The 72,089-nt window shown below is 39.0% G+C and overlaps 1 long non-coding RNA gene across 2 annotated transcripts; it reads left to right on the top strand.

The window, feature by feature from the left end:
- Window positions 1-31,189: 31,189 nt before the first annotated feature.
- On the top strand, window positions 31,190-51,624 carry LOC128851749 (uncharacterized). 2 transcript variants are annotated; one of them, XR_008449176.1, is made up of 7 exons: window positions 31,190-31,407; window positions 33,451-33,577; window positions 36,832-36,920; window positions 39,478-39,623; window positions 42,900-43,060; window positions 49,855-49,932; window positions 51,411-51,624. It is a non-coding gene; the product is annotated as an uncharacterized LOC128851749 (long non-coding RNA). The 2 variants fall into 2 exon arrangements; XR_008449175.1 differs by having other exon boundaries at window positions 39,478-39,626.
- Window positions 51,625-72,089: the final 20,465 nt, after the last annotated feature.

Below are 72,089 nucleotides of genomic sequence, written 5' to 3'. Positions count from 1 at the left end.
GCTGTGTATCCTCTCCAAAGCATGAGCCTTGAATTCAGGGGATTTTCATGGCTACCGTTAATTCCAGTGGGGAATGACACAAATGTTATGTAGAAAATCACATGGTACGGAACTGCTGAGTTTTACACATTGACTTGAATGGGGGCTTTCATACCGCTAGAAGAGCAGAATCTGATCCTATGCTTTACTTTCTCTTGGATGTAACCTAAGAGGAAAAGTGGGAGACTGAACGTTACTTTTTAGGAATCTGGCCCTCCACCTTTGATTTTATTCCAGAGTGGAAGTAGCAATGTTTGCAGCTCCCACGTTACTGGTGTGTATTTCATTCCAGACAACAACTTCTTTGTTTAAAGATGCTTTTAGATGTAGGATTGAGTATATTGAGTGCACTGGTGTTTAGGTTTGCTTTTTTTACCTATATACCTGCAGGTCTTTTGTGGCTATCATCTTCTGTTGATGCATATGTTTCTGGTCTACAGGCAGCCTTTCACAGCATCATTAACTGCAGAATGCTCTTCAACAGAGAGCCATGGGAAACACCTGCCTTTTACAGCTGCCAAGTTTTTTTATACATAGTCTTTGTTGCCTTGTGCTTATACATATATATATACATATAGACAAATAAATATGTGCATGTATATACACACATAAATATTTCTATATAAAATGTTGTGGCAGCTGTAATGAAACAATACTAGTGCATCAGGTAATACCTTTAAAGTTCCCTACTCTCAGCAGTTTCATACAGCAAATATAAAATTCCATTGTTTCAATGATAATTTGTTAATAAATCATCATGCACTTTAACGAGCAGCAAGATATTAATGAACAAGTACTTTCACTCTTGTATGTATGTACAGAGTACAGTATGTACACTAATTTCTATTTTTAGATACAATTGTAAAGAATTTGAAATGACTCATTTATTTTATTTGAGAGTGTTGAAAATAAGGGGCCAGAGCCTTTACTTCCATGACGCAGAATCTGGCTATATATTTCCAGAGGTAAGAGAAAAGTTTAGAGAAAGGTAAATGAATGTGTATTTCTGAACAAGGTAATTATTTTTGGAACATACAGAGTTACTGTGTTAATGTGTAAATAGTCTAGCTTATATTTGACATGACAAAATTACAGATAAGGATAGGAGAAGGCAAAATCGGTCATATTAAAGCCTGGAGAGGGGTACTCTGGTGACCATTTCATACATCAAGAAAAGCTGGTTTTGTGAATTGATCTTTGAAGGGAATAATCTGCTTGAAGATGGACAATAGGTCATCTTGGGACGGATACTTTTGTCACCAGCATACAAGCTACCAGTTTTCTAGTCCTAGTGTGAGAAATAGAAAAGCTCTGCCTCATTTGGGAGTGAGCTGTAAAAACAACAGCTCTCTGATCCATGAAATCAGTCAATGCACAACAGCTCTGCTGATGGGTAACTGGGGTGGTACTAAAAGTTTCTGCCATGGGGGACCACGCACATAGTGTGTCGAAAGGCTAAAAGTCACACTGCACATGGCATCTTGGAGAGGAAGAGAAATATAGGATATTTTTTTAAAAAAATCTTACTTCTCTGAGCTGGAATAGAGAAGAAGCTAGAGAAGTCATCCCAAAGAGAGGGGGCAGTGTGAAAGAACACAAACACAAGGGTAGGGTGTATTGCGTGCCACAGAAAATTGCCAGAGTTTATAGCAACAATAAAGAAAAAAGAGCTTCCTGAGTTTTATTACAATTTATGGCTTTCCAGCCAACATCGACGTTCACCTTCTAGGACAGACTGGCAGCCCCTAGACATCAGCTCATCCAGATGACTGTTTGCATTTGTCTGTAACATGTTTCCCATCCAACTGTTCCAAGATGATTTCCAGTTTAAATACAGCCCCAAACTAGCCATCTACAAGGAGCTGTTTCTGAACAAAAACTCTTTGAGAACAAGCACAAACCTGTAAATTTCCTCTCCATCTTGTGAAAGCATTTCAAATGCCTCAAAAATGAAGAGAAGAAATAGCATAATCTGGGACCGTAGAGGTGGGTTTATTTAGGTTTGCAAACATGTTTCTTGCTGTTAAGTCTTAGACACCAAAAGATGGCATGGAAATAGTATCTGAGTTAAAGCTGAGCAGCATGGTTGAAAAGCTAGTGTTGAGGGTAAAATATTAATAAAACAGGAGTTTGTCAACCAGCGCATTGTGAGCTGTGATTACAAAACTGTTAAAAGCCAGCCATGAAGGTCCTGTAGAAGCACCCCCTTGGGTAAGGAGAGACAGCTCAGTGAAGAAGTTACAAGCTGTCAACATGAACAGTTAATGGAAGGGCTTGTGAGGGTGCAGCTTCCCATGCAGATCAGGTGGTGACATTTCAGGGCCATTTCATCAGGGGAGGGGAGTGAGATGTACAAGGCAATGATCTTAGAGCATTGTGATAGCATTCCCTAAAGGGAGAAGGAAAAATAAATTAGATCAGTGATCTCCCTAAGCAGAGCTGCCAGTTGTTAGCATCTCTGAAAGGAGCACACAAGCCAAGATGACACCGCTGAAGGAAAAGGAAGAACCCATTTGTCTAGATGTACAAATGTATTATTTTTATTGTACCTGCGCTGTGTGCCCCTGTTACAGAAGGTCAGAGCTTGACAAATGCTGGTTAAACAGCCCCTTTCTGAAGATATGCTGTTGCAGAAGAGAGCAGATAGGCAGGACTGAAAGTGTTGTTTTCCTTGAGGTGGTATATGTGGACGTGTCTGAGCCCTGTTGGCTGCTGCAGAAGAGGGATTGGTAAGCAGAGTCCTTGAAATTTTCACAGGTGTCATTAGGCTTTAAAATACAATTGTAGTCTTGGCTAACAGTGGTGTCCCTAGTTACTCTGCAAATGCAATGTCTTACAAATGTAATCTGAACTCATGGGTTTTAATGGAGTGTGTGCTGCTAATCACTTAAAAATCAGTGCTATTTTTTTCCTTTTATAATGAGAGTGAGCTTTTTATTTGTATGTAGATGGAGTTTTGCCAGACAGGCTTATGTCAAGTGGTTTCATTCAGCACCATGAAAACTTCTGTGCTTGTCTCTGCAGGTACAGAGAAGTGGAAACCAGGCATTTGCAAAGAATGTAACTAATGACTCCACTTCTGTATGTGATTTTTTTTTCCAGGGAGAAAACTGATGTATAATTCCTTGAAAATGTGATCCAAAATGAGGCAAGGTTTTCCTAGCCTGAATGCTTAAAGTCTGTCTTGTAAGTATCACTTTGTGGGAACACCATGCGTTACTTTATAAAATTTTATGTGCAATAATCAATATTTAATTGGGAAATTGCTGCAAGTAGTTTTAGTAAACTGTTCATGTCTTCAAACTATCTTGATGAGAAGATTAGAAAACACTTGGCATTTCACTTGCAACCCTACTAAGGTTTCCCCTCAACTTCAGAGGTCTGTACACCTGGTCAAGAGTGACTGGATGTTCATGTGCTGAGGCTGGGGTCTGAATTATCATGCAATGTCACCTAATTTTCCTTGCAGCCACTGCCTGCAAGTATGGCTTTTCCTTGTCTGGTGACTGTTTAAGCTCTGACGTGAGAAGGTGATGCTGAGTTGAGCCTTTACAAGGGAGTTTTTTCTTGGCACAGGCAGAGATTGTTTCTCTGTTGTCCTGTGTCTTTTACTGGAAAAAGCAAGTGTGAGTGTTTCTGTCGACTGCTATTCATGACAAAGCTCAGAGACACAGGAAAAATGTCTTGAGGCATCCCATGTACCTATGACAACAAGGAAGTAATGGTAGGGAATGATACCTCTTACATGGTTTTAAATCTGGTTTTAGTGCTGCAGCTTGAGGTGGAGAAGTTCTGCAGTTAATAATGTAACATGTGTCTTGGAGTCATTGCTAAGGGGGAGAGGTGGCATTGCTTTGGAAACTTCTTTGTTGAAACTGTCCCCAAGGTGGGGATACAGTTGCTTCGCAAGACTTGGGTCATCTCCTCAGCAGCCACATCTGCATTTTCCCTCAGCAAGTTAATGTTTTGTTCCAGAAAGGCAGCAAGCTATGGCAGGGTTTTTCTTCACTGCAACGTGTTCAGTGCTGTGGTGAACTTTGTCATGCCTAATAACTGAGCTGATTTGGCCTTTCAGGAGAATAGCAGTGGTCCAAAACAAAATGTCCAGCGTATAACTGGATAAACATAATGTAGCAGGTGAACAATTGGCTGATGGGTCTGGCTCAAAGCTACAGGTCATAGTAAATGGGGTTACATTGGGCCAGCAACTAGTCACTAGTGGGGTTCTGCAGGGATCCATCTTGGGACCAGTACTCCTTAATACCTTCATAAATGTCCTGCATACAGATCTTGAAGGTTTACTACACTCTTGAAGGCAAAGAGGCCCTGCAGAGGGATCTAGACAAATTGGAGGCCTGGGCAATCGCCAACCACTTGAAGTTTAACAAGGGCAAGTGCTGGGGTTTGCACCTGTGACATGGCAACCCTGGATATACACACAGACTGGGGAGCAAGAGGCTGGAGAGCAGCCCTGTGGAAAGGGATCTGCGGGTTCTGGTTGACAGCAAGTTGCATTAACCAACAGTGTGACCTGGCAGCCAAGGAGTCCAACCGTGCCCTGGAGTGCATCAAGCACAGCATTGCTAGCTGGTCAGAGGAGGTGATTGTCCTGCTCTACTTTTCACTGGTGCAGGCCCACCTCGAATACTGTGTGCAGTGCAGTGTAAAAGGGATATCAAGCTACTGGAGGGTGTCCAGAGGAGGCCACAAAGTTGGTGAAGGTTCTAGAGGGGAAGCCGTATGAGGAGTGGCTAAAGTCACTTGGTCTGTTCAGCCTGGAGGAGACTGAGGGGAGACCTCATAGCAGTTTACTGCTTCCTCACAAGGGAAGAAGAAGGAGCTGATCTCTTCTCTCTCGTGACCAATGATAAGACCTGAGGGAATGGCAGAAAGATGTGCCAGGGGAGGTTTGGGTTGGATGTTAGGAAAAGGTTCTTCACTCAGAGGGTGGTGAAACACTGGAACAGGATCCCCAGGGAAGGAGTATTGGTGCCAAGCTTAACAACATTCAAGAAGCATTTGGACAATGCACTCAGACACATGGTTTAAATTTTGGGGTTGTCCTATGCAGGGATAGAAGTTGGACGATGATTCTTGTGTGTCACTTCCAACTCAGGCCATTCTGTGATTCTGTGATTGTGTAATTAGCTTAAGATCTTATGACAGAACTAATATTAATACTTTTGTTTTCCCAATGGCAACATGGAACTTCACATGGCCTTGCCATTGCCTATAGCTTTGCCAGTTCATGGGTGACGGCATCCTTTCTTTGTGCTCAAAAAATGTAGAATCCTTAAATGTTCCTTAAACAGGGAAATTAACTAATTCTCAGTGATACTACGGTGCCAGGATAGAGCAGCAGCAATGAGAGATGAAGGCCGCAGCATTTTGGTGAAGTGTTTCCTTGAAGAGATATTTCTAAAGGAGATTGATGACAACAAGGTTACTGAAATAAAAAGACTATCCATTAAAGAAGAACCAACATGACCCCAAGGAGAAGCTAATTTTTATTTTGAAATTAACTGCTTTTCAGTTTTGATTAATGACTTGACACCAGAAACTGGACATTTAACAGCACTGGGTCCACCAAGGAAATGAACTCACTGGGGATCACGGATGCAATGCTAAAAGTTTAGGGTAATGACCAGACAAGCAAACAGATCAAATCTAGACATAAGGAGGAACATATCACTTCCATTTACATTCATGTATTTCAATGGGAAGTGTATTCTGCATTCAGCTGGAGACGTTTAGGAAAATATTTGACATCAAGAGAAAGCAAATGTGATTAACAGTATTTCTCCCATTCTATAAGGAAACTACCCAGCAGGTTATGAGTTGGTCCCAGTGTAGAAGTTCACTTACCTCATCTTATTCTTTGCAATAAGACTAGCTCTCTGCTAATTTTCTAGAAGAACAGATAGTCAGAAAGCTTAGATCTCAATGCCAAGGAGAGAGAAACAGCTTAGGAAATGTTATAAACCTATACATAGCTAAGCAGGTCTAAAAAGACATTTCCTGCATGAGTTACATGAAGATAGGAGTACAGTTTTACCGAGGGCTCTGTGCTGGGTCAGGCAGGGAATCCACCATCAGAGTGCATTAACTGTTTGCAGACATTTTATTCTTTTCCCACATTTTGCTCTAAGCTGTTCACAAGCATTCACATACCTCAGCATCTGCCTAAGAGATGTGTGTTAAAATCGTGTAATGGCTGTCCAGGCCTTGTTGCAATGAAAGCTGCTGTGAGCTGTTCTCCAGAGAGTTTGGCTCTGGTGAATAAATCTTGCAGGGCAGATTGGGAATAGCTCAGGAGCTCGATGCCCTCTTCTCATTGGGTTTTGGATGAAAAGGCAAGATAGAAAGGTGCTAATACTTATATTTTTGTGTTCAGCTGTGCTATCTGGGGGCAATATCATGTTATCAGCACCAAGAGACAGACAAAAGAAAGAGAGTGAGAAACTTTTTACTCAGGAAAACACAGATACTTCTGAGCTCATTCGTTAAGTGTGGAAGGGAAGGAGACAGGGATTAGATGGTTGGGGAGGAAGGTGTTAATGGCGGTATTTCTCCAACAACTTCAGCCAAGATTTCTCAAGGCTCATAAACTTGACTTAGCAGGGTTGGTTGATGCTGAATGACATGAATCACTAGGTAGCTTCTTTCCTTTTTTTCTTTTTCTTATTTTTATTTTATTATTTGCAAATTCTGTCATCTCAGATAAAACAAAACTGCCAGAATAAAGAAGCCAAAATATCCAGGCTTATTTAATTTAATTTCATTTCATACATCTTAGCAAAATCCACAGTATTCTTCAAGGGTGTTTTTCCTCCTGAAATAGAGAGATTTCTCCTTCATTATGAAAAAGCTCCTGACAGTGCTCTTCTGGAGTATATTATTTCTGCCAAGTCATTTTATAAACTATAGTAAGATTTCAAGGCCAAAGACAAGGCCAGTCCTCACTGATTCTGTAGATCCCACGGCCCGCATTTCTCTTAACAGAATGGGCTACAGCCTCTCCTGGCTGAGTCTGCTGATGAATTGAAACATTCAGTAACTACAGATTGTGAACTGATGAAGTTAAACAGTAGCGGAGAAGAGAATCTGCAGCTTCCTTTTCTTTCAGTAGAGAAATATGTATTTCCCTCAAGAGCCTTTTTAAAGACTTTCAAAATAAAGCTCAGGAGACTGAAGTGCCATCAATTAATCACAATCTAAGTCCTTGCACAAGGCATTCTGCAGCTTTCAGGACTGATATTTGAAATCCTGGGCCTCTTTTGCAGAAGCACCTGTCTGCTGTGTCTTGCAGTTTACTTTTTTATTATCTTTTAATTTTTCTTTTTCATGCGTTCTCTGGTGAGGATTCACCCATCATTGGAGTTATTATTCTGCCATCAGTATTACTTGAAGGGAATATTTGAAAGGGCAATGAGAATAACTGAGAAGAAAGAGCTGATCCTATTTCCACAGTTTTAAGGGCATATATTCAAAAGAGAATCTCCTTTTAAGTTAAAACTCTATTGCTGTGGCAGACCCAGTTGACTGTTTTAGGAAATGACTTTTACATAAAAGTTTTTTATTTGAAGAAAACGGTTTGAGTTTAGTAAACAGAAGCACCTATTCAATTCACAGATCTCCTGTTTCAAGAAGGTTTGGGGTTTTTCCAGGCTTTTTCTTTGATGGTCTCCCAGCAGCCTTGTTCTTATTTAAAGTGTATTTCTGACAGTTTCATTATACTTACATTTCTGTGTGCTTCATGCTTTTGGTAATCTCTTTTTTTAAAAGGTAAATTATGTACTCTCTCTTATGTGCACCAACAACTGTTTTATCCAGGTCAACTTCTTACTGGTTTTGAATATGCAAAACTCTCAGATTAAAAAAATAAATAAATTTTAAAAAGGCTTTGTCAACATTTTATGTTTAGAATTAAATAGAGTTAGATGGAATATAATGTATTTTAATCTCTTTATTAACATGTAAAATGCACAAAGTGAACTATGAATTATTTCTTTATGTGATCAGACACATGACACTAAGACAGGAAGGTCACAGCTTCAGACAGAGAGACACAGGACAGCAGGAGATTTCCACAGCTCATTTAAAATAAGTTCATGGTTTTCTGGCATCTCTAGATTTTGGGTCTTGTAGCTAAGGGAAAAAAAAGAAGCATAATAACAAGAGAGGTTTAAAATCTGCTGTAGCTTTCTGGGTTTTTTTAGTAATTTCAACTTTCCTGTGTGAGTTTCTGTTTCATTAACAGTTTACCTATCAAATTATCTATCACTCCGTTGAAAAAATAAAGTTCATGTAAATCTGCAGCTTTACTCAGTGCTGATTATTGAAACGTTTTAGGAATTACTTAAATGTTAATGATCCCTTCCTGTTCAACCTGTGTATTCGAAGTACAGTCACAGCAACTGCTGCGCAGCGTCTTCACCGGGAGAAGGGGAAGAGTGCTATTAATAATAAATACAAGTGTGGACTTGTGCTAAGCTCAGTTAGTTGCAATAACCATTTAAAATACCAGAAAGTGCCTACCCACCTGCAAGCTCTATGTTTTAATTCTTTTTCTCAGTGATGAAGCTGTGTCAGGAATTTTGGGATAGAATTTAAAAACATCAACAGTGGCAGCCAAGTCATTCAAATGAGGCAGCGGAAAAGGCTTTTTTTCTTTCCTTTGAGGACTCTTTTGATTATGAACAACATCCATATGTGTACCACTGAATCAGTGATGATTCAGTGTTTAAAAAATCAGTTAGCTCGTTAGCATAAAGGTACCTGCTGGGATGTGAGAGGAGGAAAGGAGAGTAAGAGCAATCTAATGAAAATACTGCTCCTAGAGATTTCCATACCATGTGTGTAGGAGGTGCCTTATATAAAAGCAAAGAAAAAATGCCATTGGAAAGAACGCTGCTTTGTGGGCATCTTGCATGCAAGCACATCTGTGCACACATCTGTGCTGGAATACAGACATAGATACAGATCATTAACATCTATTTTCTGAAGGTGATCCAAAGTATCAATCACCTGAATTACGGCAGTAAAACCTGTCTTTTAATGAAGCAAAAGTGAGACGTGAAAATAAAAGGTAACCTACTTTTAAATGTTTATAGAAGATAAAGGTTTAACCACAAGTCTTTCATCAAATGGAAGACAGTAGGAAAAAAAAGTTTAGAAAATGCCCTTTGGCTGCTCTTTACTGTGTGGTGAAACCTCACAGTATCTCACCTCATATACTATATGGGCCCTAAAGGCAGCTGGAAATGTTTAGAAATACATCTATTTTGGTACATAGCTGCCTCTCTATCTGTTATATCCAGCAGTGTTTCAAGGAAGGGAGATATTTGCTTAAATGAAAAGCCCAGACCAAAGTGTGAGATGGTAAATGGCGCTCGAGGGTATACAGCAGTCTAAACGGTGCCCTCTGTTAAAAGAATCAGCCACCTGACTGCTCATTAGTTAGCAGTAAATAATGAGGGATAGCTTGAGGCAGGAGCTCAGAAGTGCAGATGTCCCAAAATATTCACCCAATTTGTGGTGTCATGAGATCTGTAGTGTCGTAAGGCAAAATACTCTTAATCCCTCTTCTGAGTGAAGTAAAGCATTTTACAGTCTTTGTGGAGTCTAGTAATTTTGTATAATCTTTTCAGTGAGGATATCAAAAAAGGAAAAGCAAGGTCCGTGAGATCAGGCAATGACTGCATACAGCTCCCCTCCCTGTCGCATTACACAGCCAAAAGGCATTTAGCAATAAGTGATCAGCCTTGGAAATTCCCTTATCGGGATGCCGCCTTCTCCTCCCTCTCAAAAGGCAGTAGGTGGTGCATTTTGAATTAGACTAATAACAAATCTGAATTTCTTAGATGGCTCGTGTTGTTTTAGTAGGAAGAACAGCATCCCAAACTGGGAAGTCTGAGTGAGGAGGATGGGCAGTGGTAAGGCTGTTGGAAAAGCCCAGTCATGTTTGACAAAAATGGTGCCATTGCAAAGAACTGCAGAAATATCATAATTCTGAGTAGAAATTAACTTAAAATTCCATCGACAGTTTTAAAAAAAGATTGTATCTCTTTCCGTGCAGATGTTTTTATACCTTAGAATCCCCTTCTCTTGCAGAGTTCTATAGCAAGGCTGGTTTGCTTTGCTAAATTATAGGTTGCTTTGGATGCTGTCTAACATCAGGAGGTATTTGTTGTAGAGTTCTTATAAGCATTTCAGTCACAAAGAATTGAATTTGTCACTGGACAAATTCCAGTCCTGTTAAATCTTAATGAAAATTGGGCTCCTAGGTGCCTACATTTTCCCTTTCCAGAGCATTCTTCTTCCTCTTTATCCCTTTCTTCTCTTTTTTTTCTTTTATTTTGCCACAGTTTGGGTACAGATTCTCGATTGTCTGAAACCACATGAAGTGGCAATCTTGAAAGAAAGTTTAAGGCAAAAATGGAGGTTTGCTCTCCATATCTAACTTGATACAGCACCCCTTGCTGTGGTGAGTAGAAGACACCTTGTGTTTGGGTCTGTTCTGGCTTCTCTCCATCTCCTTGACCCTTCACCAGTGCGTGAGGGCTCAGCCTTAGGCTCCAGTAGGTCTCACCCTCTTTTGTATCAAGTGTCATCTTATGTCACCCTCCACCTACAGCTTACAGCAGTACCTGCCTTAATGGTTCTTTGATGTCTCGTACCAGACAGCCTCTGTGAAGGTGTCTGCACAGAAGTGTACCCTGGGCAGAATCCGATGCCACAGCTGTTACACGCTTTTCAGTCATTTACTGCTGTAATCACTGCCTGTGGGGGTACTGGTTGAGGTCTCTGCTTTTCTGCCTAAGCTCCATTCACAGGAGGCTTCTTACCCCTTCCTTGCAGCAATCTGCCTCTACTTGTGGCCTATTTACTACGCTTCGCATGTTTGTTATCTCAGCTAAGGTGCCGACCTGAACCCTCCGCTCTCCTGCCTTCTTACCTTTCAGCACTGTGTCAAATCCTGTTTGCTGAGACCATTAAACATTTTTTCTCTCATCTGAAAAATCAAACAAACACTGCTTGAGGGTTACCTAACCCCCGTAACCAAGGGGTTTAAATTAGGAAGTGTTTAGTGAAGAAAGAGCTTTCAAATGTGGGCCTAGGCTGCAAAACCAGGTTCTTTCTTTTGTTCCTGAATGCCTTTCATTGATCTCAATGCATATCCCAAAAGCAGAAGGAATATTTGCAAACAGATGGGGATCTGGCGATAGTGACAAAGTAAGCGAGAAGGAAGAGGGATGCTAAGGGTGTTCTGCCAAAAAGGAATAAATCCAGCTGTGTCCTCCTTGGCTGTGCTGGGCTTGACCCACCTTCTCTCTTGGTCTCTTCTTCCCTGCTGATGCTGGGGTGTGATTCCCATCTTAGGTGCTGCATATGCTCAAAAGATTTTGACTGCCTGGGGATCCAAACTCAAACACAAAGGGGATCTCCACCAAATGACTTCAAAACAGTAACAGTCCAGGAAAGTTTGACGTGTGACTGTTCTGTGTGTTTTAAACTGTAAGACAACTGATCTAGCAATTTTTGTGACTATTAAGCTTTCAAATTCTCTTTCTCTTTCTCTGTCTGCATTTACACTCATAGAAATTTAAAAAGAAAGTGCAATGGAAAGAGAAGAGGGAAATCCAACCTCAATAAACTCTCCATAAAATCCACAAATTAAGGGCAACTTCATCATGAAAGCATATTAGTCAGAGAGCTCCAAATTCCAGCAAATTGATCGTTATATATAATCAAAGCCATATTATAATATATAATATATTGAAATAAATACTGCAAACCAACTTCAGGCTGTAAATGCTTAAGATTAGTCCTTCATACTGTGTATATCAGAAGTATGAATAGAAAAAGCAGAAAGGCTTAAAAAATAAAAAGAGAAAAACGGTGTGTGTCCTGGAAATGGGGATCGAAACAAAAATGTGGTCCTGTGATTTACCCTCAGAAATTAACTGTAAATCACTGCGTGACTTGAAAGCTTTTCACGGCATAGGTGTATTCTCATGCACTGTTTTACAGTGACCAGTCTCCTTTTATTCAGATTAATCCAGGGAGACGCCTGAAGTGATAGTCCTCAAAGAGTGTGTCCTATTCGCTGTGTGCAGAGATGACAAACACGATGGGTGGCTGTGACACAGGGTTCACCTTGAGAAGCTGGTACAACAATGCTTTGGCTTGATTGGAAGTGGCTAGAGGCCATCAGCTGGGATTGCAGGAGCCCCCTTTGCTGCAGTACAACTTTGGCCATGTCCCAGACCTGCCCATGATCTCTGGGTGGTCCTTTCAACATGCAGTAAGCTGCACACTGCCTAGGGTGCCTCAGTTAAGGACAACTCTATTCACAGTGATGGGACGTCTCCAGGAGGTAACTCATGGTTTGTGATGCTCACAAGAACCTGCTAAACACTGATAGACTGATGTGTTTCAGAGAACTTGTCCAATTGCTGTGTATACTCTTTTAAAGCAAAATACTTACTTTAACCTTCAAAGTTAACATATGGACCAAGTAGCTCAAAGCTAGCAAAAGTGTGTATTTCATATAACAGTGTACAATTGTGTTTATGTGTAATCTGAAATGACCTGACCAGGATTCCCAGTGCCTAGGCTAGGAGGCTGTTTCTTCTTCTGCCTTCCTGTCTGCATTATTAATGTGATCTAGACCTATCCAGTATCGTATATACGGAATTTCTTCTCTCAGACTCTGAGAAATCCACATCTAATCTTCCAACAGGAAAGCTGTTTAGAAGCCACAACACTGGCCCTTCTATTTGAAACCATTTATCTTAAAACAAGGAATATGTGATGTCATAATATAACAGTACTGCCTCCCAGCCGGAGGAGCATCTGTGTTACTAAGGACGCTTAGCCAGTAACTAATTATGTCAAATGGGAGAGACAGTGGGTGAAATCATACTGAGAAAATAGTGGAGACGGTTGGCAGCAGGACAGGGCAACCTGCAGGTTGGCCAGGCTAAAGATGCTTGCCCCAGCATGCATCATGGGTGTTTCTCAGCCCATCTACCAGAATCCATGCCAGGGCAAATGCTGGTGGGGAATCAGAAATCCGCTGTCAGCCAGAGCTGCGATTTGGCTGGTGCGGTGCACATGAAGTCATTGGAGGTGGAGGCCGGTAAAAGGGAATGCACCTCACCTGCGGTAGCTGCAGGCTCTGACTGCACCGCCTTCCCAAGCATGTACCTGGCATGTTAGGCAGTTTTCATTCACATGGAGCCTGTATCGCACCATGTTTCCCTCTGTCAGTAACTATTGCCAAAGTCTTTCAGGTGAAGATAGACTTGAGAAGCGTCCTGAAGCCGCCTGAAACGTGATACTTCCTTCCCGACAGGATTAGAGTCCCGCTGTCAATAGTGTGTCAGTAGAAAATGGAAGCAATGATGTTTACAAAATTAACAAATGGACTTCAAGTTAAACACTGGGCAATTTGTGAGACAGCCTTTTTTTTTCTGAGTGTTGCCCAGTCTCCAGAGATCACTTGCAGGTGAGTGTTCTGTTATTCTTTCTGGACTGACTTATTCTAACATGTCATTTTAAATTGCTTTTCTTGAGAAAATATGCTTGCAACTCCATCCTGTTAGCCTCCTTAGAGTGCTCTCAATGTTAACCTTTTCCCAAGGCCACATTCACCATTCCTAAATCACTTGTATAGTTTTACTGACTTCGATCTGTTACTGCAGTTGGGAACATGGAGTTCTATTCTGTGTATGGTATTTGCCCTATAGTGTTAAGCTCTATGCTTGCATACAAGACAATTGCTCAGGCTTGCTTGTATTGGGCCCTGATTCTGCCAAGATGGACATGCTACATGTTTCTTGCAGTCTTATTGACTTCTCTGGGACTGCAGAGGGGAAGAAAAAGTTCAGCATGTACATAAAACCTCACAGAATTGGGACTTAAAACGTTAAATCCTGCAGCATAGAGGACAAGCTGTTATCGCAAGACACCCTCGGAGACATGCGAAGTGAAGGGTGACATCCTATCTGTCACCATGGTGTCTGCCAGCTCCGCTTTGCTAGAACCCAATCCTCCCTCCAGCCACCACAAAAATGGATGATCCCAGTGCTCACACTCAGTTATTCATATCTCAGGCTGTCCCTGAATGTATAAAAAGTCTTGGCAGGAGTGCATCCCCTCTGCTTACCATCACCACTAAGGGTCTGCAATGAAGCACATTAAAAAATGTGATATTTTTAGCAAACCCGGCTATAGGTGGTGGACTGAAAGTTGTTTCAACAAGTAGCAAATATAAAGCTGGAGGAGAGAACAAGATAAGATCCAGAACTGAAAGTAATGTTATTTCTTCTTACGCAGCTAACTAGACTCCTTGCAAGGCAATCAAAATCACTGTTTGTCAGTTATTCTGAAAAAAAAAAAAGGGAAAAAAAATTATTTTCCTACCAAGGTTTATGAGGAAGGAACTACGCTAATACGTTATTTTGCTTATGCATTTATCACTTTTTTCCTTTTAGTCTGCAACATTAAATGTAAAAAGCAAATCTATCAGCATCTAATGTTTCTTCAAAACATTGTGTAGAGTCTAGAAAACTGAACTGTCAGACGCGCTTGTCATGTACACATATTTTGTTATAAATATGTTCAGGCTTGAGTTTTGGCAGGATTTCTTCACAACTCTCCTGAACTTTTCTTGACACCTTTTATGGCACGTAATACATCTGCAACTCAGGGCTTGGTAAGCCCTTAACTCTTTAATTATGAGCCTAGAAACTCCCTTCCTAATTATTGTCCTATAGGCAACATGATCTAATTCTCACGCCAAAGCCCAGAAATTCACACTGCAGGTGCTTCACTTTGTCTGTCTGCCTTTTGCTAATCATTTTGGGGTTTTTTTTCAGTGTCAGGAAAGTAGTATGTGCTCTGCATTCTTGTGTCAGTGTAATCCTGGAGCAGTTTGCATTCGCTTGCTAGCTGACCTGACTGATATCTAGTATTTGTCACTTTTTCTTGCGTGTTTTCCTCCAGCTAAGGATGGTGCTCAGATCTTGCATAGTGCATACTCTTTCGACCAGGTTTAACTGGAAGACTGATTACCCGCTGTAAAGGGTTAGGGTTTAGTGTTCATGTTTGTGTAGTACTAAGTGGTGCAAGAAACCTTTTCTTTTAAAGTAAGTGGGATTCGTATAAGCACTGTAGGAAATAAAAGAACAAGACTTACATAGTTGACATGTCTAATGCTATATAAATCCCATTTTACCCTACAGGGAAAATGAACTGAAAACTGGCTCAGTGTCCTGTGAACGGCCACAAAGGATATCAGTGCTGGAGACCAAACAGACCCTGCAAATCGCTTCTTCGTAGCCTCTGTGCGATCACTTTGAAAACTTCATTTCCTTCTATTGGACTGAATTTAAAGAGAATAATGAAACAGGGAATTCTGCACCCTTCCTTACTGCCTGAGGGAGGAAGTCAGGAAAAAGTTTGTCTGATGATTTAATTAATTTAATAAAGGAGGAATTACCTACAAAGTTGTTTTTCTGAAGTTTCTATAGAGACCATAAATCATGCATATATTTCATTAAATAGTAAGTTAGCAACAAAGATACATCAATCTAAAAAAATCTAGAAGACACTCCCATCTTTCCAAAGTATTAGAAAGTTGTATGTATTCATGACATACGTGAATTTATACACACACAATTTTACGTAAACCTGGATATATTTAAGCAAGAATATTTTGCTTTCTTATAATCTAAAGCTATGTCATTCACTGATAAGTGTTTTTCTATTCCTTTTCATTTTCATTCAGGTATAAAGTTGGTCACCTTAATAAAAAAAAGTTTCTATTCTTCCTTAAATCTGGAGTTGTTAGTGCAGCCCTGTCAGCTCAACAGCATCTTTCTGTAGCTTTTCAGAACACGTACAAATGGCATAAGGTGTTAAGAGATGCAGGCCACGAGGCCAAGAAGTTTAATGATGGATTTATTATTGAAAAGTGTGTGCACTTTTCTGAAATACTGGTTGGAATTCAGGCTCCTCTTTAAGTTGCTGTTAAAAGAACAGAGTTCAACACAGAAATAGTCTGCAATTTCCAAATAGGAACCAAAAGGACCATTCCTGGATGGCAAATTATGTAAGATTTCCAAATCAAGTTGTAAACTTTCTGACTGGGTAAATAACAGTTGTCAAATTTGTCAATTGTCAATTGTAGCTGTTCTCTAAGTTTAGATACTGGAAGAGAAAGAGCTTAAACTTTGTGTAAATTCCAGAACCAAATGAATTCAGGCTTTTGGATCAGTTCATGCTTGGATTTGGAGTTAATAATGTGGACTGATTTCTATAGCCATACTGTTTTTGCAATAGAAGCTTGCCTATAGCTGTAGTTTTCCAGGCTGATAATTTTTGATAAAGCTTTCTGAAGTTCAAGATCAGCACCACCTGGAATCTGGTTTAAAAAAAGCAAAGTATTTTCTTACCTCTCCCCATGCAGATGAGTAATTACTTTAAGTCTGATGTCTGTGTTAAATGGCATTGCTTCAAAATCTCTGCATGTCAAACAGCAGAAAGCAAGGGGAGTTTGAAAGGTTATCACTGTTTCTCTTCGAATTCCTGTGTACTGAAACCCTTTGGAGATGGCTGCCTACTGCAAATCACTGTTTGACAGCTTCACTCAGCTTCAAGACTTGTCGACTCAGGGGGCAATCTGACAGCTCTCAGGCAATAAAGAAAACAAGGGATCTGGAGCGTCAGAGAAGGAATGCTTAAAACCATTCCTAATATTTCTCCTATTCATAACATGTCACTGAGCCAGTGAAATTATGAAGGCAGCAAGTCTCAGCTTCTTATGCATCCCAGGTGGTGCTCACAGGGTGAGGGAAAGCTTTGGAGAGCCCTGGCAACCAGCTTTCATAAAGTATAATCCATATGTTTGTTCCAGTGATGGTAGTCTTGATAAAAATCAAAATTCAAGGAATTCTTCTTCAAATGGATGGGTTTCCAGGTACTTTATGTACTAGTCTGACTTAAAAGGTGATTCAGTATTGGTGGAAGCAGAACCTCATTTAATAGTTGTTCTTTAAAACCAAATATGACCATGTTATATGTTTTCTCTTTAATGATACTTCTTTCACAGTGACCACGAAACATGCAGACGCCTTGGTTATACAAATGCTCGGCCACAGAATCTGTAGTGGTGCTGGAACCTGCTGAGGGTCAATCACTACATGGATCAGACCACTTGTGTGCCTGTTTATGGACTTGCAATGTATTTGCACATGAAGTAATGGGTACGTTTGCTGAAGCAGTCACGTTTATGGGGTCCTGCTTTTGCAGGAATTTTCTAAGACCACCTAAAAAGTATTTTTTTTTTCAGTTTTCTATAATCTGGCTATGTTAACGAAGAGCCAATTGAATGTTCAAAATGATTAGTAGCGTTTTATATCGTAACCTGGTTGTATTTTTTACATATATTTAGCTGTGCATGTTTTTATATTCCTATCAGGGAATGATTTGATAGTATGTGTAATATATACTTTTGTAGGTGTGTGTAACAGACAAGTTTTACAGTTCTAGTGAAGACTGTAAAATAAAGCATAGAAAATTCTGACCTAATTTTTAGACTAGTGCAACTGTTCCTTACACACCTATTTTGAGAATTCCTGCTGCTAACACACCTAGACCTGACCCCTTTGTTAACTGTTTGGCATGTGCATGACAATAAATTACCTGTTGCCATTATTGAAAATGACTAATGGCATGTTACCCTTTTAGGATGTTATTTAAAAGTAGGTTTTTTCTAAAAGAAGACGTACATTCCCTCCTGAAGTAGTGCTTTTTTTTAATTATTTATTTAACTCCATTAACTCTTGCTGCTCTGTGCTATTATAGGAGGTTTTAAACTGAAGTTTTCTAATTACAATAACTGTTGTGCAGCTAAAATGTCTTTTGATTATTTTTCTAATATGGACACCTAACTGGACACCCAGCTCATGTAAATCTCTGTAGCTGTGCTTTCAAACAAGCTATCTAACATAGACTAGATGTAATGTTTGGAGGTAATGTTAAAGATCTTCATTTACTACAGTATTACATCTCCATTAATTCACATTTTAAACTGAGCCCTGACCAAATGCGCTTCAGCAGCTACTTGTGCTTGCTAAAAGATTAAAGGCTCTGAACCACGTGAAGAAAGGAAATCTTTATAAATTGCTAGCTAATAGTTGTTTTCTTTACTGTTGGAGTCAGTGAATTTAATTGTAATGGACTGGATTGACTCCACATATGGAAATCACAAAGAACAGGACCATTTTTTGTACAGATTAAATGTTCAGACGTCCTGGAAGTCAGATATACACTTCAAAATGCTGGATGGCAAGAAAATATCTGAAATTCTGATGAGTCTTTTTAGCATCATATTTGCTCGCTTATGTATCTGTTCTGTACTTTGCGTTAGCAGCTTAATAGTATCTATAAACACCTTTGGTTTAACATCACATAGGGAGGTGCAGGTAGCACCTTGTAAAAGCACCATACATTGTGCCATGACAGTACAAAATACTTAGAGTCTACAGCTCACTGTACACATGAATATTTGGTCAAGGGCTCACATTAATTTCATTGCTACCAATGCGCAAGTAAAAACTGGTTAGAGGAGTAAAACTGCAGGCATGTGTTCTTTTGCAGTGTTCCTAAAGGCATATCTAGCCTAAGATGTATTCCTAGATTTGTATCTCTTGCTGATAAACTCAGAACAAACTTAGACACGGTACAGCCACTCAAACTGAGTGGAAGAAGGGCAAAGAAAGTTTCTGTGGCTAAAAGTGTTATTACTGTGCAAAGCTAGACAGAGAGTGATGGGAGTTAATCACTAAAACACGAACAGACAGGACTAACTTGTCATAATAAGAAGCTATCAAATCACAGGATTGTTAAATTCTTCAATGTTTTATCATAAGAAGCTGTCAAACTCTTATAATTTCATGATTAATATGTTACAGAGTGATTTCCTCCCTTACTCTTTTGCCTGTAGCATTTTTTTAAACTGGAAGTGCTTTGGTCATATTTATTTAAAGTGAGCTGTCACTCTGCATGTGCACGTATATAAATATATAAAAGAGCACAGAAAGGAGGAAATAATACTCAGACCTGGTCCGTGCATGGGTGGGGACTGCCCCAACTTTCCTGCCTTTCATCATATCCCTTGACTGACAAAGGAGGGCTGCAAGAAGTATTGAGACCTGTGTTAAGGTAGATAAATGTAATTTTCAGTGCCTGCACTGTATCTCCCCACAGTAACATCTGTGAATAGTGCCACTAAAAGCAGCTTCAGTGTCATCTGTTCCCATGGAAAAACAGAAGTAAAAAGAATTTTCAATCATTTGTACATAGCCAAATTTGAGGATGTAAGAGATACTTTACTTACAGCAAAAGTCCCTTTCTTAGTGTTTTCACAGGAAGACAAAAGTGTGGGTGATCCACTTTTCTGAGGAATGCCTGGGGCTGCTGACACAGTATTACAAAAGTCATGGAACCCTTGAACCAAACTATGTGAAAGAATATAGCCACAAAATTACTTAAAACTTTGGGCATGGAGAAACTTCTGGCTTCTCCCCGAGAGGCCCCTGATGTCCCTCCCTGGACGGGCTGGGAGCCAGTGATTCAAGGTGTTTGGAAAGTCTCTGCTTTCTTGTCCGGGCATTTCACTTGAACTGCTATGAATGTCCTTGAAAATTACTGCTAAACAACAGGTATTACAGGCTGTAATAACCATTGAGCTGCTCTTTGCTGTAGTGGACTCCTGCCAGGATAGTATTTCCACCTTTTGGGAGATATTTCAAATCAGACTGCAGTCTGGGACTTTTTGGACTTGTGGCTCTATAGATTTGCTTGTTTAAGACTATTGTGTTTGCTTTTAAGTTTTTCAGGTATAAAATAATAGTAATTTTTAAAACCTTTGAAGAAAAGAAAACTACTGCTGGAGACTGTTTCTTTTGGAATGTCTAAAAAGATTTCTGATGAGGACTCCTTCATGACAATATAATTAAGCAATAAGACATGACAGCTAGTCATTTCAGGGTTATTATTGTATGCCTAAGGTGGCATCGCAGGCATGAGGCTGAACGGCGAGTGACTTTAATCACTGATTAACTGCAATAATCCCTTTGATATGTGCTGTCTGGAGAGACTTATCAAAAAGGGGTTAGAAAAATTTTAAGGGGAATAGACAAACTGGTGAATGCATGAGGTGTGAATATTAATGTGGTCATAATGTCACTGACAGACACTCAAAAAAGTTCTTCTTGTGTCAGGTTTTCATCATTAAAGACAGCCCAAATGAATGATTTTTAATGAGAAGCAAAATATTGTAAGGACTTGTTTGGTATTTTTTTCTTTTTTCCTCCTTAAATATCTGTCTTCTATACATTAAAATCCATATGATTATGCTTAGTGTGGATTAGCTCATCCATGCTGTACAGCTCAGTAAAAGTGCAGATGGCAGACAATGGTACAGTGCCTGTCCAGAGCAGGGGAATCTTACCATGGAGTCCATTATTTGGTGATCCACAATGCTGGCTCACTTCGGTATCTTAGCCTGCTGCTCTGCTCTCAAGGAAGGCAGTTCTTCCAAAGCGGAGTTCCTTCATTCAGTGTGTGAAAATCGGTGGTGTGGTTATCGGTGGTGTGGTTTCCACATCTGTTTTAGCTAGCAAAGCTGGGAATTGAACTATAGTCCTCAATGGCAATACAGAGATAGGTGCCAAGTTGCCAAGGTACTTCGTTGACCTAGTAAAATATTTTGATTGGTTTCAAAAGGAAGGGCATAAACCACAGTTATTTTCATATGGAATGGTTTACGGAAAGATATAATTTTTCAAAAATCATTATTGTATGAATTTTTTTAAATGGTGCTACTATGCCACTAAGTGGAGAAATTCAGTGCCAACGTAAATGTTGGCAACGTTTGTCATATTTACAGGTCTGAAAATGTTAGCTTTGCTATGACCTCCATTATATACATTAATACATTTAAATAATGATCAAAATTATATATGAGAGATGAAAATATTTGCTATGACTCAAAATACAATTGCTCCATGCCATATAGGAAAGAGCATTTTGCTGACTTGGCCCTTGTTTGAACTTGACTCCTGTCAATTTATTGGAGTACACATGGACTGAACAAGGAAAATATTCCTATTGTAGGTACATTGGGGATGTGTAGGGATATTTTTTCATTAAAGAAGAGGGATAAAATACGTAAACGTGAAAATGAGAATTGGTGAGAATTGGACCTTGTGTTTTGTTTTTCCTTTCAAGAAAATTTATGCAAATGCAGTGTAGCAGGTAGCAGGGCTGTGGTCACTGGTTCACTTCAGTTAAAAAATCATAATATTAAACAGAAAATGTATTCTTTAAATAGTATTTTAAAGCTTACACTTAAAAAAAAATCAACACAATTCCTTCCAAAGAAAGAGTTAAAAAGAAATCTGCTGAAGTTTCTCTAGGGACAGGATAGTCCAGTTTTGAAAAAAAGTCATTGTTATGCTAGTAATAGGATATGCCTTAAGCTTGTTCTTAAGTCTTATTTTCTTTAGCGCAGGTTGAGAAAGTTTCTCTCCACTGCGTTCCACGCAGTTGTTCTGGAAGGGGATGGCAAAGCTGTGCAAGGCTTCACGATGAAAAAAATCTCTTCCTGTAAAGGCAAGACCCTGCCAAAATAAATAGGGACTGCAGCAAATGGTACAGATGGACATTACTTTTAAGAGTGTGTGTGTGTATGCATTATACATAGCATGAATATACATATATACTCTCTGTGTGTGTGTACATTTACATGAATTTTCATACATATAAATATTTTCAAAAATATGTGTTCCAGAGCCCATATAATCAGTGTAAGCTTTCCTGGAAACTGAGCCCTTAGCACAGCACAGCCTGCCCACAATTTCATCTTGTAGAATCCCAAGATGAAGATTAACATGCTGGGATGCAAAAGCTAATTTTTTAATAATGATAAAGTTACCAAAAGCAGTGCAAGCTCTTGATGCCTGAAGCAGCCAGTTGAAAATGGCATGGTCTAGTGATTAGAAGGTTTTAGTAGGAAATAATACTTTTCTTGTCACTGGGCTGCATCGGCAGAATGAGTGCAGCAGCTGGAACGCATATGCAGAGTGTTTACTGGAGCGACTCTTACACTTTCAGACAGAAGGAAATCCTGTGCAGGATTGGAAAGCGCAGAGAGCTGTCACCAGGGAATAGGCTGTCTGTGTGTCTCCATGAAATAAAAGCTGTGTGGACCACAGACCCTGCAGTGGGCACTTCCTGCCCTCTTTGCTGCAGTAGTTCAAGATTGCTTTCTTTTTTTGCTCGTTTTTTTTTTTTTTTTTATTATTATTTTTCTGGAAGATATCAAATCTGTTAGTATTATCCATAGAAATGCTGATGAAGCTCAGGATTTACTTTTTATCAAACTTCAAAAATCTGATTGGGGGTTGTTGCTTTTATTTTTTTGTTTGGCAAAAGGAGAGTCTGGAAATTTTGCCATCTCTCAGGTCACACAAATTGATCTTTCTAGGCTAATAAGACATCTGATATTATTTGAGGTGGATTTTTTTGGTTGCTTTTTTTTTCCCCACAGAGCTACGTAGGTTTCTAACTACTGTGAATGCATTTAAAACAGTAGCAACTCTCAGCAGCTAAAAGCAGCTAACACAGGGAGCAGTTTATTGTTTGCTAATGTTAAAGCGGTGACCAGTATCTGCTAATGAATAAGAAAATGCATTAAATATCTAAATAAGTTTAAAAATCTTAAATTAATTATGTGTTTATGTGACAGATGTGTGGGAGGGATTTAAAATATAATCACGATCAGTAAGGCTAGAGCCAAAATAAATTTTATGAAAAGTAAAACAAACTGTAGCACAGACAAAGTAGGCCTTCGGGGGGGCTCGTGAATAGTCTGTTTTCGTATTTAGCTGTGTATGATATTTCTGTTCATTTCTTGTCCAGGTAGAACCTCAGTATATATAACTTTGCTGTTAAAGCTAAGAAAAGTCAACATAAGGCACTACCCAAAGGGGAGGGAAGAAAGAAATGAAGGAAAGAAATACATACTTGAAATTTTTGTTTCAAATAAAGAAGCTGTGCCCAGGTAACCATGTCAGGTGTGGTGCAATTTTAAAGGTGAGCATGAAACATGAAAGCTCTAGTTTCAGGATAGTAACTTTTCAAGGAAATTTGTGACTACGTTGAGGTTTATGTTCTGGAAACCCCAGATGCTGCTGTCACTACTAATAAAATTCTTACGAGGTTCAAACTTTTGGTGAAGTTGCTGCTTATGTTCTCTCTTTTACTGAACAGAGATGTCAAATATAATCAGATGAAAAAGAGAGGTGGGGCCCCAGTTTCAGAAGCAGGTAAGCAGTGCTTATGCGGGAACAAAGAGGTCTGTAGCCCCAGTCAGCACCATCTGCTCTGGCTCGGGCTCAGTGGTGTGCAATGGATGGGGAAAGCTGTGCTGGTGTTTGGGTGATGGTCAGCCAGGTTGGAAATGCTTCATTGGGTGCTGAAGGCTACTGAGCACAGCAACCGACTCCCAATGGACCTGCCTCATTAATCAGTATCATTGATGAGGAAAGGCTTTAAATTTCTACTTGCACATTCCGCATTCATTGTTTAGTTGACACTGTTCTGCAAATATGTTTTAAGGAGATTTTTGCCTGAGAAAGGACTTCTAGGTTGAGTTGAAGGCATATCACCATCTTTCATTCACAAGTTCAAAATACATTACATACCACTCCCAAAAAAAATCTACTGTTGCGTCGTTGTCCAACTTCCCTATTCTCGTTACTGCTTTCCAGTCAGTGTAAGGAGAGTATGTGGCTGTCATTCAAACAGATGAAAATCTTTGGCATTGAAAATATATCAAGGGGTCCCTGTTTTTTAAAGGAAATATACCCCTTCCTATTCTTGCATGGTTTCTTGATCAGATAAAACCCATCTGGTGCTAACATTTAAATTAAATGCACTACATTCTGACCCAACAATAACAAAATCAAACCCACTCATTGCCAAGTATCATAAGCTCTTAAAATACATTCAGACAGTGGGATGATATTAATAGGGAAGCAGATATCAGGTTTCGTCCGACAAAGCAAACCACACTGTGGAACATGAGAAGTACTGTGCTCACCGACTTCAGAATAAAATGCAAGACAGAAGCCCTATCAAAAATTATACTAATAATTTAATAGTGTACGTTTATATGTAGACTTGGCCTGGAATATCTCAAAGGTGCTTCATGGAGAGCGACATTTTTATCATATCTCTACATCTAGGTGGCTGAGGTAAAGAGGTTAAGAAATTTAGACTCAGATTTCAGAAAAAGCATTTTCCAAGGTGTGTCTCAGCAAAGGCTTTTTAAGAAACTGGGTTGTATTGCTGAAAAAAAAGGTACAACATCAGATCAGGAAATCACCAAACTCCATCAGAATTTGCTGAGACACAGGGCAAAGATTCACTGTGAGCTTGTTCTGTTCTTAAACTTTCCTGTTAAGCATTTCTATTAGCTACACTTAAGGGCATGAGGGGGCACTGGGATGGAATTTCAGTCTTATTTACTGTGGTTGCCAGTGGCAGATTTGGGAATAAAACTTGGCTGCACCTTTCTCAAATCTGTAGTTATAGCTAAATATGCATACACAATACATCATCTATTGACATACTGATAATTAATTTTTTAAAAAGCTAGTGAGAAATGTTGTTCAGACTTTCTAACATGTTTGCTAGGAAGGCTGAATTTCCTGGTTTACATGCTATTGTCCATGTATATCTAGATCTTGCTGGCTCTGAGAGAAAAGATTATTGATTTCTGTAATATGTTAACCGAGAGAGTGGTCTATGAAAACAAACTCATTCCAGCCTGACAACTGCCCGGTGATTTCTGACAACACATTTGCAGCTGCATCAGCAGTTTCCCTGGCCATACCTATCATTTTGGAGTGTATTCTGCACCAGAGAGTAATGCATGACTGTTTCTGGATCTCAGTAAGAAAGACACAGCTACAAATAATGCAATGGAATTGCTTTAATAGTAAGACAGAAATAGGAAGTGAAATAGAGAGAGTACATCCCTTCAGATGCCAGGAACTCTGTTTCTGTGCTGTGTCAGAGGGACCCTGGGTGTGCTATGGCAGAATATGCAGAATATTCCCCTGTGTGGAGAGGGTCCATCTTCTTTCCGTATTGTAGTGCCATTTATTCAGTCTAACAACCACAAATCTGTATTGACAGGAAGGAGTGTTATCTCTCTCTGTCCACCAAAGCATATCCCAATCCATGTATGCAGAAACGATACCCAGGCACAGTATGTGTTCAGGCTGGTACTGCATGTCCTCTGGCACTGGCACGTACGTTGTCACGGCAGTCTCTCCTACCAGCGTAAGGTTTACTAGGTCTAGTGTACCTGGCATGTCTTATTCGAGATCACTAACTCCCCGAAGGCAGTACCTTCTGCAGGGTTCATGATACAGAAGGAAACTTCCTGACTATAGAACTGTAAAGAAGTTTTCTCATTGATACAGGAGGCTTTGCTTTTCTATGCCTAATGATGTTCATAGTAATTTGCACAGTCATCTTTATTTGCACAAGGAATACGCGGGGGCTGATTGAGTGATGATCCCATGGGCCAGGACGCATCAGACAAAACACAGTTTTCCATATGAGTTGTCTGTGAGATAATGATTATCATCTTTGTGTAGTTACATCATTTTCAGTCTTGGGCAGGATTTGCTTTTCTTTTCTTTTTAATTAACCTATTGTAATGCCAGACCTCAGCACACGGCCAGGCAAATCACTCTTGACTTCTGTTTTAAATATGCAAAGTTACACAATAGCATGTATTATGGACATCCTAAATTGTTGCTTCCAGTAATCTCTGTTGTAGGCTTATTGATAATAATTGTTTTATAATCTAACTTGTAAAAGCTTAAATATTGGTATATTCACTGTAAGTGCATGCTTATGATAGGTCTTGGAATAAACTTAAGGAAATACTAGAAGAATCACAGACACCTTAAATGCTAAGGAATTATTGGTTCAGCTTTTGTAGCCTGAAGGACATTGGTAAGGAGAGTAAGCAAATTTGTACACTTACAAAAAAAAAGCAAAAACTATCCAGCACAGGAGGTTCATTCATTACTAAAGAGTTAAGGAATTCTTTATGCAGAAGCCAAAATCTTTCTCAAATAATCAAAATATTGTCTTTGACGGTTTTGATGAACAACTACAAAAAAAGATGTTCCTGGGAGTGCCTAGGATCCATTCAAGATGATAAAACTTGGATGCCCAAATATTTATCATGGAAAGAGACTCTAGAACTAATTTCACTCTTGGTATCACTGTGCACCTGTGACCCCATAAAGGAAATAGAAAACTTTGTAGGAAATCTGTCCTTGTGCCTTGTTTGAGTTCTTTCTGTTAATGGGCTTAAGTGCTGCTGGTATTATGTAAACAGGAATTAAAACACAGGCTGTATAAATATGTTGCATTTGAAAAATTGCGTGAATTTGATTCACTGGCAGTGATTAAATAGCCTCACTGCTTGACATTCACCAACTGTGCACAGAACCAGCCAAGAGTTTGCTTCTGAGCTATCAAAAGTTGAAGTGTATAATATTATTCTGATAGTGCAGAAATTCAATATTTGTGCATATATTCTTTTTGCAGTGGGGTGGAATATAGTGGGTACTACTAGTGGGATGTTACCTCATGTCACTCCATCTCTGCCTCTGACAAGAGCTATCTCCACAGCAGGGTACTATACCACAGAGGCAAAGCTGTAAGTCTGACGTAAAGGGCTGATGTTCTGGACAGGATATTACATTGGCTTCCCCTGACTGACAGTCTTTGTGCACCCTAGCAGGTAATTTGTGATACTCCTGAGCTTCAACCTCAGGATTATCAATCTCTGACCAGTGTGAAGCAGTGTCCTTGCCATTTGCTACCTGTCACTGGTTAAAGTTTCCTACGTGTTAACATGTTTGCATTTCAGTATGTCTGCCTAGGGAGACACAAATGGAAGTGCCAGCTTCTATGTCAAATCCCTTATTCTTCTGTGCATCTTTTGTTGCTGAAAGATTGTTCTCAAGAATAAAAGACAACTGTTTCCAGCAGCTTTAGTGAACAACATTTCTTCAGCATCCTCTTTTTTGTGTTTAACCATGGGGGGATTCTTCTGCCCCTTGGTGCTCCCTGTGGCTCAATTAACTTTGGAAGATCCTGTGCATCAGTACCAACAACGCTTTGGGGATATTGGGTTATGCCAAGTTGCCCAGATTCTGCCATAGTATTGGTACAGCCTCACCAAGGGGACCAGATGCCCTCACTTCTCTCAGCATGTTTTAGCTCACCTCATTGCCTGAGGAGTTAATTGAGACACTTCAGCTTGCACGAGATGAGAGGTTTCTTATTTATCTCCTCCCTGTCTTGTCCGGTCTGGTTAGTCCTTAATTTTTTATTAGGCTTTTAATGAATTTGTCACTATTTCTTTTTCTGATATGCAAAGTGGTGGGGGTTTACTAGCTTTTTCTCATAAGCTGACCAAAGTTTTGCTGCTGATTGAGTAGCCTCTAAGGCAGGTCATTTGAATGTTCTAAAAGCTGGTGAGAAGGGAATAAGATTTCATTATTTATAGATTATTATGCCTGACAATAGCCCAGTTTAATAAAATTCAAGACAGCTCAACCTAAAGTCTTTAGAAAAATAGCTTACAAGTATATCGACAACTGAGGAGCCTGTATGCGCCTGAACATAAGAACTGTAAGCGAATGAAGAACATGTTTAAAGTTCAAGCTCCAGGAAAAGAAAAACAAACAACCCACTACCCAAGTCTTTTCTGATGGGAGAGAAGACACCAGTGAGGACAATCAAAATTGGTGGTTTTTTATAATTAGAAAAGTGATATTTTCACAAAAACAAACCCAAGAAGTATTGTGATTAACCTTGTATTTGAAAAGTCTGTAGTCTGTAGAAAGTCATTGCTTAACTGGATGGTGACTACAACAGTTAGTGCATTTATCTTCAAAGCACTGAATGAACTTCAGCCAATATCCCTCATTCCTGTGTCTTTTTCATATCTATCCTGTGAGTTAAAGAAAGCCTATGCCTTCTCAAAGGAGTTTTTGAGTTGATACATACTTTTACTGAGAAGGACCCACATTTAGAGGATCCATCACAGTAGAAGATTCTGCCTAAAGAAAATCCAGTGTCTTTTCTGGTTCACAATCAGTGGTCTTCCTCAAGCAGCCACAAGACTGGTAGAAGAATATAGTAATAGGAGAAGAATAATAATGTTGGAAAAGTCATCCTGGTTCCTGAAACACCCAAGGAAGAATCCAAAAATGAAGAGAAATAAGGAGAATATTGGATGCAGATTGTGAATTCATGGTTCAGCAATAATTCAGCAATAATAAACTGGTGAGTGAGGCACTTGTTCAATATTTGATTTTGTTGAACTGAAATACAGGTTAAGAATTAGTGAACTCTTATATGCTTACTTTAGAATAATCGTATATTTTTAATCATGCCTAGTAAATAAGTAGAAATATGTGTAAGGGAAGCTGTAAATTAGGAGCTAAGCAGAAAATAATTTTATGCAGTGAATGATACACTAATCAATAGGAAGTTACAAATTTACTAGTAGAATTAATGAGCTCTGCCTTTTCTTCTTGGTAGATATTTAAGGCCTGCCAAAAAGTTAAATGGTAAAAGTAATTTAATTTTTATCAGCTCAGTTACTCCCTTTTCCAGCTTATTTTAGTGGAAATATTAGTACTGCTTTCATTAATTTTGTAAGAAAAAAAATAGAGAACATTTGTTCAGAGGCATGATTTTTGATGTATGGTTCCAGATGTGGGTAAGGAAGCTGTATTGTATGTTCTGAGGTTTCCCTATTGACCATTTCTGAAATTTCAGAAATGAATACTGAGTAGGTCTAAAAGATACAGTATGGGGTGCATGAGAGATGTTTTTGACACAATAGGGTCAGAGAAGTTAAAGACACGTTCTTTGTTGGCAATTTTGGCAGAAATACTAAAACACAATGTGAGAACTGCAAACCTTATGACATTTGCTAAAATGTGAAAGGCTTCATGTCTGTAATATATGACTTGTTGTCATGTATATGAGTTGGTAGCTTTTGCACGATATATAATGAATCTCATTTTTTTGTCTGAAGTTTGAAAAGATTTTCCCAGTGTAAATAACTCATGTTTGAAGTGCAGTGTGAATTTAAACCCCCCTGTTGTCCAAGTGTAAAAAAGTTCATTTCACGACATAGCAAATAATTCATTCTGTATTCTTAGTTTAATGGCTCCTTATAAAAATGTAAATCACTTTGAAAAAACTTTGGTATCCAAATGAAGGAGGCATAAAGAGAGGTATGTGTAAGAGCAGGGAACCAATTACTCAGCTGCATTACTGGAACTTGAAGTTCGGTTATAGTTCCCCATTACTTTGCTGGGTCTTTTTTATTTGCTGCTCTTGTGTGGGCTGCAATAAATATAACACAACTAGACCTTTCTACTTTTGTTAGCTGAGCTCCCCTGGCTTCCACTGTTGGAATGTAGCACTGGGAGGCAGCACTGACTTTTCAGAACTATTTCACAAAAATGTCTGTAAACTAATTTTTTTTTCTTAATTGTATTTGTATTGTACTCAACTGTAGTTGCCCTTAGGGAAGTGGGAAGCTCTGATACCCTGAGTTCATTGTACCTGATATGCCCGTTTGACTGAGAGAGGAACTGTCTTGGCCCCAGTGTGTGTTGGGTTTAGTAAAGATGGTAGAGCCAGACTCTACTCAGTAGTGTCCAGTGAGGACAAGAAGCAAAGGACACTAATTGAAACACAGGAAACTTCATTTAAACATGAGAAAACACTCTTTTACTGTGATGGTGATCCAACACAGGAGTAGGCCACACAATGAGGTTGTAGATACTTCATTCTTGGAGATATTCAAAACCAATTGGCCATAGCCCTGAACAACCTGCTTTAGCTGACCCTGTTTTGAACAGTGGGGCTGGGCTAGATGGTTTCTCAGGGTGCCTCCCCACCTCAACAGTATGCAATCAGGCAAGTCTATTTTAAAACAAATCTCTCTGGACTCACTCACAATCCCAATATCATACTCACATATTCAGAAGGACCGCTTTGCATGTGTCCAAATAATCTTGCCAGCGTGTAGGGACTAGATCTGTGTCCAGCTAGGGTTCCTTGAGGTGAAAGAGGAAATCTGGATATTGAGTTCTTATCACATCTGTTATCCTTAGGTTAGCCATTATGTAATGGCTTTGGATGTCCTGTTGTACCCTTCAGGAGCTGATCATGACACTGATCTTCTGTCTCTCCATCCTATCTCACCTTTCACCTGTCTGTTTTACCTGGTGTCTTGAAGCTCCAGCTTTACCACCCTGCCATTATCTCTCAGTGACGAGCCTTTATCTAATCTGGGTGGAGATGGTCCCTTGTTCTTGAATCTTCCCTGATTTCTCATTTTTTGTGTCCTGGAAAACTGCATATAGATGTACTGGAAACTTGAGCATCTGCTAATCAGGGTGCCACCAGTGCCTTCAGTTCTTATGTATCTTTTCTGCTCTTCTTCCTGATGCTTCAAGACTCAGACCTCTTCATTTTCTGTTCTTCCAGTCTTAGTTTTCTATCACAAATTTACATCTCAGCAGCCTTCAGTGTATTCCTAAGAATTTTTTGAGCTAAAGTATGTATTCATAGGTTTAATAACCCTTGGTGAACTTTTATTTTGCCTTATAAATTTGTCAAAAATTTTTTGAACTTATTTATAGTTGGGGGCTTTTTCCTTCCACGGCATTAGATGACAACTAATTTACTATAAATCCTATGGGAAAAATGCTTCCTTTTATTTGCTTTACAGCTGCTGCCTGAAAGTTTGCTTTGGCATCCCCTAGGTCTTGTGTCACAAGAAATAACAAATAATTGGCCCATATTAACCTTTCTATTCCAGTCATGATTTGAAGACTGTAGCATATCTTCCATCAGTCATTTCTTTTCCAAGCTGAAGAATCACAATCCGTTGCCTCTTTTCTTTTCTGGAAATCATTCCATCTTTCTTGTTTTTCTCCTCCCTTTTTCTGCTTTGCCACGTGGCTTTTGAGACCTAAAGATGTGCACAACACAAAGGGTATGGAAGGGTTAAGGGTTTGAACCATGGCATAATGTTTTGTCACTGCTTTGCTCTCTGTTCCTTTGCTAATACTTCCTAAAATTCCGTTTACTTCTTTTGCCTTTACTGAGCACCACCATCTGATGGACATATCCACAAAAGCTCCAGAATCCTTTTTCTGTGTTATGGTGAGTACTTAACAGTCCATAATATAGATGTTTTTCCTTCTGCATGTATTTATTTGCACTTATTAAGTTTGAATGTTAGCCATCATTTTATTAGCCAGTTCTTTTGCAGTTCTTTGTAGTCTTGCAATCAGGCAGTTTTTGCCAACGCAGACCTTTGTAACTTCATTATTTACTTTTCCAAATCATTGTTATAGATAAGGCAGATACCACAGATTCCAGCTCATTTATTCTTACAAAGAATCTGAACAGATCTGTGCTGCATTTCTTCCCTCTGCCAAAGAGACCTGGATTGACTTTCCAGTTAAACGACATACATACACAACTGCTAGCATGCCAAATTGGTTCCTACCAAACAAGTCAGACTTCCTGATCTGTACTTTCCCAAGCTGCTCATCTGCCTACTCTGAAAAACAATGTCATGTTTGTCATCTTCCCTTCCTATGATACTGAGTTTCAAGCAGTAAGTTGTACCAGCCTACGGTTTAAGAATTTCATAGCTGAGTTTCTTTAGGAATCATGAGTAAATGTTACCTCCTCTGCAAATTTGTTATTGCTTGTGTTTTGTTCTAAGAACTTTCTCCTGATTTTTTAAGACAAATCTTCCAGCTCATTCCCCTGAAAAGAAAAGATCCTCTATAAGTTTCTTGGTCATAAACTGGAAAGAAATAGCTCTTTTGCTCTGACTGTGTCTTCTGCAAGTGCTACTATTAGGATGTGATCATCTCTCGACCCTAAAGGCTCTCTGGAAGGCTTTCTGCTTGTCAAATTTTTGAGAAAGAATTTTATTTTTAGTTTTATGTCCTTTAGGAAGTTCTTTGTCAAAGTAATTTTTACTATTGGTCTGTTACCAAGTATCAAGAGAGCCTAAAACTCTTACTGTCAGTGTTTAAACCCAGACACTCCAGATCAGTCTTTGCACACTATTAGACTTGTAGTGTTTGTATGGAAAAAAGTGTTTACTTGTGGTCTTCTTGTCTATTCTGGTATACTCTACCAAATGAGACTTTATCATTGAAACTGCTATTATGATGAAAATTTTTCTATCAGAATTGTATTGATTTTGACCTAACTGTGTTATTTTCAAAGGATGTAGAGTTTTTATGACTTTCCCAGGAGAGGGTGAGTCATTCCAATCTTTGTGCTCTTTCCACAGCTTTTCATTTTAAAAATCCTCTGACACCTTTCTAGATTTAAGTGCTTACAATGTGAATTTTTGGTGTAGACAGAGACTGTCTTTCCTCTGAAGGCCTATTTCAAAAGTGTCCTTGGCTACTAATTAATCCTCTTCCTAATTAGTCCCTCTTCCATGAACAGAGAGAGAGAGAGAGAGGGAGAGAACAGTTAACCAAAGTGCTAATTTATAGGCATTTGAATAATTATGTACTGGTTGTCTAGGTTAACGCACATCTTCTGTTAAACAAGCGTCTGTTCCAACTAGCAGGGTGGAATCTAGTCTCTCCTGGAATGGAAAGGGTTGCACCAGCACTTGAGTTAGTGCTGTTAACCTGAATTAGTCATGTTGCTTGCAGCACAACTGGCTTGCTCAGAGATATCTCTGTTTTCTCCACAGGACAATGCACAGTTTTATGTAATTGCACCATGAATTCCTTATAGTGTACATGAGTAAAGGCAGATATCTAAAATGGGATTCACAGCCACCAGTGATTCTGAGTTCTCTCCAAGCAGGAAGTAATTTAAGCCAAACAATAGGAAATACTGAGAAACTAATCAAGCTGGGAAATATGTTTCTCAGTAAGACATGTATGTAACTCAACACAGGTTGATCCCACAGATGATGCCTCTGTGGGACCAGGATTCACAGTTCAGAATATTGCCCTGGAGTTTGTTACCAAGATCATCTTATAGATGTTTTGGATGTAGCATAAGTACTTGACATGAGATCAAGGATATAGAAATGAAATGGACATTTTCATTATGTATTCATTTGCAGAATATCCCAAATGCTTGCATAATAAATTACTATTAAACAGCATAACGATAACTTTGTACATGCTCTGATTTTTTTTTTTTAATATTGAATAGCATTTTATGTGATAAGATATTCGACTGACATCACAGGTGAATCTGGAAGTAAGCATTTTCAGAGGAAGCATTCTGGGCCCGTGAATGAAGGCAGAACTACGGACATCTTTTTTTTTTTTGCCTTTGTGTAAGTATCAATTCCTATTGCAGTCAGCATAGATGTGAAGATTTGGACCATTCTTTCAAGCTCTGATCTAGACTAAATTTTGCATTAATAGAAAAGATTCAACTTTACATATGAAACCTGACTGCAGAATTTTAAACTATTTTAAACTGATGACGATGACAAAACACAGTTTTCGGGCTGAAAATGGAACTATGTGTTTCCACCATAGGTACTCTTCCCAGAGGCAGACATACCTCCTTAAACTCGGTATCTCACTGATTATTCCAATAGGTAATGATGGCTGAACAAGGTAAAGAGATTTGAGAATATACGTCATTATTCTAGGTCCTCTATGTTCAGTAAATGGCCAAAACCATCTGTAAAATGTTTTTGGAGGGAATGAGCAACATGTCACTGAATGCTGCAGTGAAGGAGAAAAATGAGAATTCATTTCCAGGCCCAACCTGGCATGCTGCTTCCTTGTAATAAGAGACCATTTCGACACAGGCAGCTTATAAATAAAGTCTTCTCATTGAATGTGGAAAATATTGCACACGTTGTGTAATGTATACGTGAAAAAAAAAAAGTCTCCCTTGTTGGACTGGCAGCTTGAGACTGCTCCATTAGCTCAACAGCAGAGTTGTGGGCCCCTTGGCCCCTTCCCACTAACCGTAGCTTGGCTTGGGAAGTTAATTTTGAAGTTGGCATGGGCACAAATTTATTTAAGGTAATGTTTGTTAGGTTCTAGCTGGTGGGTGGAAAATATCTTATTTGATGACCAAATTGTGACCTCCCGTGTGGAACTCTAGCAATGCCTTAAAATTAAGAACGGGAGAAAATATAAAGTGTAGGCATAGATGTAGGCATAGTTTCAGCTACTATGACTTCAGCCAGCTAAAACACTCAGAAGCAGAGCCCATAAGATAAAATCCTAGTCCTACAAGATTCTGTCTTACTAGGCCCTAAAATCCTTTATCAGCAAAAGCACTTTGAACTTAATTTACTAAACAAATGGGGTTAACAGAGTAAGATTTGCTGGATCCAAGTTGTTCCAAATTAATCTCTAATTACCCTTCAGTCTGAGTTGGCTGTCAGGTAGTTTAAAAAAAATCTCCTTTTGAGCATGTGCAATTTTCTTTTCCCTTTTATTAAAAAGAAATTGACTGTGTTTCTGCACTGGTAGCTCTATCTACCCTTCAGCAATATTGCCCTCTTGCCTAGCTCTTTATTTTGGAGATGACTAATATTGTCTCTCCTCATCTTTCTCACGCTCTTCGTGCTTCCAGCTTTCATGAACAATGTCGTTGCCTCTGTTTCTGTGGCCCACATAGGCTTTGACTAGACTTACAGTGTCACAAAACCACGATACCATTGCTAGGGAAGCAAAGGAACTTTAATAACAAACTCCTTTTATGAGAGAAGGTAATCATTCCAGGAAAGAACAAATAAATTTGCACTTTGTTTAGAAATATCTTCTGTTTATTTTTGGCTAAATCCTGTATTTTTCCTATGTTGTTAATGTTTTCAGGTGCCTTTCTTATTTTTTATGGTTGTTATGACCTTAACATTCATCAAAGCTGAATAGCTAAAATTGATTTGGTTTAGGCATAGCTATAGAATGAGTCATGTCAGTAAACTTGTTCAACCATTTACTGAAGTCTGGAGCCTGATATGCATTGGTAATACACACATGCTTGAGAGGAGCCTTGCTTTATGCTTGCCCTAACAAAGACATTCCTTTGGGTCCTCTCCATTTGTGACTTATTCCTGCTACTGCTGTGCCCTTGTGACTTTCCTCTGGTTTTCAGCATCCACAGTGGTTTAATGAAAGACCTCAAAGTTAAAGCTCACTTTTGGGAGAAGGGAATATGAGCAACACCCGGGTTACCCTTTGTCCCCTTGAAGTAGGGGTGAAGTTGGTGAAAAATATGTTAGCATTCTGGCTAGCAGGCCAGACAAATTAATTTCTTGAAGTTTCCTTGAATGAAATACGTCACATGGGATTTATTGGTTCTCTATGAGAAGCCATGTTTGTTTGTCGTGAAGCCAGAAATATAGACAACAAACTTGCATTGCGTTATTACAGAAAGTGAGCCTTATTTTTTTGAAGGTTAAGAAAAAGATCTGCTTAGAAATCATTTAGCTATAATCACTAGTAACCTGCTTTGAGGTAAAATCAGCTACAGTTCTTTGCTGCCAAATAGACAGAAGATAACGTGAATGTATTTGAATGTTACATGGCTGAAGTTTTTAAAGGTTGATAATATCTGTGTTACAGTCGCTACCATAATATATCTTTTGCTCAGATATACTGCCAAAAGATTTAAGAACATAAAGATATTTTTGAATACTGCAGAGGAACAGATGGAATAGTTATAGTTGTTCTGGAAAGCATATATCTGAATTTCATGAATCTTGTTCATTCAACCATACTTTTCTAGGAAAAAGATACGCTGTCACTATGAGTGCCCAGGTTTTTTGAGCTTAGTTTTCATAACTACATATAGAAAGGGCTGCAAACAGACTACAAGTCATCTTTAACGATATTTTATAATAGCCTTTAATTTGGTGGTCAGTAAATTATAGGAAACGTTCCCCTGCTAATCTTGCCAACAATACATTTGCCCAGACTTTCTCACAGTAACCATATTACTTTTTCTGCCCAAATCACTGTTGTCTCCTGGACCGCAAGTGGCTGACTGGTGTGTGTTGAAGAATCTCCTGAAATGCAGTGTAACTGAACTGATGAGTGAGTGTCAACAGTGTGACTAATCCTTGGTGGCAGAAAGTCCATGTGAAGCACTTGAACTTCAAGACATATGCAAAAAAAAGACAGTGGTAAACACCACTATGTTGGCTTTTTTTTCTGTTGAGAGTGCTATAATAAAAGCATGTAGATGTTGTGGCTTGCATCTTTCTGTTGAATGATAAAAATAGTTGTTGCTACTTTTAAATGTGTACCTATAAACTTGAATTTGCTGCTGTTCCTGTAGAAAGTGGTCTCTCAGTTGTTTAAAGAACATCTGAGATACAATTTACAAGTGTGCTGCTATCATTAAAAAGAAGAAACCTTATGAATATTACACATGGATCTAGTAAGTAACATTGAACTCTTGTAGCCCTCTTAACTTGACTGGAATGCAACCATATACATTATCTGAGGCAAATTATTTTCTTATAATGTGTCTGTCACAAAGACAGCATAGCTGAGCTTTTGAATACAAATAATAAATATTCATAGCAGGACCTCAGGACAATTCTGCTGATTTGTTTAGGCGACCATCCCAGGATGTGAAGTTTGAAGGAGATGCCAATGCATTCTGGTGCAAAGTGAAACAGCTGAGTTATGCACACCACTTCTCAGGTAACAGTGCGGATCCAATGAAGCAATGATAGCTGTAGTGAAACACTTTTAAAAGCAGCTAGTTTTCAGCCTGTGGCACACGTTAAAAACAATCTTTGGACAGGTTCAGTAGTGTTCTTTGGCACAGTGACAATTTTATAAATTATGTCTTTTGCATTTAATATTTATGTGGAAGCTGTTTGTATGTTAATGTTTGCGATGGGCCAGCTTCAAAAGGTTTGGAATTCCAGCTTCAGCTAAGCATTTAAAAGTTCAGAGGCTTGTCCAAGGCTTATCCAACCTCTCAAGTATGAAAACCCAGAGTGGAAACAGTCTGATGGGAATAACACATTGCCCTCAAATGGAGCCAGTCTTGTAACCCTGTTCTTTCTTTTTTTTGTCACATCCACCTCCTCATTTCTGTGCTCTTTGTGAGGTACGATCACTCCTAGACCAGGCCTTTATACATTCTTCAGTTATACATTTTCTAAGGACCGATTAGGTCTACAAATACCACAAACACTAGATCGGGTCTGCTGTACTCAAGTTTCTATCCTTCTCTCTATGACCGTTTTATATATGCTGCATTGTGCGATTTTTGTGCCGTTTTATTTTTTACACAAATGTGTGATTGAAGGAATGCATCTTACTCTTGAAGTGGAAAGCCAATAAGGCTGGTGGCTCCTGCAGGGCTCTTTTGTAGTTCTGTGGAGGCTGCAAGTGAAATTGTGTCTCCTGTCCAATAAAGTTTGCCTTTGTCACAGGCAATGGTATCATTCCTCTGGAATCATACCGGTAAAGTACTCTCCACTCTCTAGTGTTATTTTGATGTGGAAGCAAAAAAGAGTGAGAGAACAAACTGAATTAAAGGAAAAGTCCTTATTCTCTCAGACTTTCTAATTAGGTTTTTCTGGTATTTTCTTCTTATAGTTAAGGTAGAAACTGCCAACAGAATTTCCTTGTTGACATTTTGATGTTTTCACCTGGACCCGCTTGTAATAGAGGAAAAAAATAACAAAACTCTTTAAACGCTCAGATCAGGATTTACTCATATACAACTTTTGGATGAATTTGAAATCCAGATCTGAACACCCCTAGTCTTTGGTGAATTTGAAGTCTTTCTTTGAAAACCAAATTATTGACAATCATTTAGCCTCATTAAAAAGAGGCTGACACAAAGTACCTCAGAACAGCAAGGCATTTAAAACCTAATTTAGCAGTTTACCAGCTGAAATTATGTTTGAGGAGGTCCGAGACTCTGCTGGTACCACGTGGGATGGGAGTCCTTCTGCTGCTCTGCCCAATGGGGACAAAAAGCCCTGTTACTTGTTCTCCTTAATTATCCTGACAGGGCTATGATGAGGATGGGTATATTTTTAATGCTGATTATTGTCTAGTTGCTTTTTGTTCTAGTTGTTCTTTTCATCACCCCAAAACTCTTGCGAACCCAAATTGCTGAAGGTTGAGCTGCTTTGCCTGCTGTGGAGTGTCAGCAAAGAAAGCAAAGATGACTACTTTGTGAAACCATGGGCATCATGAGAAAACAGCACCTATGTAGAAACAACCATCGTGTCTATTTTCTTTACTGAAATGCTTTAATCTATGAGAGCATATAAAAAATATATAGCCATAAGTTTCATGAATAATTTTGCACAGAAAGTGTAAATAGCTAACAAAATTGTTCCTCCTCTTATATTTGTTTTTCTCTTTCTGTCTGAGTGGTAGTCTTAATCCTATGTGAATTACCATGACAGGGGAGGCCTGCCAACCTCTCTTTCTAAACAGTACTAAAATGTCTCTGGAATCCATTCTGTATGAGGAAAGCACAGACAGTGCCTTTCCTCCATCTCTTGCAAACTAGTTTGGTAAATAAAATATGTGATGGCAAAAGGGAAAGAAAAAATAAAGAAAAAGGGATTCAGCCATCAGGAAGAATAATTTAAGGAATGGACACATACTGAGTCAATGGTCATCCACAAATGATATTGTATTTTAAATAAACTACTTCACTAAAGTATTTATGACAGAAACATTGGTGCCCATAATAAGTGTAGTATGATGCCAAAAGAATGCATATTCTAGAAAAAATATATCAAGTAGTAGGGAATTTGTGGCTGTTTTATATATAAATTTATTTCCTGTTTTAGACTCAGTGGGTCTGAAATTCACTGCTGTAAACTGCACAGATCCATTAACTTCTAATTTTTAACAACTGAAAATGGTGTCTAGAAGGAGACTAAGCAGGGTTTGAAAACCCTACTTCTGTCTACAATCTTTTTCGTCTTTCTATACAGGACAAATAACAAAACTGTATCTGCAAAAGGGAATTACTTATGCTAGAGGACATGGTATTGACCTAAACTAATTTTCTCCCTCTTACCCATGTACACTCTGGAAAGGCTGTTTTGACAGGTATTTTTTTTTTCTTTTTTTTTTTTGTTTAAGCAGAGGTGAGAAATCATTTTTAAGATTATATGACTGTGTTTCCAGATACAACAGTCGCAGCTTTAGCCTCAGGTGGGGGAGTTTTCCATTTCCCTCTCAGCTTATATTAAATTACATTGCTTTCTTGTCATAGGCATAATCCTTTGATGAGAAAACCTTGATGGTATTACAGAAGAGGAAGAAAATCCCTCTCTGCAGAGTCACCAGAGACTTTGGCTATTACTAATTGATTCTACATGGAGACCAGCACGTGGTGGTGACAGCCATCAGTCTGAAATGGTGGTACAAAATGTTTCTGACCTTCTTTGAAGTGCTGTGTGCAGGAGATCTTGGAAATGTAAAAAGTTGTTCTTTGCCTGCTGAGGTCTTCTGTGCCACAGGCCATGTCTGGGTGATTTGTTCTGTGCTTGTTGAGAGGGATAAGGGCGGGACCTTCAGGGACATCCTTCAGGTATAGCACTACACTTGCTGCCTAGGCAGAGGGGAGTTAGTGTGGCCACTCAACCCCAAGATTTCTCTCAGTTTTAAAGAGATCCTAGCAATGACTTGCAACACCTCTAACTCAGGCCTTGATTTCCCTTAGAAATTTGTCTAGTGGAACAATCAGCTACAAGTACAAAACCGTAATTTGTCTTGCCTCTTGCTGATAGGCAAGATCCCCAGTGGGAACGGAACTATGTTCTTGTTAGTTCAACCTTGTTAGTTCAGTGTAGAGGTGGTGGGAGAAGATCACCTTCTGGCAGCAGTAAACAGCAAAGATACTGAGGTGGAAGAGGTGAGCACGCCAGCAAAGCTGCTGGAGCAGATGCTCTCCAGTGCAAACAGCCTCAGCTGCAGTGGCCAGCCCAGGCAGCCCAGTCCACTGCAGAGGTTGTCCAAGGTCTCAGAAGATGTAACCCAGACTTTGCAGACTGCTCTTCCCAACTATCTCTCCTGGAACTTGCAAGTGGATCCTTAGTTATCCTTTCCTGCAGCTGTGAGAGGAAAGCCTTTCCCCAACCTGATAGAGAGTTTGCAGGGTCCCTTTGGTCTGCTCCTGTCCTTTTCACAGCATAAAGTGGAGGGAGGAAGATTTCGGTTTTGTTACAAGGCAATGAAGTCATCCTTCTCTGAGAAAAATATTGCTAATGTCCCAGCTGTCTGCTGCAGCCTGGTACAGTGCAGTAGCAAATTATTTGCCCTTAGGCAGCATCTTTGCAATCCCTGCAGGATGAGCACTGTCTCTCGCAGCAGCTGTTTGCCAGAGAGGATAGATTGAAGTCTACCTATACCAAGGAAAGTTGTATGACATCTTCCCTACCCTCCTCGGGGTGATCCAGCCACGGACCCCTAGCTAAGCCTCCACAAGGGTGTGGGAGGTTGCAAGGAGAGCTGAGCAGTCTCATGGCTCCAGTGGGCCCATTTGCTTCTGTAATCCAATGTGCTGTGACAGCCTTTTGCTGGGCTAGCAAAGAAAATAAATACTTTAAGAAATTGCTGCTGATCCAAGAGATGAAACTGAGAAGCTGATAATAGTGAGTGGATATGAAAGGCGTCTGATGGTAAAGAGGTACCTTGGCAGGCTCCTCTCAAAGGCAAACAGGACGTTCCTGGCACACCAGGTAACAATTCGCTTTAGTATTACTGCCACGAAAGGCTGGTTAACTTCTAAAACACAAACAAATTCTCCATGCCTCATCACAAGCACAAGATAGCAAAAAAATCAGGTGTCCTGTACTTTCTAACAAGGGCTCCTCTAAGTATGAAGAGTGATATATTTAATGGGGTCTGACCTTTGGCTTTGCAGCTTGCATTTGTTCATTGTATCTGAATTATTCCATATAGTTAATCTTGAATGAAGCTATAAATTCTGTACTTGTCTTCTAGGAACCTAAATGTATAATTTGAGAAAAATGTTGGAAGGCTTATAAAATGGACTCGTGCTTGAAAATGGTGTTTGTGAGGGAGTAATAACTGATTGGACTTAAGCCTCTTGCATGATTTCAAAATTTAGATTAGAGCTTGTATATGAAAAACATTTGTCTTGGAATCATTTCAAGTAGATTTTTATTTGTTAGAAAGGCTTGATTTAAGTTGTTCTTTCCCAATCAGTAGACTTGATATTAAGCACAGTGGTCAAATCTCAGGAATTTCGGAGTTCAACTGAAAGGTGTTTTCAAAGTAGTATGTTAAATTATTCATGTTTTGTAAGTGCCTCTTCTGATCTCCACAAACATTATAAAAAATTTTACAAGGAGTGGATTTTTTGTCATTGGTAGAGCAGGTCAATACCCAAGGTTTTCTAAGGGCAGGGAATTCTGATGTTTTGTGGTTTGATCTTCTGAAAATAAGTGCAATAAATAAATAAGTAAATGAACTTTGCAAGACTGAAAATTAATTATTATTGTTATTCCTACTAATATTTTCATTTGACTCCTCCAGTCATTTACACTGCTCTAATTCTGAAGATGTGAAATTTCTTTTGCAAAAGTATTTACTTTTTATGGTATTTTATTTATTTATGTTAGTCAAAAAGTTAAAATACCTTGCCTGGAAGGAAAATATTTGGATTGGAATTGAAGTCCTCTGGTACTCGGTAGGCATGAGAATTGCCTCTGTGGGTAGGCTTTCAAGACAGATGGCATACAATATGCTCTTTAGCCAGAGCTTTTCTAAAAAGCCTATGCAAAAGGAGAAACAATTGTAAAAGAACTTGTCAGGTGAAGCTCCCTATGTATTAAGGAAGAGTGTTTTCACAGTGTGTTGAATGTTGGTTGAATATTGAAAGCAGTTCTGAAATATTTTGGATTTTTCCTAAAATAACTGTTTTGGAAAGATAACATTTTTTTCTAACAAGCTGTACTAGAAAACTTCCAATATTATGTTTTAATTATTTGCAGTTAAGTAGGAAAAAACAATGTGACATTCTTAATAAACTCATAAAATAAGTTCATAGTAGACACAGGTATCTTGGGAGTAAAATGTAACTATTGGCATGCGTAAAAATGTGTCTCAGATAATCAAGTATGGTTTAAATTATAGTTTTTGCTTTCTTCATTTTTCCACTATGGAAAGCAACCTCTTTTTAATGTAAATGAGGATACATTTTGTATTGCAAGTTTCCACCTATTCACGTGTGTTTGACCATTATATTTCTGAATATAACTCCATTTCAAAAGCTCAGCAGTAAATTTTGAGAGCAGGATACACAGTTCTTGTAGAGCACTTGCAACTAGTTCAGTACAGACTGTTTTTACCTTTTGATATTTAACTACGATATTATTATTGCATGATGACCTCATTACATCTTGTTTCTCTAGGGTGTCAATAAAAAAAATCTCGCTGACTCTGGAGAGGTTTTGCCTTCTGGAGCTTGCATGCTTTCAGGGTTTGATTGCCCTTCCTTAGCAGATGGGAGGGCTTTAGGGAGGTCATGCTTTAGGGAGGTCATGTTGAACTTTCAGTCTCATGCCAAGCTTCTTGGTCTGGCCCACGTCAGGGAATATGGAATGTGGGAACTCGTTGCAGCTTAAGTATGGCATCTCTCTGACACATGCATTTTGTCATGTACTCCAGGCAGGCATGATGATTGGGAACCTACCACCTCATCCTGACAAATTGGGAGCTGTCAGTAAGGACAGGACTGGACCAAGCAGTACCTTGGAGATCTGCCTCTTTCTTCGCAACTTATCTAACTGTTCTCTTTGTGTTCTTTTTGCGATATCTTGGGGAACCAGGTAGGTGGAAGAAGGCCGATAAAACACCCCTTTAACAACTCCCTGTGATTCATGCTAATTTTATTGCCTTAATGCTAGTAGGGACTTCGACACAAGGGACATGCCATTCTCTGTCTTTTTCTGCCCAGCAGGAGAGTACAAACAATCCATTTTAAAAAAGCTTTTGCAAAAAAAAAATATTATTGTTGGCCTAATTTCATGAAGGATTGTGTTGCTGTGGCATGCTTCCTTGAGCTCCCTCTGGGAAACAAGAAAGAAATCAGTATTTCTAAGTGGCTTAGCTGGAAATGGAGCATAGGGTACTGCCTGTAACATGAAAATTGCCCCTGTCAGGACTCAGGAAACCCCCGTCTTTATCTAAATTGACTAAGCGTGGCAAACTCTTGAGAATTGTTGCTCTAGTTCCTATTTTGGAAGTCACCGGTGACTGGTAGTTGTTTTGTAGAATGGGCAAACTGCTACTTTCACTCCTAAAAGCTGAACCTCTGAGTAGATTCAAAAGCAGCAATTCCTACAAAGGAATTGCAGATAGGGTGATAACAGAGCTACAGTCTTGGACTTCATTCTTTCAAGCTAATAATAAATCTTTGCTTCCTAAAGTCCAGCCTGAGCTTGGCTACATCTTCCATTTCTGATTCACTGATTTGATTCACATAGCCTTTTGGTTCCTCAGCAGATGCCTGCTAATGTTAATGGAAGTCCTCCTCTTGGCTTAACAGTACTTTGTGTCAGATTCCTGAAGCATATGGACTAAAAGGATTCCTGATGCCCTCAAGAGGAAGCAGGAAAGATCTTCCCAACCCAGCTGCCTAGTCTCAGCAACCTGGTTTTTGTGGTGCTGGAAAAAAAAATAGCCTTTGGAGATGTCTTGATGTCACTGTTAGAAGCATTTCTGCCCTCTTGGGGACATCAGCTTTTTTATATCCTACATGGGGCCAACAGAGAACTTCCATCAATGCATGTGTTATAAATTGAGTTTGACTATGAGCTGCAGCTTGTTGGAAAATTAAACCAAGCCTTGTAATGCAGAAGTTTTCACTGAACAATTATCAAACCTGAAATTGTAGATGATTTCACAGTGAGTAACAATTCATAATGAAGGTAACACCTTCATTATGGCTGGCCTCTGACATATTTCCCCTCATAAAATCTTGATCATCAATACTCCACAGGAAAAAACTTGCATATTTTTGTGCTTTATCAAGTAATTTGAAGTGACTTTCTTGAGGCTGGTTGTTGTCAATGTTTTATAAATGATCGGTACCTGCCTCCTCATTCTCTGCCTAAAATTTTTAAACCTTTTTTTTTTAAAAAAGCCCAAAGGTGTGCCCCTAAAACCTCATTTGTACAAGTGATTGATGGTGAAATAACCCAAAATGGCAAGTTTCACTCTGGATTTTTTGGTAAAGCAAGAAGAGTACAAAGACTAATTTGCAGATCTGAGTACTTAAACTGCCTTAATGCTGTACAAGTCTTACTTTACTCAAATCTCAACTGACACGCTTTTGATTTCTTCCTGTAGGCTACCAACAGTTTCTCAGGGTAAGAGCTAACAAGTCAGTTCTGCTCTAGTCACTTCCAGAAAGCCAGAGGCATTTGTACCTGTGAATGGAGGGGAAAGACTGAACCAGAGTTAAAAGTCTGGGAATGGAGGCAAGGACACTGAAAATGCATTTATAAGCTCTGTTATGAGCTTCAGTCCAGTAATTATGCTGGCTTGTTGCTCCCTTATAAAAATCTCAAAGAGCAGAGCTCCTGACCTCTGTCACTCTCACTCCCACAACTCTCTTGCATGAAGAAATAATCCTTTCACAGCACCATTTTTAGGAGACTGGCCTTGCTCCTCCTCTGCTTGCTACTTGACTTAGACACGTGGAATCTCCATCTGCAGTAAGCAACGGGAAATTTCCTCTGTCAGGTCTTAGGTGCCCTCTTATTTTGGGAAGTGGGTTTCTATCCATCCCCATCTCACCCCAACTGTTGTTTCACTCAGGGACCATTGATAGCCTCAGTGGCACCTAAAAGGGGTTAACTCTTTCACCTCTGACCACTGGGTGATAGGGACAGTGGGGCTGTGCATGGCACAGCTCATACCCCCTCCAAGAGCACCTCTGAGCAGCCACCCACGGCCACTGCCTCTGCGCATGGGCTGCCCCTTTCTGGAGATGATCTCCAGGAAGTGTCAGGAGGGTAGTAGGGGGAACACTAAGACCATATCGTCTTCTTTGACTTGGGGTTATACTGTATGATCTCAGACCTCCAGCTGCTCCTCAGCTGCCTTCCAATTTCAGGCCTTTGCCCCTTGTGTGCTGGCCCATAGAGGGACCATAGAGGGAGATATTTTGGTGACAGAAGCCACCATGAACCAGCACAACTCCTGAGCCACCACCCAGCCACACGCTTCCTCTTCCTGATGGGCTGATATTTCTTCTTGCTAAAATACAGCAAGTTCACATTCTATTTTAGCAGCAACAAAAAAATGCAAAAAACATCCCTCAAATTACGCATCCCTCTCCAATTAACATGCCTGTGTCCTTGAAAGCACAATGCCAAACCAAGGCTGCTGAAAGCACTCGTTAGAGCTGGCTGTGCCACATTGCAAGGCAGCTGCAGCATTTGTGGTGAAGTGACTAAGTGCCTTCTGGAGCTTGGTAATGGGGTGCAGATACTTTGACTTACAGGTTATATTCAAGTAGTCGTGGTCAATGGTAACCAGAATTTACTGATTCACAGACATTGCTAAAATAAATAGGCAGTCATAGCTCTGTTCCTGATAATTTGGCCATCTCATCCGAGAAGCACAATTGCTCAGGCAAGAGGTGCCCTTGTTACCTCTCTCAGTAGGGCCTTAAGATACACTGAGGGCTGTTTACTATTTATTTATTTATTTATTTATAAGTGTATTTGTATTGTGCCAGAGATCCTAAAAAAGAGGCTGCAGGGAATGGAGATTTTTTTTTTTTTTAAATGAATCTAACAAATTACATACCAAATTTCCTTGGATTTAGGGTCTATTTATTATTAGTTTTCACCAAGTGAAGCTGTGACAAACTCTAAAATGATTTTGTGGGAAAGGTACTAATGCACTTCCAGCGTTTTGATGTGCCATGCTGCACAGGGAGGAGAGGATACTGGAGGCTCACTGTGGGAGTGGGTGTTGGCTTTGTAATTTAGTGTGACCTTGAGGTCAGCCCATTTTCCTATATTGTACCCCATGCCTTTGAGTACCTAAGTGTTTTTGGAAAATCTAAGCATTATTCATTTCCTCACTGAGTTTACGCTGCAAAGGGTTGGTAGATGCTTGAGGGTTATCAAAAATTATCAGAGCTGAAGACCTATGGCTGGGCTGAATTCTTTCAGCCACAGATAGGGTTTTTAATGATCGGGGCTGATCTAGCACAATAGAGCAATGCTGAGCTTCACCCTTATGCAGATAAACAGAGACTGGCAGGCTAAAAGTTGTCAGTGCAGCTCTATTAATCAATACAAAATTTATTTGAAAGTTTTGGAATGGGAAACATAATCAATGGAAGATAAATATTAATAATTTGATCCTAGGCAATTAAGATGTCACAGAATCACAGAATCACAAGATTGGAAAGGACCCATTGGATCATCGAGTCCAACCATTCCTAACACTCCCTAAACCATGTCCCTAAGCACTTCATCCACCCGTTCCTTAAACACCTCCAGGGAAGGCGACTCGACCACCTCCCTGGGCAGCCTGTTCCAGTGCCCAATGACTCTTACTGTGAAGAATTTTTTTCTGATATCCATTTTCTGATATGTCATTTTTGTTTAATCATTATAATCATGATATATAGTGGTAAGACCCACTCCACCTGAAATATATGGAAATGCTAGGCAGAGCTCAGAAAACAGTGTTAACATTAGTCATCGGGGGATAGGTGACATATCTACAGAGAGATAAGTATCTGCAAAAAATAAAAAATGCAAACTTCATGAAGAGAGAAAAAGTATTTAGTCTGTGAGGAGCATAATTTAAAAAAGGGCATTTTAGGCTGAGCAGCAGAGTATCGTTACAAGGACTTTCAAGAACAAAAATGTTGTTAAGAACAAGCTTGGGCTGAAACAAAACTGCTTTTTCTTTTTTCTATTCTCTCCAATTTATATCAACCCTCCAACACTATAATAATATCTCCTCTCCCTGTAAGTCAAAGGTGAAATAGGAATCTATTTTCAAAATGCAAAATGTGATGCCTGCTAAAAAGAGTAGTTAAATATGTCTTTATACAACCAGAACAGAACTTCACCAAATAAACTAACAGGAGTGTAGGTACAAATTTGGGACTTGGTAAATCTTGCACTGAAAACCATACTCAAGTATGTTTCAAAAGCCCATGAATAAAAAACATGCAAAAATCTGGAATCCAGGTGTTAGGGATGAGCATGTAGAGATGAGTGATGGGCTCTGTTGTGTTTAGTTATTTGAGGATCTCAGTCTATATTCACCAGAGATGGTCCTAAGGCTGAGATCACCAATCTAATTTCACTTATCTAGGCATCAGTCTGGAAGGAAGTATGGTCCCTAAAGTAAAGACCACTGCTTTATTTAGTAAGCCATGTAATCCTCTTGTGTAACATGAGCAATAATATCATGTTACATGCACTATAACTAACAAATTACTAAGATTGATCTTGTAAATCCATAGAGAGAATGACGATTTACTACCTCCCTGTAATGCATTTCTATAATCCAAGCTACAGTTCCTAGCAAAGAAGTAGAAAAAAACATGATTAGGCAATTATTGTGAACATCGTTTTCATTTCTGCAGAGATCGTTCTTTTCAACCTAGGTTTTCAGTCACAATTTAGCCAAAGATCACTAATAAATGCAGACAGCCTCTTAGAAAAAAAATGAGGTGTTAACTTGCTATACAGCTGCTAGGAAGAAAAAAATCTCTGTGGTTTCCAATACATGATTTAATCTTTTTTTCATTCTTAACATCCGTGTATTTTAAATGGACTACAATGTCTCACAGCCTAGAAAGAAGAGTGTTGGACAAAGCCAGCTATATTATCCTTTATATATTTAAAAGGGATGTGTTTCTGAGTCATATGGTGGAAAGATGATTCAGGTTTTACATTTTGCCATTTCGCAGGTTAGAAACTGATGTTAGTACAACAGTGTTTGGTAAGACAGTCTAACAGTATGTTTGAATTCTCAGCTGGGCCCAAAATCAAGATCAAAACTGAATGCACTGTAAGTAAGAGAAGAAATATTAGCACCCATATAAACCTTTTAGGCAGAGAAGTATTCAAATCAGTGTGCAGTTTCACAGCCCTTGGATTGCCACAACCCAACCCTTAACCATGTCACATACCAGCAGTGCCTGCAGCAAAGAAATATGGGCTATTAAGAAGAATCAACTCAATGTGCCATGCTGCTTCCTCAGACTCTCCAATTCCCTCTTTCTTCTCCCTCACATGGGCATCAAAGTGGGTGTTTGCACATCTGGAGCCGAACTTCCCAGAGCTGAGCACTGCAGAAACAGATTCATGTATTCGGACTGCGAAAAATCTCTAGTGTGCATTTGCCCTAGTTCTTTTGTTTGAACTGATATAGAGATGCTGATAGGGCAGAATGGGCCTTTGGAATGAAAATGTACATATTTAAGTGAGTCTTTTCTTAAGGAAAACAGTGAATCTGTTCTTCATTATTTCCCAGCAACAATTTTGCAGGTACACAGGTAAAGATAAACTCAGGTGCTATTTAAAGTAATATAAAAGTTACCTTTTTTTTTTACTATTTTTCATAGTAAAGTAAAACAACTCTACAGCAGTAATTTTGTTCATGGTTAAATTCAAACTTTTCCCCTTATTTCTGGCTAAGGAACAGCTCCTCTGCACAGTTCAGCTATAGTCTTCCAACAGGCCCGTGTGGGAGAATAGCCTATTTCAGAAGAACGAACACCACAGAAGAAAACCTGTGGTTCGTTTCTGTCTCTTGTGCGGAACTGAGGCCAATTAATTTACATCCCTGTGCCTTGATTCTTTCCCCATTGCTTTTAAAATTTACACTCTTTTGGATATCTGATTCTGTCTTAACTACGCATTAATGTGGCTTCCAGTGCAATACTTTCTCACATGTAATAGTAATAGGTAGGTAGGAGTAAATCCTGATGCTGCTGTAGCCAAATTCTCAGTAGCATGAAGAGACCACTTCCTTTGCCTCTCCTCCTCCACAGATTTTTAGATGCTGTAAACACCTCTACTGTACCTATATCTAGGATTGGAAGCAGCAAAAGGTTTCTGTTTTTCTTGCAAGACACAATATATTTTCTAATCCTGTACTCGCTCTTCTGGAATTACTGAAATGGGTAAAAAATTACAAACCTCAAGTGGAACATAGTATGAAAAAAGAGAAAGAAATTGCTCTTAAAAGAATTGTGCAAAAGTTCAAACAGAGCGCTGATTTGACAGGTTGGATTGGTGTGTGAATTTGCTGTCTAACACCATCCTAGCAACATTGTCACTCCTGTCACTGATAATATAACTAAGAACAAGATCTGGAGAGGTAAGGCACACATTTCGTAGGTCTTCAGGCTTAGATAATTTGTTGGCGGCTGTGCAATCCTTTTGAACTCCAAGATGCAAAATACAGTTGTTTTCAAAATTCATTGCCAGCGGTGATGACAGATGCTTTTTGGAATGACACCCAGTGAGCTGTGAAACTCGTGTAGTCAAGTACTTGTCCACTTGTCCCTACTTCATGTGTTATGGGAATATGTTTACACTCACTTTGCCTTGAATTTCTTTTTATTTTTTTTCAGCTGGATGGAGTGTTTTACAGATGCAGCATTGCACTCATTGCAGAAGGTGGTATGTTGAAGTTTGTGCCCACACAGCAGGTAGCTCTTTATTGTTTTGTATTAGGGATTCTTCTCCAAGGTTAACTCTTTGTGGGGTGTGGTGGGTTTAGGTATTAAGTTTATTTTGTCAGACACTAGTATGGTAAACATTGTGGAGCTGAGACATCTCTGGCCTTGCTCTTCAGACAGATCAGAGTGATAACTTTAACAGTACACAAGACGAAGTTGAGGGTGCACTTACTTCACTGCAGTTGGGTGCGCCTTCCCTGTCCCCTGCAAACAAGATATCCACTTCTGGCTTAGATCTGTGCCCTAAGATGGTTTGCTCTGTCAAGGCTCATGTGTTTTATCCCAGCTAAGTAGCTGGTCTTGACCACACCTAGGTTTTGTGTGAAGGCACAGATGGCTGTGGATGATGTCTGCAATGGAAGAGCATCCCAGTGCTCTGTATTCCTGGTAGCTTTTTCCCTGAATGCTGGCAGAGATTTTTTTCTTTTTTTTTACCATGGTAATTCTTCCCATTTTTCTACTCCACTTTAAAAATGACGATGATTATTGTGTTTGCTTGTCTTATTCCTTATTTTATTAAAAGAAAACAAATTATTTTTCCTCTGACTGAAGAATTAGATCCTAAGGTGCCCTGTTACTGTAGACACATACAAGTTATATACTTACTTGTACTCGGTATAATTTTATCATACCACGTTTCTTTTAAGGGACAAAAAGAATTTTTGCAAATTTTCCTGTCTGGATTTTCTCATTCTGTATTGCTTGTTGCAAAAACATTAAAGAACATTGTAGGGCACAGGCAAGTGGAGCTGTAGAACAGGGTATGTCAGCATATGAGAAGACATGCTCTGCTTCTGTGTACTCTGAGTTACTGCAATGACTCCCAATAAAGGACTTGATTTACTGTCATGTGTCTAGAGTAAGGATTGACCTCAGGAACCACAGGCAGTATCCAAATTTAGGATATCAGAGGCTGCTCCTCTTGTAAATCTAGGATAGATCCTATTCCAAATCCCTTTTGAGCTGACACAAATGAAAGGTAGTCCAGGGAACCTAATGTAGTCGCAAAATTATCTGTGGACTTCCAGATCCAGGAAAATCATAGGATCTCATTTTACCTTCTTTCTCTCTTAATCTTTAGAAATGGGAATGAGATTTCACTACCTCATTGATCCACCATAAATTTGTGTTAAAATTTGTGAAAGTTCATGTAGTAGAAATCGAAATCTTGCAAATCCCTAAAATGGGCAGGTATTTGTGCCTAGGAATATTAGGATAGAAATATATGATGACTTCTAAAAGGAACATATTTGTACATTTTCATTGTAAAGATGGCTAACAAAAGGTTTGCCTAGACAGGAGTTTATTTAGAAAGATTCAGAAAAAAATAATAAGTGAGGTACTATGAAGTTGTGGATTGGACTAAATCGCTCCATTCCAGAGAAATTAATTTGTGTTGATGATACACAGTCCAGTTATTCTCCAACTGTCTTTTCTCACACTTCCAGGTGGCCATTTTGGTAGTTTGAAAGCTTCAAATAATCCATGAAGATGAAACCTCTGCAGGTGATGGCATGGCTCTCCTCATAAGAAGAATTTGCTTTGATCCTTCATATTTTCCAGCTCTATTCTGTGGCATCCTGTGCTACAGTCTCTTTTTTGGCAGCCTTTCAAGTTAATATTTAAACAGCTCTTGAGAACTTTTTATATTGAAATATTTAAAAATAAAAACAAGATTGTGTTGTCATTGCTGAATGTACTCGGGAGCTACGAAATGGGAGAGCTGTGCCCACCGGCCTTTCCCTGGGGCTGGGCCCAAGGGAAGGAGAAGGATGGTGCTGGTGGGTAGTTTTATGAAGTGAGATGCTGTGCCCTAGAAGGGCTCCAACATGTGGAGCATTTCTTAACTTCCAGGAAGATCCCTGCAGTAACCTGCTACCGGCTTTCTCTCAAGTCTCGTCTCTATATATCTTTTAACAGAATTTCTTTCCTCTGTTGGCTCCCTTGAAACTAGATTTCAACTCAGAAACTAAATTGGGGGTGAGTTGGTTCCTATTTTTTTGTGGGATTTTTTCTTCTACCTCAATATGTGCATTTATGGAAATGGGACAGAAATGCAGGTCTAAGATTTCCTAGGTTTGGAGACTATTTTTTGTGCCAAATCTCTGGAGAGAGAAAACTTACCTGATTAACAAATGTAAAATACAGGGACAAAGAATACCTTAATTCAGGCATGAAACATCCCTCTTAGAGTGTGCTGCACTCTTATCTACTCGGTACTTTGTGCCCAGTTTTGTGCGCGAATGGATACAGTGTCTGCATCCTTACAGAGCTTTTCTGAACACAAAATAGACTCAGCTGTAGACGTGATATGTTACCTCCGTTACCTCCATTTGAATCATCAGCAACTCCAGTGCCCTCTTTCTGCCAGGCTGTGGTGCAAGGCAGGATGGAGAAGCCCTCCCTGGTGAGGGTTACCAGTCCATGCCTGGGCAAGGCTGAGGTGTTTTGCCATGCCATTTTCTTTGGGATGACCCATGGTGCTGCAGTGCAATGTTCAGGTGAGGAGGTTCGAGTGCCGCTCTCATCCCTGAGGAATATGTAGCACTATTTGCCACTTCTGCTGGGATGCACAGGTAAAGCTAAATAAGAACTTCAAAAGTCAATAGAAAGGTCTAAGGAATTCCTCTTTAAGGTAAACTCAAAAAAGGTGAAAACATGTTTTTAGGGAAATTCTCCATATGACGGTGTGCTTGTTAATTTTTAATTCTGTTAATGAAAGGCAGTGCTTCTGAATGCAACACATAAACTTGGCTAACATGGGAAGACATTACATGAAGTATCATGGCTGCATGAGAGACCTTTATATTCATTAACAGCATCTGTTTCCATAGTTGCTTAAGGCAGAGGGTGATCAAACTCACACGCAAGGCACCAGCTGTCTGGGATGTGGGTAGGACCCCACCACCTCCTCCCATCCCTACGCACAGAGCGTTGGTGGCTTAGGCACCGGACAATGCTGTGAAGAAAGCATTACATTAGACAGAGCAACCCTCCTTGTAGCAAATGTCGTGTCACAGGCAGGTTTTCTCCATACAACACTGTTTTCCCCATAGCAGCAGTGGTCCCTCTGACTACTACCCATCCCTGGGTGCTGCTGAACATGCACATCTCCCTGATCTGGGATTTTCAGCCAGGTGGGCTACATGAGTGTATGTCTGCAAGAAATTGTGGGCAGATTTCTCAGACGGGAAAAAAAAAGCACTTTAAATTGACAAATCAGTCCAAACCACTAAGGTTATAACTCCTTTTTTTTTCTTCTTCAAGCAGAACAGTAAAACAGACCTGTTATTGGCAGCTCATTAGTAGTGAGACAGAGGCAATATGTACCATGACATCAGAGTGCTGCTTGACCCACATCTATCATTTTGATAAAGATCCTTATTCTTGGGCCTTTCCAAATGCGTATAAGACATGCAGAGCATAGAACTCTGTGGCATAAATAAGATACAGATTTTCTAGTTTTTGATGTGTTTAGCACATTTTTGTTACTTCCTTTAATACTGCAGACCTTACATTCTTCAAGCATTAGGAGAACAAAAGGCTAACATGAGCAAAAAAAAAAGTATTCAATAAAAAGTATCATTCTGATCACCTACTTAGCATTTAAAATTTAACCTCTTTCTTAAAAGAAGACAGAATGAATACCACAACTGGGTAACTTCAGATATAAAAAGTTCCTTCATTAAATCAGTTGTTCTTTAATTCATAATAGAACTTAAATAAAGAATGACTTATAGGCAGCTGTTTCTAATATTGAGTCCCCACCACACATGAAAGGAACATTATTCTTACAGCAGCCTCTCTACCCTTGGGTGTTATCAGCCGAACATGTTTTGAACCCACCTAATGCATTTGAGGTAGCTTGGGTTTATTTTTCTTTCAATAAAATAAATGGTTTTGTAATTAAATTTCTGCACTGACTGTGCTTAATGGCTACATTGACAAGTGCTAATGTATGGGAAGAGAATGAGTTTGAAATGAAACATGCTGTTTTCCAATCTGCAAGCAATTTTGCACTGGAGCAATCAAAATCTTGTGCCAGTGAAACATTTTCATTAATCTGCTAACTTAGCGCACACTGCCCACTCAGCAGCACAAGGACACTTTTTTTTAAAAAACAAAAATATCATGAAGTGAGCCGTTGTTTGAAACCATTTTGTGGTCTCTGGCAGCAGGGCCTGTGGAAATTTGCTGACTTTACACCATGAAATGTTGCAGCTGTCTCAAAAGGGACTGGCTGCTTCAATGTTTGAGCTCTTGGCAATAATTCAGCTTTCAAATCTGTCTCTTTTTTCCCCTTAGCTAAATTTATTTTTGAATAAATCTTCTCATAGAAAATTGAGAGCAGCTATTACATATTTGGACTTCATTTATGAAAACCACTTCAAGTCATCGAGAAGTGCATCAATCCAGCTCTAATGTTTACAATACTTTCATGACTGGGAAACTAAACAATACTGTGTTCCCCCCATTATCTTAATTTAGGTAGCACTGCATTTAAACACCAATGTGATGACTTTTTTTTTTATTGCCAGATAAACAAACTGAAAAAAAAACACCCAACACTGCAGAGATTTGCTTTTGTGTAACATGCTGGAAGCTCTGCACAGGATTTGGCCACTAGAGGGTTGACTTTCCAACAGCTGGATTTCACAGCCAGGATAGCAACACCCTTCTGTCAGGGAAAAGTCCTAGCAAAAAGCAAGATGAAGCTGCAACACCTTAGGCAGGCATGTAGGATTCCAGCTTTAAAAAAAGAGTATAACCAAGAGCTCAAACTATGTAAGGATCCTTTTCTGTTTGATTTGGGGCTTTTTTTCAGATTGTTATAGTGTGACACAAGCGCAGTTATTTTCTTTTGCTGAGGATAATCTCCTAGAAGTAACCCAGTACAAATTAACTGCCTAACGGCCCTTAATAGCATATCCTTTAAGTGAGCAGATATCTAGCATCACCATGTTAGAAAGGATCACGCTATTTCCTTCACTTAGTTACTTAGTTTGGGACAAATTACTGCTCAGTATTTTAGTCCTTCTGATGTGTGCAGTGCTTGGAGTAAGAGAGCTAAACCAAACTGAATTGTTCCTCTTTTGAACAGAAGAGAATGAAATATTGTCCCAAGGCTGACTTCTTCCATCCAGCAGGAAGGTGTAACTCGAGGGATGGTTCACTATGAGATGGGACATGGCCAACAAACCGTCATGTGGTGAGAGGTGTTTGATGAAATGACAAGGATCAACCAATATTGGTGATGGTATAGCTTGTAATAATTATTCCCATGAGGCTGCTCCATCCAAGCTAAACAAACAGAAGTTTTTCAGCTGAGAGTTGCAGTTTGTATCAGAATCTATTAGCCAAGCCCTGAAGCCAGGAGAACATACAATATGGGAACTTACTGCATCTTTTCTGTGTAAAGGGTGATTATATTTAAGTAGGTTCAGATTAGTTGCCTACATTTTCATTCCTGTGTCTCCATCATCTGCACTGCAGGACTGGGAAGAAGAATGGAGAACAGATTAATGACTTAAATTTTATGTCATTTGGGTTTTTCCACAAGGCACCAGGCAAAATGACAGTCAGAGACCTCTTCCACTCTGAAGTTTTTAGCAGAGATTAAAAGGACAGTTCACTGGACTGTGCAACCTAAATACAGGCTATGCAAAGTAGGCATTGAAGACCTCTCAGACGCTAAGATATCACCTTTTACTGTTACAACTCATCTTAGCTACTTGAGGAATTCTAAGGTAATTCAAAATTAATATTGAGCTACTGAAGGATGGGCTGATACAGAGGCACAGGACGGATGAAGTGCTGATAAAATCTATCAATATTCTATGGTGGAACAAATGGTAGAAGGGAACATCTAGAGGGTTGTGGAAGCAGTTTAACAATTGGACTGCAGGCGCTAGCAGGGATATGGGGCGCTTATTCAACAGCAAGGGAATACCCTCAGAGACCACAGTGGGTGTGTTTTGCCTGGTACAATCATGAAGGATATCATGGGCTGAGCTGATGCTGTGGAGAAACACCTCTCTGAAGTGTCTGCTGAGACCAAAGGGGACAGACATCCTTCCCTGGAGCTGGGACAACAAATCAGCATGCAGTAATGCAGCAGATACGGATACTCACCAGGCAAAGATTTGTGAGGTGTGAAAGACAAGGAGAGGGCTGAGTCATTGCTCCAGGAGAGGCAGTGAAGGGCAGAAGAGGCACCTCTGTGCAAGCAGGGGATTATGACAGCAAGTAGGGGTTCTCTGAAGAGGAAACTCTTTCAAGACAGAATGATTCCTGTGCCTGTAATGAGGGAAGAACTGGTCTCTCTTTTCCTGTGGCTTGAGAAAAATAGTTAGGTTTATACATCTTGGTAGTAGACATACAGCAGCTTTCAAACAGCAGATTTGCTTTAACCCCTAATGACTCAGAATATATGTGTTGGTTAGGATATAAAACAAGCATACAACACGGTCATCGTTAGGTAGGAGTATATTCTTGGCAACACAGAGTACAGACACTTTGAATTTCCTTGTATACACAGTTTATGGTGTTAGTACAACCAACTGTTTCAGTTTAGTCTCCTTAGGAATTATTAATTAGGAGGAAAATACAAAAGATCTACAGCAGTATTTTAAGGTGCTGCACACAGATTTGTTGACAATGATATTGCCATTAGGAGACAATGAATTTTGAAATCCAATACATCCGCAGTGGCTAAGACAGAAGTAAAGGATTTCTTTTAAATGACAAACCTTTGATTTTATTGTTCTTAACACTAATGTGATTGTTCTTTCAGACTTCATTTCATGCATCTGAGCACTGCATCTAAGCCCCAGCATGAAACATCTACAGTTACAAAGAGGATTGTGCGAAGGAAGTGCTAATTTCTAACAGTCCAGCTCTTGAACTGATTGAAAACAAGACTTGAAAACAGTTGTCCAAGAAAACTAAAGTTATCATGTAATAATGCCTGCAGGGGTTCAAAAACTGCTGCATAGTTTAGAACAAATTTGGCACTTCTTGAGGTAAGTCTCAGTAAAGATTATAGAGCAATCATATCTGCCAATCTGCATGCCTGAGTGAGTGCCGCAGCATGCTCCGGATTGGGTTTATGCTTCTCTAACCTCACAAGCTCCCCAGAAGAAAATTTTGTCTATCTAGTATAGCCCTTGGCAAAATTTATCTTGTATGAGGCATATCCATGTACCACTGCGACGTCTTAAGTAATCTTTAGACTGAATTGGTGTCTCTCTCATGGGTATATAATGTACTGAAATTGTCAATGACTTTCTGAATTTGTGACATCATCTTCTATCACAAAACAGAAGTCTGTAACATGAAAATTGTTTAATGCTTTGGAGATTTTTACACAGAATCTGAAGAATCTGTGGTTATGAATGGTCATGTTTCACATACATTTTATCTGCATGTTAATAGTATTGTATTTTCCTAATTAGGCTCTTGAAAAGCCACTTATGTACAAGCAGTGTATCCTCCACCTTTATGTTTGTACAATAATTGTTTGAAGGTAAGTGTTCCTTTCAGAGATTTATTTTTTGGTAACTTTACCTCCCTTCTGATTTAAAGAAATGGCTCTGTGTGTTGCAGGGAGAAACTACATTTTTTCAGAACTTTCCTTCATTCGCTCAACCTGGTGAGTCGGGCTGTTGCACTGATGTTAATCCGACATCAAAGTCAATTAAAGGGTTAAGTTCTAGAATTTTGTCACATCCAACAGAACCCTGTGAGATGCAATGTTGTTGTGGAAATCTCTCATTCTTTCTCCATATAAGTTACTAGTAGCAGACTAGATTTACACTTTTTCAAAAAAAAGTAGGTACCAGCTCATTTTTTCAGCCTACCAACATGTCACTATTTCATAACAAAGCAGTATATGGGCAGGCAGAGGCATAACAGTAGTGTCCCAGATAATTACTTTACTGATTAGATTTCGGCTCTGTTAGAGTATAATTACATAAAGTATTGTTTAAGTTAATTTTCTCCTTTATCACTGTCATAAATGATTATTTTTGTGAGGGGAAGTTTATTTCATATATTTTATTACTTGTATGAATTCTCTCGTTCACAAGAAGAGGTAGTTTTGCAGAAGCACCTCTGCAGAAACAAATAGATGGGCTCCTCCAAGTTGAAGGGATGGCTTGGACAAAGCAAAAAAGCTTATTCAAAATCTAAAGAACAGAAGATTGAAATGGGCATCATGGGCTGGAGGGAAGAATTGACTTCTAGATGTCAAATTAAGGAGATATGGGGGGGAAGACTGAAAACAGCCTTGAAAATGATTACAGCTGGAGAAACCCAGGGAGGAAAGCAGAGACAGAAACAATATAGCTAATGAGACCTGTAAAACAGCTTCATGAAATAAACCTGCTTTTGGTCTTTGGCAAAACCATAGGAAAGGATTTTACAATGTTCAAAATCCAGAACCTGGGGACATTGAGCTGTCTGGGTGTACCATGTAATGCTGTACCCCAGAGAACACGAGACCAATTAAGATATTAAAGTATGCAAATAATTACTTTGCTGCCATTTTTCTAGCTTTTTCTCTGCTCATTATGAGATCAAATTGTGCTGTTGTCAAGTTACTTTCATTGAGAAATTTGCTGCTCTCTTAATGTCGTGTGTCATAGTGGGCACACCACTTTCTAAGAGTCCATAGAGCTCTGCTCAGCGGCTCACTTGGAGACAGGGAGTGAGATGGGGCTCTGGGGTGATATGTGGACTGTATCCACTGAGACCTGCATATGCAATAGCTACAACATCAGTGAGTGTCTCATTTCCAAACTGCCGTTACCAAAGTATCGTGGCTCAATAGACCGAGCAGCTGTGCTTCCCTTCGGCAGCAGGAAGCTGGCAGCTGAACCTATTTCCTCCTCCATCTCCCACTCAGGCATACTCTTAATTCAAAATCACGCCATTCTTTTTGGGGTATATCTCACAGAACTGTAATTCCAACCTCCTTAAAATTCAGTTTAGTTCTGGTGTATGGGAACCATGCAAATGCTATTTGGGGAGTAGAAAGTGAATTATTTCGCAGACCCGTCTAAGGATTTCTCCTGAAGATAGTTTTCCATGCAGTTAGATCTGCCTTCAGCAGTAATCGTTCATATAGACTGTGCTGTAACTATTTTCTCCACATGTTGAATTTGAATGATGACTTATTGTTATTATATACTCATGTATATTCCTCTAGTTCCCAGGGGCCCTAGTCAGGACAAAGTTTAGCAAATGCTGTACTAATGAATACAAAGGCAATTCCTTTCTCTGGATCGCAAAAGTGACAGAGAGGGGGAAAGAGAGAATCATCCAGCATAGGTAATACCATTGTGTACGGATGTTATGCACAGTTTCATTTTTTCCCTGGCCATGATACATACATGAAATCAGTGTCGACTATTCTAATCGGTCCCTTAAGATATAATTACAAGCTCCTGCAGTGGCACGGTAAAGCTTTAGCTAATAGATTCACTGTCTCTCTTCTGGGGAAGTCAGTTTCTTTCTAATATGAGAGAGGACTGGGTTGTAGAGAGAATGAATATCTTTAGATATTACCAGGATAAAATTCACTGCTACTCCCAGGGGGTAAAAAAAGGAAAAAAATTTGGGCACTCACTATTGCCTTCTGTTATGCACACAGTATCACAGAGCCAATGATGTTACACTGTCTACTCTTAGGTTTATTGCAGTTGTGGAAAAATGATCCAGAGCCAAAACTCACAGAATGTGTTGGATGGTTAGAAATGTATAAAAGCCATAGAAACCATCAACACCTGACAATGGGTTCATAATATCCGAGTTGTTAATTTCTTTCCTCCCATAGCAAACATCCATCTCACAAACCAGGGAATCCAGGGTGAATCACTAAAGGAGAATTGAGTATGTGTCCTTCTTCCTTAATGATACCGTGATATAATCAGTACAAAGCAATAACACCACCAAGCTCCAGCTGAACAATTACATCCCAGGAAACTCAACCAACAAGTATTGTGTTATAAACTGTCACATCTGTGTGATAATACATAAGTGTGCACCAGTGCCATCTAGCCACTCGCCAGTGTATGTCACTTCTAGTGCTGGGCAAGCCATGAAGCCATCATTTATCAAATAATGTGTTTTACACACTTGGAAATAATTGTAGACCCAATTATTAAAGAAATTATATATTTATAACATGCTTATTGTACTCAATAAACTGAGAAAAATTAGTGGTGAAATATATTATTTTAATGTTATTACATTGGCCATGTAAACCACACAGAGCTAGTTTCTTACGCACTGGCCCTGTAATCGCCAAAGCCGTCCTGATGTGATGTCCGGAGAGAATCTAGCTGTCTGTGGAATAACAGTCAGAGACAAAAAAACATAGAAATTCAAGGACTTTCCATCAAACTAAGCCAAATATTAAGTTCTAAAGAAAAGCTATTATCTCTAACTAGGGGGACTATGCATTCTGAGAAAGCTGCAGTCTCAGAGTTACAAATATGCAGACCTCCATCCAAGCAAGAGTAATTTTGCATGTCTCAGTTTGACAGTAAAAAGAGTTCCATAAAAGAAATAGGCTTCCTAGTTTAAAACTTGTATCACATCTAATATAATGGCCAGAGTAAAATGAACTGGAGTTAATGAGTCTTGGAGTCTCCCAAAGATCTAAGACCCAAGCAACCAGAATTTTAGGGAGGTTTGTATTTCCATCAGGGGAGAAGTCCCTTGTTGGCTTCAATGACACTGAGACTTCACTCTTTGTATCTAATGAGAGACAAGACTGGAGGACAGAAATAATATTTTAATTAGATCAGCTGTCTGAAGTTCAGTTCCCATTGTCACTAGATGGTGCAGAAGAGTAGCTTTGCTTTGGATCAGTTGAACTAGAACTTCAAAAAATACCCTCAGGTAGGGGGTTTTGCAGGCAGAGCCCCTCATAAAATTGATCTTTCTCTCAGGACTGTTTCTGTTTGCGGTTTGAGCACCATGGTCTTCTCTAACACTATTTGAAGCTGAAAGAAGACGAGTGCTGCCTACGGGGACTAGACTAGTACACCTTAGTTTTAGCTAGCTATGTCCCAACCAGAAAGATGCAACATCCTATTTATTTAGAAAAGCCAAGTGGAACAATGGAGAACAAGAGCATCAAATGTTACATTCATCATGGGAAAAGTTAAAGAAAATTTGTGTAGATGATTTTTGTGTTCAACAAATTTCACACTTGAGCTGCATAGAGGGAAGAAAACTAAGGATGACTTGGTTCAGGATGAAAAGTTTACATGACACTAAAAAGAGATGTCTTTTTCCTCCTGTTCTCATTTCTTCTTTTAATCTTCATCATCACAGGTGAAATAAAAAATGAAGGACATGATAGAATCCAGTGTTGAGGTGGATCACCTTAAGAGTCTTACTCACACTGCTCCTTATTCATAATGTCAAATGATAAATTTCCTTCAAAATTTTCCCAGCAGCAGTTCAGTCCCTATCAGCAGTCCATTATCTGTCTAAAATCCATGACTGACAATTCCTAGAATGTATTTCATGTACTTATTCGTACATGCCCTTCCACGCAACAACTGAATATTTCTTCTGCTTCTTTACACCTGGCAGTTTTACAACTTTAACAATAAAAGTGTCTTTCTGCTTTCAGGAAAAGGCCAATTCTAGTATTGAAACAACATTTGATTTGTTCTTGACAAGAGAGGCTCATCAAAACATCCAATATTGGAGTTCAGGTTTGAGTCAATGCTGTCAGATTGTCCTTACTGGACAATTGCTTGGAAATAAAGTTTTCTTATTTGGTTATACGGTCTTGGGATATACAAATTCTGTAGTTGGAGCCTGTCTCAACAATAAAAAAGACTATGCTTTGAAAGATAAATGGCACATATTCATCTCGCCAATGATTCTGAGAACTTTATAAGATCATTTTATTTTAATTTGCAGATAATGACAAAAATGCAATTTGGAGAACAACATAAGAGCTGTGCAGCTGTGCACTGAATTCTACTGGGCTAAGGTTAAAAATGTGTACTTCAGTTTTTCCCTCTAGGTTTCCTGCCAGCTCTAAGACAGGATGTGATTTTGGAGAGACAGAGAAGTCATATTCTTCTGCAGTCCATGCAGACATTATTTAAAACCCTTGAGACAGAATAGTAAGAAACAGAAGTAACCAAAATAAATCTAAGTGCTAGTTATCAAATTGCTAAGTCTTCATCTTGTAGAGCTTATTATACACCACATTTTCATTACCTTGCTATATTCTATAATTTGTTCTGTGAGTTGAGCATGTCCAAAGAAGGATATAGAAATTCACTGATTATATGACTGGCAGCAAGCATGAAGCATGACTCTCTCAAAGACTTGACATATCAGTTGAAACTTTCAAACTCTGGTTACACCAAGCACAACTTGTATCTTACTGATTATAGACTGAAAAATGAATTAATGCTGGGAGACAGTTATTCTGGAGCTCATACTTGGGTCAAATATTCTTGTGAACAGTGTGTGTGTGACTGTACAAACAATATTGTTGCATATATGGGCATGCAAGAGCTCATTCTTTGAGAAAATTTTATCTTATTCAGAAAATGTTATGAAGTTGGGTATAGATGAAGATGTTAGGGTGGCAAGAGGGGAGACTACATTTTCTGTTTATTTTCTAGAAGAAAATAATTACATTTTGAGCGATTCTTTTGAGTTCTGTAAAACTGCAGCAGGTAATTTTGTACTACTAATAAAATGAAAAATTCTCAAATCACAATTCTAAACCCATGCCACTAAATCCACATTTATGTAAGCAGTTAGGTAACTTTGAAGACTTTTCTCTCTGTCTCTCTGTGTGTATATAATTCTATATTCACTATAGACATACACACACATATATTAAAATATGCATTCCACTTAGAGGGAAAAAAGAGGAGGGCATGGGAGGGTAACTGTTCAGTACAGCTGGACATACTGAGCTGATTAATGGTGTGTATTTACTTTTTGAAGTGTTGGTGGAGAGTGAATGCATTTGGGACTGTATAGGAAATACAGTCCTAGTAAACCGAAGAGAATCTGAAATATTTCTTAAGGACTTTTAAAATTTGTTTTATAGACTATTTTGCCTTTATTTGAATCCAGTTCTGCAGTGTATAGGGAGAAGAGGCTGAAAAAAACATGAGGATAATTGTATGTGAGTATTTTTATCCGTCATTCCCGTGTGTCATCCTGAAATGTGAAGAAGAGCTTTGGGAAGGCAGTATGGAGAGGAAGGGAGATGCTAAGCTGTGTACCTGGGCTAGGAAGAAGAAATAAGAGTTGTTAGCAAATGATGTACCTGGTTGAGGATGGATGGCATTGAATGAAGGTGGTGTCCTGTACATTTTGGCTGTGTTGCCAGACGGCTTAACTTTGAGAAAGATTGTGTGCTTGAAGTGTCCAATTTACACTAGTGCTTATGGGGCTGTTCAGATGTTAAAGTGCTTCAAATAGTATGATTGAAGGCCTCAGTCATCAGAGAGTAGAGATACAATGCATGTTCTATGATTCTGTACAATTCTAAGATATCAAAAGGAAAATTAGTATAGGCATTCACATAACAAAATCCACTAATCTAGTCATAATCATGCAACTGCTACATTCTGTTACTGTCTGGAAAACAAGATGTATATCCCTTGAAGCAGTCATAAAGGGCAATATTTTAAAATAAATTCCATCTTTTTGTACGGTAGAATTCTTAATCATAAACAACCTTATATTCTAACTGTCACATTTTATCTCAGGAAATTCGAGGAGACCATTTAAAAAAGCAAAGGAAGGAAAAGAATTTAGCAATTAATTCCATTTTACTTAAGATCTTCTAAAATGCAGAATGTCTGCTAATAAATACTATACATGATAAGTTTTGAAGGGTTTCATTACCTTTGTTTATTGTTTAAGACACAATCCTCTATGACTAGCCCCAAAGAAATTTTGTAGAGTCTGCTAGAAATGGTACTAAACAAATATCACAACCACTACAACATCTTGTTATGGCAGAATTGCTCTGTGTTTTCTGTGCTTTCCAATTTAAATTTCCAACGTGAATATGTTGTGCACTATTTCTACTGTGAAGATTTTCCGTAGCCTAAAAGCTTGGATCAACCACAAAAAGCTTTGCTCATATTCAGCCCTTTCTTGTTGCTGTGTCACTGCTCCCAGGTTCATCCAACATTAACATCATCCTTCCCTTCTGCCTGGGCGACTCTTCAGAAGTGGGTTTGGACAGCCCTGGTTGCTGGCCCAGTTCATCACCAACACCACAACCACCAGGGTGAAATCCCGTCAAAGCCACAAGTGTGTGACATGCATAAGGTGTTAGGGAGGGCTCCTATGGGTTTGGTTGCATTTTAAAGCTTGAGGTCACATACAGGCTCCATGAAGGGCTGTTTCCTCCCGTGGGTTACTCTCATGTACTGCAAAAGATTGTTTCCTGCTTTCCCAGCTCTCTCTGCTATGAACCACAATTGATCAGATGAAGTACAATAGCCAATATTTGACACTCCTAAGAGTAACTCTTTTGCTCCTCCTCTCACTCAGCCAGGACAACAGCACTCAATGGTTTCTACCATTGCCTGTAACATTTAGAATATTAATAATAATCAATAGTGTAAGAGATAGTGAAGATGGAAAATAATACATGCTGGAGACAACAGTTATTAAGATTATTATTATTTGTTAAGTATGACTTTTTGGCTTAGGACATTTGATCCCAACATCAATAACTTCTCTGGGGCAAAAACTTAATGCTTTTGCTTTGTGAACTAGTCACTATTTATAATACGAGTAACTTTTATTACAATCATTTTTTTTTCAACATTTTATGAAGTGTGCTTATTAAATGAAATGGCAAGTCTGGCACTGGCAAGTCTCTTGTGCACTTTTTTTTCATGTTTCTTTTCTTTTGGCAGGTCCATGAAAAGGGAGTAAGCATCTATGGGCTGTGCATGCTTTTCCACCCTCTTTCAGGATTTGCCACATCTCCTGGAAGGTCTTATAACTTACAAAACATGAATTTATATCCCAGCAATTTGCCAAGTCTTGTCAAATCCTAACATTTTTGTTGGCAACTGTTTGCATCTCTCGGCTGAAAGGGAGTAACTTAGATCATCCAGTCACAATACTGTTCTTTGGATACGTTTTGATGGCCAATGTGTTAGTTTTGATGGTTTATCTCTGCTTGTAAGGGGCTGCCTACTATATTTCATGTCTTCACTCAGTGAATCTTTCCCAAAGTGGACATTCTGCTTCATCAGCTGATTTTCCAGCTTTATACATCTGCACTTGCTGTCCCAGTTCTCTCTGAAGAAAAATGATCTGAGAAAAAAAGATCTTGAAAATTAAATAGAGGTAATGCTTCTTACATCTTTCAGATACATTTCCTTTGTTAGGTACAGTTGCAGTAACCTCTACCATACTGTAAGTAAGACTATATAATGAGCTGATCATGTATTTTTTTGGGGGGGAGGTACTTTTTCATCCTGTTTATTTTTAACTCGTGTCTCTCCCCTGCACGCAATAACCACAAATCTTCAGCGCTTGGTATGTGGAACAGGAGTAATTTAAACCTTTAGGAAGGAATAAGTTTAAAGACAAGATATTGTTCATTATAGCTTGTTCAAACAGCTGTGAGAGAATATTTGGTGGTTTTGAATGCCTAAAGAATAACATAATTCTCATCTTTTGCACTGAGAAGAATTAGTGGTGACAAAACCAAGAGGATATGGGATTTCCTCAAGCAGGAATTGTGAAGACAATATTTATTGGTTTGGGTTACTAGCTCCAATAGAAGTGAGAAATTTTAATAATAAGCAGCACAACAGATGTTAGATTGCTATGTCTAGTCCTGCCATATGCTCTTTGTTATGAGTCATTCTGGATGCCATCCATCCCCGTACCAGTGCTCGCTGGAAGCATCAATCTGTAGCAGGAAGAGTGAACCGAGGCATATGCACAGGAACAGCTGGGGGGTCTGCCTACCTCTTCAGCTTGCTCGGAAGGGGGGAATGCAAGAGCAGGGCTGCGTTTACATTCACCGCCATCTATACACGACCTAGGCCATGCTGGGTGCTACTTCATTGGTACACAGCAAATGAGGAATCTACTTCTGGCAGTTATTTTTAGTCATTCCTTGTGACATCTCAGGATAGCAGTGGAGTCTGACCTCCTTCTGAAATGAAGCACTCTTTGCCCTTTAGCACAGCGTTGCTTAAATTCATTTCAAGCATGAATGTATTCACCAGCCTCTGTCCATGCCATATTTTCAAGGGAAAATTGGGATGGTACATAATCACACTTAGCCATACAAGGAACCCATGGTGAAATTTGTACCGCAGATGGACTCTGTCCTTTTTTCTTCCTGTTTGAAAGCAAACACCCTGCCTCCTCATGCACTAGTGCAGTCTTATATATCAGTAGTGGCAGAGAGGAACAGATGCCAGAGGAGCTGCATGGATAGAACAGACAGGCTGCTGCTAGCTCTGATAAGAATCATCTCAGGAGATCATGGGTAAGAGGCAGCAAAAACTTTTGCTGGAAGACAACCATGAGTTGTTCTTTCAGTTTGAGGAAAACCTCACTAGTTGTTAAAAAATAAGCTATGCACTTTGAAATTGGGAGTTATTTCGGCAATTAATCCCTGCCTGATAATTAGTGAAAACATTAAGCTGCCTCTCCTTCTCTATCTGTCTCTGTCTTATTTCCTAGAGCCTCATCCCACCCCAAGGAAAAAATAAAAGTCTGTTTTCAGCTGTGGATAAATGTGTCTCTTACAGCTTGGTGAGAATTAGTGAGATATCTGTCTGGTCAGAGTGAGCAAATTGGCAAATCCCAGTGCACCTTTGTCGTGCAAGGGCAGAGCTGGCTGGGCACACAGCAGGAGGTGCACAGCCCCAGTTGTCCCTGAGACTCCAACGTTCCTGTGCACAAGAAAAAGGAAGCTGTTGTGCAATAGAAGGAAAATGGGAAGCAATTTACATTAAGAGATTTCATTATTTACTCCAGAAAACTGGATAAACTTCTGATCTGCTTTTAAAGGAAAACCTCAAGACATTGACATGGTAGTAATATTTTTGGTTGTTTAAACTAGCTTACCAAGGACCCAACTGTCTTTCTTCCCTTGACACGTGTCTAAACTTCAGTGAAAGTGAGTCATATCTATTTTTTTTGGGTTTTTACTGCCTTGAGCCCCACTGTGCTGGTTGCACATTGCAATTTGATCCCTTGAGGTGCTGAGTGGTTCTCTCAGCACCAACACATCAGCATGGCCTCTGTGCTCAACCTTGCACTGTACTCGACTGGATAAGGGCTCTGGTGTTTAAGTAAAAGAGTAATACCATCACCTCACAGGACTGTTTACATATTGGCCTACAGTGAAGGTTCTTAGCACGTTTCAGAATGATGCAGAGTACCTGTGAACCTTTAGAAACCAGAAATGGCTCAGTCCAGAGAAATGTAACTAATGAATTTAATAGCATACATATTATAAGCATCGTGATTATTTTTGTCTTTCTAACAGATTCAGTTGTACCAAATTTTATATTAGGTTAGGGACTGTTACCCTTTTACTATTCTCCATGTGTATTAGATTTGAAATGTTTGTTTTGGTATGTGATCCAGAGATTTTACCCTCTGCATCCCTCTCACACTATGCTGAAGCCAAATAATGAAAGTCGTTCTTTTAAAGTCACAATCTCCTTAGTGTTATTTGCAGCACAGATTTGTAATAGCGACATATCAGTCACCTAAGTAGTGGCTTTTTTTCCACAGGCACAGAATAGGGCATGTTTCAATGAGAATTATGTTTGCAAAAAAATACTTCACCAGAAAATGTCTTTTAAAGCAACTTTTTTATTCGTTGGATAAACAGTACTTGAAGGCAATGTTTACCAAGTCTAAGACATGATTTTTTTTGAGAAAGACTATATAATAGCAAATGCATATGGCTTTATTACTGTAAATTAAACTGCCATTTGGATGAATTACTGCAAATATTCAATCGAAAGGTAAAAGCTCGTCTGGATTATTATGTAAGTATATATTTACATACCACACTTTCGGTTCTCATTTTGGCAACTGTAAGCTGGACACTTAATCTGGATTTTTCCCATCCTGGCACTGGGACATGTTCCCCCCTTGTGGCAATAGTACATATGGAATTTTACAAGTCTACTCTGTCTCTTCACTAATGGGCTTCACCTTTTACCTCCAAAAGATGAGAATCTTGATTTTAAATCCAGCGTTTGCAGGTTCAGACCCTGCAACCTAGCCAGAGGTGTTCTTATACAGGCTCAAAAACAGTAAAAGAAAATCCAAATAAAGAATCATGATTTTATCCTGCTGCACGGTAACACTTCTTCCATCTTTTCTGGACATCAGTATCTCTTTCCAGTTTTTGTGATAATTGGTGAATCGAAATAATTCACAGAGAGAAATGTGCTATTTCCCAGAGACAGTGGTGTATTTAAGTGTATTTTTATAGTGGATGAGGTTTTGGTGTGTCATCTTTAAAAATGTGGGCAGAAGGATGAATTCTCTGATCCAACAAAAACAGCCACAGAAAGAAAAGGATACAAAATTCAGGGTGTTGCAAGTTCACTCTCAGAGCTAAGTTGTGGTCTTTCTGTTTTACAATTGCCAAAAATACATGCCAATTCATTGAGGCTGACCAGGTTTTATTACCTCTGTTTTTGCTATTCTACCTTATTCCTAAGACAAGTGGGAAAATTGTGTCTGAAACCTGTCTTTAAACCCTGAACTTTTAGATTGTACATCTTTAATGAATACTGGACATGTTCCACTACTGTGTGCTGCTGTCTGGGCCTCAACTTATTAGGTACTCTTTTGAAATACATAATTATAACCAAGTTTGTGGTGGGTCACATGCCTCTGTCTACAAAAATTTTTATCATCCTGATGATAGAGCTGCTTTTTTAGAGGAAATCAACTCATTCAAATCTAGTATTTGAATGCTTTTGATCTTACTTCTTTTGGATTTTCCTGTCCAAGGTGTGAAAAATAGCGATTTCTATATTTCTGGAAAATTAATTTTCAAGGTTGACTTTGAGCCAGTAACTTGAAGCGCTAACATAGTCCATATGTCTTGACTAGTAAGGACTGACTGAAAAGTACGAAAGTTCTAGTGAAAGTCCATTTTTCCTGCTTCTTTTGGTAAATTGCGGGATTCCATTACACTGACGATAATCCATGGTTATTCACATCTGAGCACTGATCCCCAGTGAAACTGGGATGAAGGTTAAAGGCGTGGAATTTTTTCTCTATAGGTGTTGCTTTTCATGCTGAGCAAAAGCTCAGTGTTTATAATTTGCTCTCCTGTAGTATTTGACCTCCTTCTGCCTCTCTTTTAAGATTATAATTTCCACAAAAAAATTTCTTTTTTAATCCACCCCTCATTTTAATACACATTGTGTGTTTTCTTAAAATAAATGCTGTCACATGGCTCTTCTATTTCCTTTATTGAGAAAACAGTAATACTCATACGATGGTGGAAAAAAATAGGGAGGGAGGGAGAAACAGAGAAAGGAAACAGAAATCATAACCAAGAAGTTCACACTGATTATTGAAATAGTCAGTGTTCCCTTGGGCTGTGGGGAAGGGAAAGGCACTCTTACTGTGTCCTGGAATATTTTTCTTCTGCACAATTTTGACTTTTCACCACATATACATGCTCCAGTGAGAGAGGGGAAGAAAAGAAAATGGACTTGGAGGTTTTAAAGTAAGTTTTTTCATTATGCTTTCTAGTGACACTTGCTAGTAACAAAGCCCAGGGAATATTAATGTTAAGGTTTTAAAAACTATGATGCTTGATACTCCTGCTTAAAATCATTAAACAAGTACATTTTTTTTGGTACTAATGGTTTCTCCTCATCTGTGAAAATTCTGTAGCTTAAAACGTGTGGTGTCAGTGGCACTTCTAATGTAAAGTCAATACAATACTTAGTATTGTGTTATTACTAGTGGGAAATGTTAATGTATTTGTAGAAGTCTTCAGTAAGCTTCAGGTCCAGTTTTTGGTAAAGTATTTATAGGCAGAAAAGAGAGATAAAGACTGTGAAAGACTTCAGTAAATAGCTTCTGTAAAGTCAGGGGAGACTTCATGCAAGTGTGGAACATTTCCCTGGGCCAGAAACCCAAATGACAATCAGAGGACTGAAATATTTTAAGAAATTCTGCTTTTTTCTTTCTAAATGGACTCAGGTTCAAATTAAATTGAAATCAGTCTTAAGACTCATATTTATTTCACTGGATTTTAGATCTTCTGAAGACAAGTTACTGGCAAAAATTCTTTCAGATTTCAGAACACATTAAGGGGTGATGTTGCAGCAGCAACTGTGAATGGGAGCTGTGGAGAATCAGTGGGACAGAATCAGGCCCAGAGGTAGAGAGGGGAAGGACGTAGCAGCTCTCTTCTCCACAGCAAAGTATTGGGTACTGTTGAAAAAATCAGCTCTATTTCTCCAACAGACTAAAAATTATGCTGTAAAATATTGTTCAATATTACGGTATAAGAAGCAGTAAATTACTGAGATGCCTTTATGAAAAGAAATAAAAACACTTTCCCCTACAACTACCAGATAGCTACCTGAATTAGCGATTTTAGCATATTTCTCATCTAAAACTGTTACTAATCTTCCTAATACAAGAAATAACTACACATGGACATATTTAGCAAATCAGAAAGGAAAGATTTTTGTTTCCATTTTTTTCCCATAAATTCTAGAATTCCAGATAAACCCAGTAACAAAATCCCATTGTTTTTTCTGTAAATATACACTGATTTAGAAATTATATTAAAACTGCTTATTTGAATATCACCTAGCAGAGAAAACTGAAAACAAAAATCTTTTCATATTAATCTCATTTAGGGTTATATTTAAGCATTTTTGTACAGAGGTGCCATTGTGAGTAAAATATTTAGTGCTCCTTCTATCACAATGCTACATTTTAGCTTGAATACTTTTTTTTTCCCTTACTTATTAAATTAATCTAATTTTTTTTTTTTGTGCTGACAACATACAGGATATATTTCTCATGTCCAGCACATACGGAACTTGCTAAATCAGCTCCTGCCACGCCAGCTCATTTTAACGGGGGAGGCTAAGAGATACACCATTACTTATTATTTCTAATGTGTTTCTTAATATGAAACTTGTCATTTTCAGCCATGGCGCTGACTCAGCTGTAGGTTTATTTCCAGAATTACTAAAACAACTTTTGGAGTAACAAGGGACCCATGATTCACTGGTAGAGAATAGTGAAACAGAAAAAGGATTTTTTCTATCTTTTAATATTAAAAAATAAACTAGTAAGAGTTCATAGAATAGTCCTGGAGAACTCTGGGACACAAAAGTGGCAGTAGATCTCATATTTCAGAGACTGATTGAACACAAGCATATTTCATTTGGGTTGCATCTTAAATATATAGCTTGCATTATTTTACACATTTAACCAATGCTGCAAAACAAGATTTAGAAGGATCACTTTTTATATGCTTATACCTACTTCACATATGTCAGAATCAATCACATTTTTGGACAGATGTTTTCTTACTCATATGCCACAGAAAAATGACATTTTTTACATGTAAACTTTCTTTTGGTTCACAGCATTTAGTGACCGGTTTTTCCCGTCCCCAAGTTTTTGGGAATATTCATTTGCTAAGTACAGAAAGCAGAGATTTAGAGGGGATGATTAAAAAAAATTAGAACACCGTTTAATTCAAAAGAGAACTTTTTATTTAAGAAATTTTTTCAGAGGTTTTTTTCCTTCCTTTTTTTGAAATGATATACCTTCCTTCCATCATCATTGACAATATTTTAATAAAGGGTGGAGGAATGCATGTTACTCCTCAGCTAATAAATCAGCACAAGAGTTTTGCTAAGATAGTTATATATTGATAAGCTTTTGTGCAGACTTGAACAAGTATGAGCACATATGCTCCCAGATTCTTTGTATAAAAGCCCTGAATTTGAGAACTGTCATAAGAAAGGACTTTGTGTTGTCTGCTGTCATGGTTCTCAGCAGAGAGTAACCACAACTCCTTTTCAGGGTACCTGAAACCAAGGAAAAAAATCTGTAAAGAAAAC

Source organism: Cuculus canorus, chromosome 3, assembly GCF_017976375.1.
Source record: "Cuculus canorus isolate bCucCan1 chromosome 3, bCucCan1.pri, whole genome shotgun sequence".
NCBI classification, from domain to species: Eukaryota; Metazoa; Chordata; class Aves; order Cuculiformes; family Cuculidae; genus Cuculus; species Cuculus canorus.
The sequence above is the reverse complement of the archived record's forward strand: the minus strand, read 5'-3'. Positions and strand labels throughout refer to the sequence as shown.